Raw genomic sequence first — 70,980 nt, forward strand, 5'->3', positions numbered from 1 at the left:
TAGGGAGAGAAACCCAAAGTGAGAATCTCCTATCAGCAGGACCAGGGGAGCCGCAGTGTATCACCATGAGTCTGAGGCTGCTGCCAGAGCGGTGTGTTGGCTGCTAGCAGGAGGTGCCTCTGGTTAGCATCGCAGTGCATGTGCAGGCAGAGCATGCCATCCCTGTGGGTGAAGCAGTCTCTGGCCAGCATTATCCGGGCCTGCAGATGCACAGACATTCACCCTATGATTAGGGGGCAGATTAACACAGAGCGTCTCTATAAACAGCAGCCAAGGAGATAGGAAAGTCCCAAAGCAAGATAACTTTCCAGGCTCAATCACTTACAAGCCTGATGGTTAGATAAAGCTCTCTTCCATTTTCAGAAAGCCCTTGCATTTTCTAAGACTGTAGAGTTGTGGGACTCTATGCAAGAAAACAGCCAAGTTCATCCATGCCCGTCAGAACCTGGGAATAATTCCCATTGCAGTTTACATCATTACCAGCAGCCTTGTCATCTGAGGTCACTTCTGTGCAGTGCACACTCAGCTACCCAATGCAGTCGTGGTCCCACTGTTTGCCACAGAACTGTGGCACCACCCCAGGGTTCAGAGGCACCTCCCCTCTCTGCAGGGCTCTGCTCTGTTACTTTAAAGCTCTCACCCTTTTTCCAAGTACAAGCCAATGTACTGAGATCATCTCTCGGTCCCATCTAGCTGTTAAACCCCCTCAAATCTTTCTTGCTCAGCAGCACTTCATATAAATCCAGTAATGTGCGTATCGCTTTGGCTGCCAACTGCTTTTGGGTCAGGAGGGAGGGGGCTGTGTAGGGTTATTATTACAGTCACCGCTCCATTTCCCTAGGGGATGCCAGGAAACCACAAGCTGCCAGCAAACGTCTCGAGGATGGAGGCATGTTGGGGACCCCTGGGAGTCAGCTGGCAAATCTGATGCACTGGCTATGGATTAACAACCCATTAGGGCAGGGGCTTGGGGCTGCATTAAGCAAATCCTTCCCCTCAGCCTTTGCAGACGCTAGTGATTGTTTCCTCAAAGCAAGGCAGAAGCAAGGCAGCTTCAGCACAGGGATGGTGCTTAAGCATCAGGCTCGCACCATTAAATATCAGTGAGGGCTTAAGGGCATTTCACAGCACTTCCCTAAGGGAGATGAATGATTTCCCGGGATGAACCCAACTGGCCCACTCTGTGCTGCATTTGCTTGATGTTGACGTGGCCAAAAGAACACTCTTTGGCATGAATAAAACATGCTTCTCGAGTAGCAGCAGCAACTAGTTTGTCTGGAAGAGCCCCTTACTATGACAGGGCAAAATGTGTGAACCTGTCTTTCAAGGAATCGCTGTCTGAGCCGCTTTCAGGAGCAGCACAACAATTACTTGTCTCCTGCTGTGTCTGGGAGTCTGTGCTGTTGGACAAGGAAAGACTTTCCTTATCTGATTTCTCTCCCTTCTGCAGCAATCATCTGGAATTGATGGCAAAACCCACCCTGGGGAGGTATTTTCCCCCCGTGGGCTATTAGATCCACTGCAGGGTCATGACCTGTTTGTCAGAGGTCTTCATGAGGTGACTAAGAAATGCATATTCAGATATGCGATACAGGCACTGCCAGCAGCATCCTGCTTCCCACCAGGGCCAAGTGAAAACCAAAAAGATCTGAAAGATTCTGCTCAAAGTGCAATGGTTTGGGGGTGCGAGAGCAGCCCTGCTACTGCCCAGCTGTGCTGTATTGGGGAGCATCACATACCTGCTGTGTGCACTGGTTTGCCCACAGATCTGCAGCACCACAACTATCCTCTCTCAAATGCACTAGGACTTTCAGGTGGAAAGCTTGTAATGGGACAAAGGCACACTGCCAGTTGTCGAGGTGTGGATTGGCAGTAAGGTGAGACTGGGTCTCCACACCTGAAACTGCAGGGATAGGATGTGTTGAAGGGGAAAAAGGGATGGGAAGAAGTTGAAGATTCCTGCTCTGCTGCCATGAAGTGCTCAAGCCTGCACCTAACATCAAGACACTGAAATCAGCCTTGCTGATGCAGGGCTTTGAGTGATAAAGAACACCCTAATGAAATGTTTACCTCCTGGAAAACACCGTTTTATCCGAAATCAAATCTTTGCAAGAAGGAAAATTTAATTTTCAGATCAAACAAAAATAGTCCTAATGAAGCAGTGCTGCACAGCTGGAAGTTTCCGATCTAATTTGTCAAAATGAACATTAATATTCTCCTTTCATTTGTGACTTCATCACTTGAACTGCATTTTGTTACAATGCCATAATGAAATGAGGTCACTACGAAAGGCTGCTCTTTAAAAAGCGAGCTATTGGCAGCACTTCCAGAAGTCAGAGGTATCACTGTCTAAACAAATTCCAAAGAGCTGGAGCTTTCGGCTAACTGGAGATGTGGCCACAGCTCTGCCATTGGAGGGGGAGGGAGACTAGGAGAGGGGGGGATAGTAGAAGCCATAGATCCTACAGGAAAGGGAAACCTTCCTAGCAGGGAAGACAGTGAAATTCCAGGTTGTTTCCTCTAGAGCCATGATGGCATCTCCATCGTTTTGCCTCTTTAAAAAAGGAACAAACAACACCAGCCAGGACTAGCAGGAAAGGGGGAATTCTACCTTGGGGTGAGGCTGCTGTGGTCCCATTCCATGCTGCTTTGCACCCATGTGTTAGTCTGATGCTCCTTTGCCCAGCGAGGCAGTGGGATACCCCAGCCCCTTGGGGACAGCTGAGGGCAGGGGCTGCACTGTGCCCTGGGCTCCCATCTCCTCTTTCCAGATGGGCTTCTGTGGTTTGCAGGGGCTGCTTAAAGCACTGGAATATCACCAAGCAGGCAGCTGAGGAAAGACTTGATCAAAGTATAAAACAAATTCTAAGTGCCTGAATCAAGAGAATGACACAAACTAACCCACCTCTTAAAGTGCCTGTGACCACAAACCACATCACTGCAGCAAAGGAGGCACACTTTTCTTGTTCTAAGTCATAAAAATTACTTACTGAGGTGACAAATTTATGGCTGGAGTAATTACACGATTACTTTATTATGTGCCACTAGCGTGAGAAATATATATTAAAAAGTCACTTATGTCCAAACCAGAAGGGCCAGCAAAGAATTATTGGAGTCAGTAAATAACTGTGACAAGTACAATTATTTACTTGGTTGGAAGCTAGAATTTCAGATTGAAAGCCGGCAGTCATGTTCAAAGGGCTCGGATGCAGTGGCAGCACTCAGCCCTGCCCTCACACTGTCCTGGGTGCTGGACGGGAGGCGATGGTGGGGAGCTGCAGTATGAACCCAGGCAGGTTGTGAGCTCCCCAGCACAGGTCCAGCCTTTTGAGTCCATGCTCTCACTCAGAGCCAAGAGCCATGGGCACTGGAGGATGCAGGAAGGTTCTGCCTTGGGGACAATAGCACTGAGCCCCGATCCTGTTTTCTAGAGGAAGAACCCAGGCATGGCCTCCTCTGAGCAGTGAGTTCCCATTGGGCCACACCATCAAAGAGCTTTTAGTGCATAAAAAAGAAATGAATGCCCAGCTGAAACGTTTTTTTCCATTGGGCTTTTCCAGAGGGGCACAAGTCACAACAGGGAGAACTCATCCTGCAAGCAGGAATTACCAGCTGTAAAGATAGAAGGCAGCAGACAGAAATGCTTCAGACTAGCTTCAGATCACTCAAGAAAGGCAGCCGTCACAACCCAGTAACAAAGGAAGTGTCACTTACTCCCTTCCAAGGATCAGGGCTCACACTCCAGAGGAGACAGAAGAGACAGAGATACTTCACTTGCAGCTGCCAGCCTTCATATGAGGTTAGGGAGGGGTGGACTCTGGATGTATCCATAGATGTATTTCTTCCACCTTTGCTCCTGGTCTGGCTATGCCCTTCACCAGGTGCACAATCATTGCTTCAGGCCGTGATCTAATGGTTCCCATATATACCAGCATATAGGATTGCATAGTGACAAGGGATGGGAGGGTGAGGAGAAGGAATGTGGTGGCTCCAGCAGAGGAGAGGGGACCTGAGGTGGGGGCTGTGATATGTCAGGGCCACCCCACCTGCAATTGGATCTGAGCCATAGTACAGCCCTGAGCTGCTGATGGCAGCAGCCCCTGGGATCTGCCTGCCCCAGGGTACTGCAGTGCTTACAGCTCTCACACGTGGTGACAACTTAATCTCAGCTTTAATTTCTTATGTTTTCATTTCACCATCTGCAAAAGTACTTCCCTCCTGGTGCTCGGTTTTACCATCACCATGACCCTCCAAAGCCATTCGGAAAACCCTGAGTGTGCCTCTGATCTCTTGCTGCCGCCGGCTCCATTTGTGACTCTTAGATAGCAGATTTAAACTGAAGTTACTGAAAACCACTTCTTTCTCCCTAATTCCTTTCCAACTCATGAAACTGGAGTTCTAATGCTTCTTCTGTCAGACAAGGGTTTCTCAGGACACTGTGCATAAGGCTTGCCTACATGAAATGGCTCTATCTTATAAGGGGAAACCAAAACTCTGAACTCTCATCCTAGAAGGCAAAAATAAAGTGTGTAACCATAAAATGCATAAACATAATAAGGGTTTTAGCCCTATCCCGGTGGGTTCACATTGCACATTCTTTTCTGCTTTCTTTTCCTTTTTACAAGGGAAATTGCTTCATTTGTTGACTATCAGACTAAACTGATGCCGGGTGAGTATGAGGACAGCCTGGAGGCTCTGTGTGGGCAGAGCATGGCAGTCCTGCACCAGTCCAACAGGTCACACTCTGCTCATGTTCTGCCCAAACAGGCAGCTGAGGCTGGGGGGAGTGAGGCTGGGTTGGGGGGAGGCTGTGGGAAGTCTTCATACAGAGTTTGTCCCAAGAGTCCCAAGTGCCCCGGATACTAATTGCTAATAAATGTACATGCTGAGTAGCTTTTGTTTTTCCAGCAGGATGGAATAACAGAGAAAATATGTGCAGGTCCCTGGACTTCAAGGGTGTGTTTTTCTTTCATTTATATTTACCTAATTATGCTGTCACAGGCTGCTGAAAATCAGACCCTCACCCCCTCCCCATGTCCCCAAAATGACCAAATAAGCAGAGCAGAGGCTATGGCGAGCTGACATTGCTTCTGGCCATAGGGGAACCAAGGGGGGATGCTCAGGGCTGCCCAAATCCCCTGGATTGTCATCTGTACCATTGAAACAGAGCTCCAGCCCTACCTGCAGCAGGGAGGTGAAGCAGGATGGAGTCAGAGAAAGGCCTTAGGGCTGTGTGCTGTGGGTGCTGGACCCCAGGAGAGGCACTGCAGGTGGAAATACTGCACGTTGTCATCCTCCCAGCAGGAGAAACAGGCAGCTCTGCTCTTGCAGGGTGCCCAAGTTGATTTGCAGAGCATGGCAAAATGTATCTCAGTGCTGACAGGTTGGTCTAAGAGCTGCATCCAGCCCTAGAGCTCCCAGCTGAGTGCTCATGGCCTCTAGATCTGGAGCAGCTCATGGAGAGGAGCAAGAGTGGGAAAGGTACAAAACAGGGTTGTGGCGCATGTTTGGCACGCTGCTCATCTGTATAGATTGCAGAGGAGTAATTAAATGATTCTGTCAGATTAAGCTGTGAAAAGTAGGGCTCAGGCTGCAATGAGGAGCATGGGTCAACTATGGGGGGCAGCTTGGCCCCATACAGCAGCTCGCTGGGGAGGGAGATGTCAGCACTGAAGTGTTTTAACTTATTTGCAGCCTCAAAAGTTCAGAGCTTTCATCAACAGGGTGCAGGAGAAGGGCTGGCAGGTTGTGCTGCTCATTTTAAGGTGAACCACCGACACCACTTGACTGCCCTGTGTTACAAAGCAACTTCGTTAATCTACTTAGTTCCAAAGCTATTTATTAGATCCAAACCTCCAGAGGTGCTCTGTAGATGTGGACCTACATCACAATGCTGGTTAGAGCAGGAGATGGAGCTCCGCTGCATTCCTGGAACAAGAGGTGAGAAGAAATCTCAGCTCTGCCCACAGGTGTGGGGCAGAATGCCTTCTGGATATTATTGCAAACGTGAGCATGTATTCCAGAATGCATATAACTTAGTCAAACTGAAAGAATGCAGAAGTAAACAAACAAGCAGAAAGTCCTGCAGTGCGTCATGTGTTTTCTGCACAGAAAGAGCAGGGCAGAAGGAAGCTAATGTGGACGTTACATTACAGAGCCGTAGGGTTCTGTAAGCACCTGGGTGAGGCTGGGTGCTGGGTTCTACAGAACTCACCCCACACAACAGGCCTTGCTCCATTCCCGTCTTCCTCCCAGTTTACAGAGGACTTGAAAGGGCTCTGCTTTTACAGAGCCTTGGATGACAGTGCTAAGAAAATGCAAAAAGCCAAACCTGACCAGGATTTTCCTGTGCTAATTAGGTATAAAACACTGGTTTTACTCCTCCATAGCTTGGATGAATCGCGGTCCCAGCCCAGGAGGAGATTGATTTCCATGTACAAACATAGCCTAAGGTCTCAGGATTTCCTCCCTTCATTGCAGCTCTGGCCAATTTTGTTCTTGAGATAGAAACTGATGGAGAGAGGAAATGTTAAATTTGTGTGGGAGGTGACTGGGGCTTGTTCAGAGCTGGGCTGGGGGTTTGCAGCAAAGCCCTAATTGTGGCTCCTGATAACAGGAATGCTAAAGCACATCGCTGCTTTATTGGCTTCAAACCCAGTCCAACAATTAAGCTTGTTTTTAAAAAGCTCCATTTCACCTAATCTGCTTTGTGACCTTTATCTTGCGAAGCCCTGATGGCTGCAGCCCACCCTGATGCATGCTCAGTTTTGCTGTGAGCTTTGCTGCAGGTGACAGCAGCACCATGGCCGTGCATGCTGGGCAGGGTCTTCCATCCATCACTGCTGCAACTCAGCCTTGCCCTTGTGTTTAGCCAACAGGTAAAAGAGAATCCCCTTTCTATCCAGGGTGGGGTACACATCTACTCCTCTGGTTTGAGATAAGCATCCGTCTGAAGAGTTGCATGACTTTTTCCAGTGCTGCTGGGAGTTTCTTAGCAGTGTGGCTGGGTTTCCTCTCCCTGAGCACAGAGGAGGTGCTAGGCCTCTGCAGGGCTGCCACAGGGCTGCAGTGGAGCCCAGCACACACAGACCCCCCTTAACTCTGCCTTCTGATGAGAATGGGTGCTGCTGCCACTGGGAAATGTGCTGGCATCCAAGTGCTGGTAGCACAGCCCACGCAGTACTGCTCTTTGCACAACATTTAAGCCAGCAGCGTGCGACACCATAACCACAACTACAAGCACTGCGTGTACTTATAAATACAAGTGTGTGCACATGTATTTACATAAAGAAAGCGCAAGAGAATAGAGCCATTGAGGAAGAGTAAAGCCAGCAGTGGGCCAGTAGTTAAAATCGGGTTTATTGAAATCGATTTGCAGCTCGCAGTGCAACAAGATGTGTTGTGAATACAGCAGTGAAGTATCACAGCCGGTTCTGAGTTGGGCTCTGGGAAAACCAGCCCCCTTTTCCTTCTCTACCATGCAACTTAGGAATGATGCTCATTCCTATAATACCTCACTGTTTTTTCCCCGTTGTTGCTCACAGAGCTGGGGCTCAGCTGGCCTGGCACTAGATAGGGTTACTGAAGAACTCTAGCCCCCTTCTCACCTGCAGAAATGGTCTGGTTTCCTCCAAAAATTAAAACCACCTCATTTCTATTGGATTCCTCCTCTCATAGTCCCTCTCCTATCTGCCCCCTATCTGGCCTGTGCCCTAGGACGTGTGGGTTTGCAGTGTTGTTGCCCATTCCCTGTACTCACTAATGATTCCACAGGCAAATCACACATCTGCCCTCCTCACAAATGGGAACGGATGGCTCCAGAGAGCCCCGTGCAGGAGCAGCAAGCATCCATAAGAGCTTCACCAGGACAACACAACCAGTGGCCTTTCAAAGGAGCCCAGTGGTACCCAAGAGCATTTTATGGCTCCCAATGCCCCCTCCTCCCTCCTCCCCTCCTGCCTCAGTGCTTGTGGTGCTGCACAGATCTTGCTGCAGAGCTGTTGGTATCTGTTGTTTCCCCTTGGATCCTATCAGCCAAGGAATCTGCTCCTTTTTAAGGGCTTTTTTCTTCCTTTCTATTATTATTATTATTAAATGAACACACTTCAAAATATGTACATATATACATTTGCTTTGAAATGAAATTTCAGAGGTGAGGCTCTGCACACAAACTTCAGGCTCTTTCTTCCCCAAATACATGTTAAATCCATACATGCAAAAGAGCTGAGTTACTCCATGAACCCCCCTCTGTGCCTGCGCTCCCCACAGTGCTGCAGCTCCTCCCCCAGCACTGGGAGTCCCCTCCAGCTCCATCCAGCTCCATCCTCCCATAGCTGCCACCTGTCCCCAGCCCCTTTGGAGGAGGTGGCACTGGTGGCACTACCCTTGGTCTGCCTCACAAGAAGGCTTTGGTTGTGGTGGCTCCACAAAGCCCTCTTTCATTTCAGAGCAGTGGAGAGAGAGGTTGCACTTGTAGATCTGTCTGGCAAACCACTCCAGAAGGCCTTTGCAAGAGGCAAACAATGCTGCCAAGAATCTCATTAAACACCCTGCTTCACTGCCTCATCCTCACTGGGAAGGATGCTCCACAGGCAGTCACTCCATAAAGCACACACCAGGTCATAGCCACAGCACTGGTAGCGTTGCTGCTGTAGAGTAGGGGAAGGGGAAGGGGAAGAACAGCCACCCTAGGCAGCCCCCACTCGGGAGACCCACAGGGCCCAGGAGAAAACCCACACCCCAGAGGGATGGGAGAGGCCCAAGAGGGATGCGGAGGAGGATACAGGAAGAGGATGGAGAATCCAGCCCAGGCTTTGTGCACAGCTCACAGCAGGAGTGCAGCCAAGGCAGACACCCAGACAGGGCAGCCATCATTGGGGAAACTCACAGCTCAGCCTCTCTGTCTTCATTTAGAGAATTTCCACACATCCAGGAGCTGAAGCAGGGCACTACTCTTCTGTGAGCACCACCACTGTGAGCTGCTGGGGTCTGTAAAGGAGTTAATGTCAGAGATCCCTCTCCCTCACAGTGCTTCATTAATAATTTTGTGGTGAAACAAAGCAAAACCATCCAAGTTTGGTGACAATTTTCCCACAGTCATATGCCGTTCTGATTCATTTTCATCCGCAGAGTTAAGTGGTAATGGCCTGACCACAGGACACTTCCTGGGGATTAATCACATCTGGGAAAGGGCCGCAGTGCCGAACAGTGCTCCAGGTGCCCCAAATTCTTTTTCTTTGTCAAGAGTTCGGCAGTGCTGAGGTCACTCCACTCAGGCTTCACCAGTGCAATTATCACCTGACCACTGCTGATTAACAGCAGCATTCAGACACTGAGGTGGTATACCCTGCAGAAGTCCACATCTCTGCCGTGCCCATGGTGGTGTACCATGGCAGAGCACAAGCATGTGGTCATGGGCAGGAGTGGGTACCCAAGGGAAAGCCCCTACTCACTTGACAGCTCTTCCTGCCCCTCCTCTGCTCTGCACCGGGCTACCCAACTGACAGATGGACAGACTGTGAATTATCCCTCAGTTTCAGACTACCCACTTCCCTTCCAGTGAATGAGTCAACACTGGAAAATCAACTCCCAGGACAACATTCAAGCAAATACCATTTTTTCCATGTACAAACAAGAAATTCCTGGTCAGTGGCGGTGCAGAATGGGGCAGCCCCTGGCTGTGCTTGGGAGATGCTGGGCTCCAGGTGATGCTGAGTTTCCAGTCCAGTCCATTGAGGGAAGAGCAGCTGGTGGCCTGGGCACAAGCTCTGAATCACTTGCGGTGCTTGCAGCTGTGGCTGTGTGGGGTGTCCTGCAGCCAAGTTCAGGCAGGCTCTCCCTTTGCCTTTTTCAGCCTCTGACTGGATGTAGCATGCAGAACCAGGCCAAGACAGGGAGCCTGTGGAGTACTTCTGAGTCTCTTTCACTCTCGTGTTATAATACACAGCTGCCAAGGGGAAAAACATCCAGTCCCTGCAGGTTTCTAGCCCACAGCACCATGGCCACAGACAACAGCCCCACGACTGCTGTGGCTGCGGCCGGCACTGCTCGGGGTCCTGCTGCTGTTCCCATCCCCGTGCCACATGTCTGCGGCTGGCTGCCGGCCACCGCCTTGCAGGCAGCGAGTGCAGCTGGGCTTCCAGCCCTGGTGCTGCCAAGTGTCTGCCTGGAGCCAGGCTCTTCCTGCCAACAGCAGGATGCCACACTGCCCGGTGCTGCATGACCAAGCGGCTTTTGGGCCCATGATGCATTTCTTTCCTGCTCATCTCTTTTCTCCCCCTTCGTACAGTCATATATTGAACCTTTTAAAGGTTCCTTCTCGTTGTCTGGAAGGTTCCTCAGTGCTGTGTCCCCATTTGATTTCCACAGGCGGTGCAGCCTCTGACTGTCGTTTGAATTTACAAGGCATCCCGGCACACGAGCGCTCGCATCCATCTCTTGTCCATGTTTTTGAAATTGAGATTCTGCCTCCCTGCATGATCAGATCTTTTCTTTCTGATTAAAGCTGTCAAAGGAACAGATTTCTGCCTGCTGAAAATTCAGATTAAAAAGAAAAAAAACAAACCACATCGGGCAAAGAAGTAACAACACCATTTTCATTGAGCTAAGGAAAGGAAAGGAAAACACCATCAGCAGCCCCAGTTCTTTATCTTTGCCTTTCCTCCTGCTACTCTCCTTTTTGCTGTGATGAGCACTTTTTGGAGGCACAGCCCCACATCAAGTTCTTCCCAAAGGGGAATCTTCATTTTCCAAGTATTCAAGAAAAAAAAACCCTCCTGGAAAATTCAAAGGCAGATTTCTCCTGTAACGTTTGCAACAACTGCCGCCCATCCAGACCCATCCCATCACAGGGAATAAATAAATAAACGTTTCTGGTTTGATCGTGTTGTATTTTCCAGAACCATCAAAAATCATCATAAAATTCCCAGCTAGCTTCCCATTGCTCAGGCTATCAATTACCGACACCTTGGCAGACAGCACCCTCCTGCTTTGCACATTCTTAGTAGTACAAGCTTCTCTGCAAACAATAGGACTAAAAGGGAAAGAGGAAAGGACAAATTAAAAAAGCATGCTGTGAGCTTAAACTGGAGGCTTGACACTGTCAGCACAGCCCATATGGAAAAAATAGACCTTTTCCACGGCATAGCAACATGTTTCTTCATAAAGGGGATTGCACACACATGTAAAATATATGTGAGGATGAGAAAAGCGCACATGTAATAGATGCTGCATCACCACAGTGCCAGGTAGTTCCAAGATTACGAAAGCTGGGCAATTTGGTGCAGATATTTTATAGGCTGTTACTTCGAATGGCTTAAATATATTGTGTAAGAGAAGATGGCCAAGGCAGCGGTGTTTGCGGCCAATCTTATTAAGGTAATGAGGAGGGTAACTGAATCTGCAGTCTACAAGGGGCAAGTTGTTTGTCACAGGTTGGGAAGGGGGAGATTTTCCAATGACACCTGGCACAGGTAGCCGAGGGAGTTATGGGGTGGGAATGGTTGGCTTCAGTAGGGATGTAGGAGTTGGCCACTGCTGGTGGAGGCAATCAGCAGCTGTGGTGTAACAGTCTGACTGGGAAACACAGTAAATCCTGTGCTCTTGGTGAGAATTTATGGCATCTGAAGCTGTGGTCATCTGTAGGGCAGGTTTGTCACCTCTAAGACACATGGTGGTTCATCTCTGGTAGAGGTGGCTCACCTCCACAGTTTCTTGTGTTTCATCTCCAGGAAAAGCATCCTGTATAGCCACATTCACCCTCACTCTGGTCATGGAGGACAGGAGGCTGCACAAACCATCTGCACCAAAGTAGGACCCAGCCTGTTCCATTGGAATGGTCCTGCTGGCTGCTTAGAGCTACCTACTTCTATACCAATGCAAACAGAAAGTGGTGATAACTCACTGTCACCAATCCTATTGCTTGTTTACAGAGAAGGGGACAATTCCCATTCTGATCCTTTGTGGCACTGGAAGTCAAGCAATGGGGTGTTCAGAAGTGCTGGAGCTGCAGCAGGGATGGCCCCAGAGGATGCTCCAGCCCTGCACTCTCTGTCAGAGCAGGAAGGACCCATCCTGACCATCACAGACCCCAGAGCAGCACTCCTGACAGGTTCCTTGACCCAGGTGACCACAGGGCAACATTCACAGCTTCTGGGTTTAATATATGTATTTATAGTACATGTGCATTTATTTAACAGGTCTGGACCAAGCAGGCAGCATTTGCCAAGAAGAGACAATCATCTTTCATTTCACAGCTGTGACATCATTAGGTCATATTTCACGGATATGATGTCACTACTGCGCAATACGACTTCTTATTTTCAAAAGGTTTTTATTAATGCTGAGGTTTTTTGTTTCTTTTCCTCTGGTCTGGCCAGAACATCTGGAGCCGGGAAACTTCAGAGTCCAGAAATATTCACAAGATGTAGCAGACAGAATTACAACCCACAATATTTCTTTTGAGAAAAAGAGAACAGATAACAGTGTGGGGAAGCAGAAGTCACAACCAACTGCTACAAGTCCCAGGTCTGTGCAACGTGGGAAGGAGCAGTAGGTGCAGGGCCAAGGGTGATCCCATTCCTTCAGATGGCTGCTCTGCCACAGGGGGCTGCTTGCTCGTCAGTGATGTGGAACTGTGGCCATGAGATCGTGGGCCCTTCAGTGTGGACACCCAACACCACAGTAGAGACAGCACCAGGATATCAACATGGGACAGTATTTGTTTCTCAGCACCTGGGGACAGTGGTGGCACCTGAGGTCTGTCCCTCTCCTTGGTGTTGGTCCCGTCTGTATCCAGCCCAGGAATGTGGGACAATGTCCTGCCGCTCTCCTGAGGTGGATGCAGGAACATGAGGGTCATCGGTGTGGTATGGAGGTTATCCAGGGAGCTCAATGGGGCTGGGACCAGGGCACCCGGCCACCAAAAAGACAACACAGGGCATACTGGTGCCTCTGGAGATGAGAGGTCTGTCCCTCTGCCTCCAAATTAAAGCATCAGTCCCTCCAGAAGACCAGGGGAAAGGGAATGGGAAGCATGCTGGGGACAAGGCAAAGGAGGGGAGATGGTGCCCCTGGTAGGCAGGGGGGATTAGGGGCACTTCTGGAAGAAGCAGGGCAGCATCTGTGTGCATAGCTGCTCCACAGGGCTCAGGGGTCCCTGGGTGGTCAGGGCTCATTTGGGCCAGCCCCATGGGCATGGCTTCCCTGTGGGGCTGCGAAGCACAAGGTGGGAGAAGGGCTTGGGTAAGCATTTATCTGAAATCTCTAATTAATATATTCCAGCTGCATCCCTTTTGGGTTCCCTTTCCAACACTGCTCATGCAAGTGAGCACAAAGAGTCCCAGACAATAGGTTTTAAAGGCTTTTTCCATAACCCTGCACAGCAGAAGCAGGAACTCAAAAGCGTTACTGTCAAGGGAAAAGACCACATCTCTGATGCAACCATGCACAGCCCTTTTCAGGCTCCAAGCAGCGGGTCACCTACTGAGTGCCAGTGCTGATAAATGTCACTGCCTAATTCTGAACAATGAAAAATGGCCTGAGAGCTGCAGCCTTTGTGGCATGCAGCTGTGCTATGCCAGCTCCAAGCACGCTGTCACCCAGCACCGGCTGGGCAGAAACTTGCCACCTTGGGAAAGAAGATGCCCTGGGATGCAGAGCGGGTTGAGTGCAGCCCGGGCAGCTCAGGTGGCTGCCGTATGCTGGGAGAGGAGATCAAGGCTGAGGAATTAAGACTGACAAGCTGACGAGATAAACTGGTCAGATAAAAGGATGACAGAAATAATTTTACACGACATTACTGTGAAAAGCTAATTTATACACAGATGAGTCCATGACAGGCTCAGTGGAGGGTGGCAGACGAGTGGGGAATGAAGAGCACTTCATTTATTGCCTGGAACAGGAGGGGGAGTGTGAGGAGTTAGCTGCCTGGGACATCTCTCTCTCTTCCTCTTTCTTTTTCTCTTTGCTGAGTTATCAAACTTTATCTGGGTGATTTTCTGCAAATTAGGGAAAGAAAACCGCTGCATCTGTCAGTGATCCTTCTCTGTCCAGGCCCACTGGTGAGAGCTTGGGTTAGCTGCAAAACACAGTCCTGATTTCCCCTGCAAAATACAACCAAAAACCAAAAGCCAAGCAGAAAGGCAGCCGTATTTCTGCACAGCGTGAAGCTTCTTCTTTGCTTTCGAACTGAGCCAAAGTCACCATTCTCCTTCAGCTTTTTTTTTTTCAGCTGTGTGGTGTGACCAAGCACTGAGTGCTTCCCTTCTCCCGGGCACAGCAAACCTCCCTCTGGATCCCCACCTCCTTACCCTTCCCCAGCACTGCAATCCTCACCACGCTCTGGGGGAACCCTCAGCCCCTTGTTTGGGGCTGCACATCCTGGAGATGCTGCAGCCAGCCCAGCCCAGGCACCAGCTGTCCCACAGCCCCAGCCGCCTTCTCTCACCTTGCTCTTGGAACCAACGTTCAGTGCCGCACTTCATATTTTATGCAGACCTGACAGCCTCAGCCCTCTTGCTTTTCTCCCAGACAGCAAAGCCGTGCCCAGCCCTAGCCTGCTGCACAAAACAGGCAGAGTGGGATTGCTGCTGGGGATACTGTGTGCCCATCCCCTCCCATCACTGTCCCTGTAGCCTCCTGGCAAACAGAGCAGCTCTGTTGTGCCCCGCACACTCTCTCAGCCATCCCTGAGCAAGCTTGCTGCTCTGCAGCTGCCAGAACAATAGTAATAATACTAATAAACATCCTTCGTGCCGAATACTGCAGGCTGTTGGCAGGTCCTTCTCACACAATTAGCATTTCTCGTCAATCAGGGGGCTCACAGATTGCACATGCTGGTTAGTGTTTTGCAGAACAGACTGAAACCAATATGGCCCTCCCTGCGCCATCAGCTGAAAGTGGCTTCCCACTGGGCCTGGCCCAGCACGCCGTCCCCCAGCACAGCCCCAAGCTCTAGGGACAAGGCAGCTCTCCCAGCTCCCCAGATGCTCCTCTCATGCTTGCACCTTCCCCAGCGTGCACAGGCTACAAACAGCAAGCGGAATGCTCAGTCTGCATGGCTGCAATAAGTGATGTTGCAGGACTGGCTTCTGTCACTGCAGGGGCAAAGATGGCCATACAGGCAGAGAGAACTCCACCAGTACTTCACTGGGCTCGGGGACTGCCCTGTCCTTGCTCAGAAAAGAGTGTTCTGGTGGACTGCAGGGCTTGGAAGTAGCACTGTGACTGTGGAGATCTTGGGTTTGGATCCCCAGCACATCTCCATGGGTTGCAAGACTGCAGGACGCATCTTTGCAAACCACTGCTTGCCATCTTGCTGCTGATCGCCTTGGTGATGACAACAAGTACTGAGCAGGCTCTGAGCCTGCTGCAAGTGTGGGATCAGGCAGGTAAGATAAGTCTCATGTTGGGGCCTTTGAGTGCTGTCGTGGCTCAGCTTGTGCACAGTCTGCTGGTGCAGCTCAGCAGATGCACAGTAGCTCTTTAAACCAGAATAACCCCAGCTCCATCCTCAAAGTGACACTTGAAAAAAGCCTTAAACTTCTGTCTGCCTGCGTAGGCTGGACCTGTAAATCTCACAGTAGATGCTGGACTTCTCTCCACACTGCTAAACCAATGTAAGCCCATCCAGACAGCAGCATGCACCATGATTAATTGCTTTGCTTTAAAACTCCTATTTATAGACAAGCACTGTGAGCCCAGTGCCAGTGATAAGGGACTGGCCAGGCTCCTCCCTCTCAGAGCAGCCAAACCCCATTGCTAATCCATGGCTTCAGGCTGTCCTCTTGGCTCCTCAGCTCCTGCTTCTGCCACAGGCTGAGGGTGACAGGGACAGCATCAAACCCCCACAGGGCAAGGAGCTTTAGAGCTCAGCACTTGCAGGAGCCAGGAGAAGGATCCAAGGGTACGTGTGATCTCTGAGCTCACATCATTTACCAGCACTGGGATCCCATAAGGCTCACACAGCAGCTCTGGGTTTTGCATGCAGCTGCTTCTGGGGCCATGTGCTCGCAGGGATGTCCCAGGCCCGTGGCAGACCCGGGCTGCAGTAGGCAGCTGGGCATGCTGCTCTGGGAGCAATGTGTTTGGGGAGTGATGCTCCACATCAAACAGGTTCCTACCCTACAAACATTTTTTCTTTACCCTGCATTATTCTTTTAAAAGAAAAGTCGGAAGAAGAAGAAAGAAATCCATTCCACCCTCCGCTTTTATTTTCTCAAAAGCTCCAGATCTTATCAACAAAGCCTCCTTCCTTTCTGACCGGCCTGCGGCTGCTGACTGACAACACGGGGGATGAAAAGGACAGATCCCTTTGAATGCCAGCAGCTGGAAGAGCCGCAGCCACTCCCAGGGCTGATTCCTACAGGACGGGTTTCTTCCTCCTTCCCACTGGGGCGGATCCCTCCCCGTGGGTTCGCTGGGAGCGAGGGATGTGGGCATTGCTGTCCAGGAGAATCGCATGCTCTGTTCCTTCTCCCATTCTTAGGGCAGCAAAGCAGCCCCAGCACCGGGATATCCCTGGGGCAGGGGAGAGGGCGAGCAATATTTCCACCCCGTGAGCTCGTGGTGAATAAATAGCTGTGCTTGTGCTGGTTGGCTTGGGAGGGATGAGGACATGTTCAGTGGGGAGCAATGCCCTGTGCACGTGCATGCACACACACACACACACACACACACAGGCTGGGGGAACAAAGAGGGAGGGAGGCATTTACACACACACACACACACACACACACATACACACACGAAACAATCCCTATTTGTCTCTGAAGACAGACCCCACTGTTGGGTTTCCTGGGGTCATGCAGCTGCACGAACATGTGGAAAAGAAATGTATCTCTCCTAAGTACTGGACATACATGTAATTCAATACATTGCTCCCATGTGCAAGAAATCCACCAAACCGGACCCATTTCAAGTCACAGGGAAATACAGACTATCAAACAAGGAGGCAAACACACTCTTAATTCAACTCTTCATTTCACTTTAATTGGGTTGGACCTGCAGCGTGGTGTCAGAGGCTCTTGGGATGCTGCCCCAAAGGGGTGCCCCCAGACCCTGCCTGTGTCCCACTGCAGGCAAACCTCAAGGGTCCCCCCCCGGCTCCATCATTGTCTCTTGGGTGCACCACAAAGCCCTGGGGGGGGTCCCTGCCCCACAGTCCCACACCCCAGCCCCACACCTGCTCCCAAGCCACAGCACAAGAAGAACCCATCTGACTTCCACTAACGATGCGGTGAGGACATGAACTGCAGTTACCTCATCTGAGCGTTAAATGGATTTTTCCATTAAGAGGGGATTTTTTTTTTTTTTTTATTTTTTTTTTTTTTTTGTTCTTGTTTTATTGAAAAGGAATTTGCTGTAATTAGCTCTTACGGGGGATTTCACTGTTCTCTCTCCTCCTCTAAAGCATAAAACACTTATTACAACACATTGTTTAACATGATATCCACTCCCAGAGATTTCTCTTTCCTCATGCGACGATCAAGCCCTGCTTTTGGACTTCAAGGCCCTAAATCTTCCTGCAGACTCAAGCCATGCTCTGCTCCCCTCTGCCTGGATCCACATTTATCTTTCCCCTGCAGTCCTCTGTGAGGCTCAAAATGAATGAGCTTGCAAAATGAGGTGCTTTCTTTTTAATTTCCCTCTGCTTTGCTGGATTATTGTTGGTACGGACTATCCCTGCCCTCTTCCACTGTCACCGACGGAGCAGCCGCCCATGTGGTGGCACAGGACAAATTCTCCCTGTGGCCATTTACCCCTCCCAGAGCTTTTGCCTTTGTTCCATTGTCCTATATTTAGACCACTGGGCTTCAGCTTCCTCATGGGAGAGCACTGGGAGTGGAGCAATAAATCACTGCCCTGGTTCCCATTGCTGCAGGGGGGAGGGATGTGGTGGCACAGCTTGGGTACGTGCTGTTCTCTGTGATGGGGCACTCTAATACCATGGAAAAACCCATCTCCATGTCACTGCTGTGTCACCACCACTGCAGGACACCATCAGGTCCTCATTCACCCCTCTTTCCCTGCTGCAGGCCAGGTTTTCCTGATGCTCATCCTACATTTGTCTTCTCTCATTACTATGCCTGTATGCTGCTCTCCACAGCCCCTTGGGCCAACCTCACCCACTCCCCTGCTCTGTGACACTTGGGCTTTGAGGTGCCTTGCAGATGGTTCTCATGTCCCTCTTACAATCAGCAGGCTGAGCTAGATGCAGTTAAGTTGTTAATGCAGTTGGGCATAGTACAAGTTAGCTTTGTTCGAGTGCAAAGATGAAAACCACTATGTGCTGTGAGCGCTTATTATTGTTGCTATTATGCAGCCCTTTTAAACTTGCCATATAAATCATGCCCTCCAGCTTCTTGATTACGTTCCCAGGTCTCCTCTGAACTCTCTCCAATCCATCAGCATCGTTCAAGCCCTGAATGCAATATTGCAGGTGCAGGTAGGGAAGCTGAGAGCCCCCCATCCTCAAGGGTACCCATGCAGGGTCCCTGTGCCCCCAGGGAACGTGCACTGCCAGAGCTGCTGCAGACAGTGCTGTGCCTTAACGGCTGCTCTGGTTGTGCTGTCATTTCCCATTAGAGGCCTTGGTAACTGGTGCTTCATGAGGCTTTGCAGAATAATTTGTATGTTTAATACACCTCAAAAGCCCATGTTGGGCTGCAATTAAGGCAAGGGGGAGGGATAAGTGAGACGAGGAAAAGCCACCTCCTGCTGGCTGCAAAGAACCTACCGCTTTCTGTGGAGAGCTGCTGCCATAGAGGATGCCAGGCAAGCTGGAATTAGAGGCAGAAACATAATCTGTCATTTGGAAAGCCTGGGCTTGTGGGAAGAGAAATGAGGGGCTTGGGAGCTCCTATGGGCAGGTCACCATGTGAAGAGATGCACTGCTGTGGGGGTCCAGAGCCCAGAACATGGGGGGCAGCAGGGCATAGGGCTTGACACTGATCCTTGCAGAGGGGATGCTGCTGCAGGTGGAGCTGGAAACCACACCAGGGATGGGAAATTCATCTTCCTGAGCACCGCTGGGCATCTTTCCTCTGGTTCATTTTTGCTTCTGTTATACACAAATGTTTGAGAAAATAAACAGCAGCAAATACGAGTGCCCCCTCAGCCAGCCAGCTGTCGGGTTCGGAGCGCACCCCGGCACTGAGTAATTCATCCAGGCGGCAAATAGAGAAACTCCTGGGGACTCAGGCAAGGGGAAGCTGCACAGCTCTCCTTATTTCTGCAAATGCAAACACTGCTCCACATGAAGAATTATGAACTGCCTGGAGTAGAAAAGTCTCAAGTGAATTTTTCAGTGTGAATTACTCCTTTAGCCTTATGCCGCTGCAGCATGCACTGCCAATCGAAGGGAGTTTCCTCTCATTTCAGCTAGTGTGGGTCAGGTGCCTTGGCTGGAAGATGGCAAAAGGCAGAACAATGGGCACATGACCATGGGCAGCACTGAGCCCTTGTCTGCTCCCTGCCTCCAGCTGGTCCCAACCTGCAGCTCCCGGCACAAGCTGCTGGAGCTCAGCATACATAGGGAAGCTGGGTGAGGTGCTGGGGCACTGCGAGGACAGGGACAGGGGGCTGCAGCTCAGTCACACACCAGGCAGGAATGGAGCTGAAACCTTGCTATAGAAAGACTGCAGATTAAATATTCCTAAAACCTGATCAAGTGTAGCAGTGTGTGGGAGCTGAGCATTACTTGAAACCATCAGAAATATTCCCTATATTTGCCAGGTACTGCATCTATGGGTGCTTCCTCAGCATCCCTGTCCAGCTCTGTGGGAATTCATCTTGGACAGAGACATGACACTGCTGTTTGAGGAGTGCACAGAGTCCATCAGGAACCCTCATCCCCAGCAGCTCAAGCGGCTCCAGAGCAGCAGAGCCACAAGGCCGTGCCAAGACAGTTTGCCAGCGAACCTCACAAAATCACTTGAGCTTTACCCTCTGGTTCTCCAGCCTAGGGATGCTCCCTGCATGAAGGCAGCTCTGCCATCATCTCCTGGATGCAGTTGGACATCATCAGCCAGAGATGTGATCCCCCTGCAGCAGCCCTGAGCCACCTGAAGAGTTGACATATGCTGCTCTTACTCAGTGGGACATGCTCAGGTTGTCCCATTGGCTCTGAGGTGCTTGTGTGAGTGGCACTGCTCTATGAGATCAAGGGGAACGAATCAGCTTTTGGTGTTGGCTGCATCATGGAAAATCCCAGTGAGCTTTTTAACAAGCTTCCATCAGGCCTCACATCTTGTACCTAGCACCAGGCTGTGGAAAATCCAGTTTCCACAGCTGGTATTTTCTTTTGCTTTGCTGCAGATCACAGCACATGGGGAGCTGCGCCATCCCTGCTGAGATGGGCACGTGTCCCTATCTGCCCATAGCATGGCACTCTTCTTCAAGGCTGCACTTAACTGACAGAGGCTTAAGCCCCTCAATTGCAAGCATCTCAGCCTGTGTTCCCAGGAGCTGGAGGGATTCTTAACTCATTGCTGGTGCTGCTTCAGGGCTGGATGTGGGTTCTGTCCCTGTCTCTCCAGCCCAGCAGCTCTCAACAGATCTCTCTTAGATGATGCTTTTTCCTGTGCTCCACTTACAGCTGTTGCTGCCAGTAATCTCACAGGGCTGCCCCCCACCAGTCCCCCAAGCTGTGATTTACGCACCTCATATCCTTGTAGATAGTTATCAGATCTCGCCACGGATGTTGGGTAGCCTAGCTAGACAGATTTAGCTCTTTTAATCTCTCTTCATAAGTCAATCCCTCCAGCCGCTTAATCATTTTTGTTGTTCTCCTCCAAATTCCCAATGAGATGGTTTGTCTTCCAAACTCCTGGTGCATGGCCGTATATTTACCAAAACTTCAGCAGCTTAACATAGAAATACCATTGAGCAGAGCAGATTTCTGACTCACCTGCACCCCAAGGAGCAGATGAGCTCCTGCTGAGGTGCTGAGCAGATCCATGCACTACTGGCACAGCCCCCAGCATGCAAGTTGGGGATTGGCTGCAAGAGCACAGACAGGGGATGGAGTTTGGTGTGTTCAGGGGCTGTTGGGGGACACACAGCCAAGAGGCTCTTAGCTCTGCCTCACACACAGTATTTGATGACTGCAAAACGACCATCACTGCCAAATCCAGGTCCCTGTGGTGGTAAGGATGTGGTGCAGAGACACAGGGATGGTACAGTGAAGCTGAGTGGCTGCCACTTACGTGCTGAGCCCTGTACTACATGCACCAGGTTTGTCCCTGTGCTCACTTTGGGACCCCTGGTGAGAAGGTGTGATAAGGGACTTGCATCCTAATTGCTCCACCAGTCCCACTTTACTGTGTTCCTTTCAGAGATGGGAGACCTGCAGGCAGTGTCTGAAGGCTGGCAGCATCCACCCGGCCCAGGAGCCCATCCTAGAGCAGCAGGGCAGATGCAGAGGACTCAGGCTGGCTTTGATCCTGAGGAGCTGCCATGAGGACAGGCAGTGGTGGGAGTAGCACGAGCCGGAGGGAGCACAGAGCTGCCCCCGTCCTCAATCCCAAACCTCCAAAAGTGTACTTATAGCTTCCTGAGCAAAACATTCCTCCTGCCCCCGCTGCTCCTCAATTCTCCAGTCAGCAACATGCTCGTGCTTGAAATTACAGCTGGGAGCCCATGGGATGTGAGCTGACCGCACATGCACCTGCTGCTTGAGTGGGAAAGCTTTCCCTGTTCTTTTCCACCTCTGAAAGGCAGAGAGGAAACCGCCTGCTCCTAGCAGGGGGTCATGAACAGTCCATGGACATGGGAAGAGTCAGTCCTGAGCTGGGGATGGCCCAACCTGCAGGCATGGGGCTCAGGGATTGTCCAGAGTGCTAAAGATGGTTGTTGGTCTCCACATGACCCTCCTCACTGAACAAACAATTTTAATGGGTGCTGAGAGGTCTCAGAAGTGGCACATTACTGCTGGAAGGGGAAAAGAGAAGACTGTGGCTATGCAAAGGGATTTGGGGCAGTGATTTAGACCCTACACAGCTACCCTGGCAGCCTCAGCCCCAGAGAGCTGCAGCCCCAGCTCCTGGAATTCGCCTGTGTTTCGGGCAAGGGTGATTGCTTCAGCAGAGCAGGGTTAGGGTTTCACTGAGCCCCAGCAACACAGGGCTGGTGGATGGCAGAGTTCACATTTTTTGTCCATATCTCCCTCCCTCTTCCTTCCCTGTTCCCTGATATTTATTGTTTCCCCTCATAATGCTTTTTTCATTACGCAATCAAAATCTCTCCCACCCCCCTAATTGGAAACAACAGCAAAGCTGGGGGCTCAGCCACAAGGAGCTCCCACGGTGGCCATGTCCCACACTCGAGATGCCCCCACAGAGGCCCAGCTCCTCCATCAGCCCGGAGAGGCAAATTATACCCAAAGGAATTACAAACCTGTCAGTCTGGGGCTCTTCACAGCGAAGCTGCAAAGGATGGGCAATTTCCTCTGTTCCAGAGAAACCAGAGCTAATTTAGAATGGAAAAACTTTGAGGCACAGTATGCCCGCTGCCCCAAACCCTTACCTAATGGAAACCCCATCTCTGCACACATTTGCTCCCTTTACATCTCTCTTCTATTTCCCCCCCTTTTTAAGAGACCTTTGAGGAGAGGGAAGAGGAGAGGGCTGGCACCTCCCCCTCCTCCTTGTCCGAAATAAAGGGATGCAGCTGGAGAGGCAGCGGTTCCTGCTACAGTATGGATGGGGTGAGAAAGTCATTACCTGCCTTGGGTTTCACTGTGAGAATGGCTGCAGCTTCCACTGGGAAACACTGTATCTGAGGGGGTTCAGAGGGGGGCAGGAGGGAATGGGGGCAGTGGAGGTATGGGGCAAAAAATGCCTGTCAATAAAAAGGGGAAGAAAGAAAAAAAAAGAGGTTGTTTTTTTAATTTTTTATATATATTTTTTGCATGCAGACATGTAGAATCTGAAATAAATTACCTGTCTCCAAAAACACTGCATTAGGAGGAATAATCGATTGAACACGCCACAAACTCTGTTTTATGGCACTGTAAGGTTGAGTGGGGCTGGGAGCTGCGGAAGGGAGAAGCTGTCAGACACAGTGAGGGGATACTTCAGGGGAGGAGGGCTTTGTCCTTTCCTTTCTTCTTTCTTTTTGTTCCTCTCCTCTCGTTTTGTGTTTTTTTTTATTTTTTTATTTTTAATCTCCCCTTGGGGACTTTCTCTTTTGTTCTGTTGTGGGGGGAGAGAACTGGATTGTGTTTCTCCTGCTCCTGACTAAAAGAGATGACATCAGCTCAGTGCATGTTAGCATCTCTTCCCTCTGTGTTCCTTACCCCCTCATGCCCTGTACTCTTCAGTAACTCAGAATTTAGCTCAACAGGAGGGATGGGCTGAAGGACAAAGGCAGGAGTGCAGCACCCCTCTGTAACTGGAGCCTTGCTGGGTGGGACAGCAGCAAACAGAGCCCTGAGGTGGTTCAATGGCTTGGATTCTTCATCCATTTGGGAACAAGGAAACAACCTGAGCCATGCTGAGTTATGTTATTGAGCCTTGCTCAGCCATGTTGAGTTATGTTGAGCCATGCCAAGCCATGATGAGACATACTGAGCTACGCTAAGCTGTGCCAAGCCATGATGAGCTGACACTGATGACCCAGAGCCACCTTTGCCACCCCCTGGTCCTACAGAAGCCTCACATCACCCGAACTCTGCTCCACAGAGGGCACTGCTAACCTCAGCAGCATGGCCGCCTCAATCCCTGCTTTGCATTATCCATAATTAAAGTCACACGAAGGAAATAAATCTTGCTCCCCACTAATATGACAGAGAAGCATGTTAAATTATGGTGCCGTTTATCAAATGATTGCTCAATGCAGCTACCTTCTCCAGTAACTTATGATAAAACATGTCATAAACTGATTTGGGAATTAATACCTACTGGATGATGTGGTGACAAATGGCTGTAATATGCTCTGCTACAGAAAGAAGTGAGTTCTTGTTTTATTTAGGAAGCTGCAAGTGGATTGTGTATTCACGAAATAGGGGGCTGATCATTGGGGTTTTCAGAGAGCAGGGGAGTGATATTGGCACTGCCCGTGCTGCCTTCCCCTGTTGCCTTCTGCTGCTCCCATGCTGCACTGCACCCTGTTGGGTCCTTCTGCATCCCTTCCTTCCATACTCACCAATCTCTGATAACCTCTGGGCCCACAGCAGCCATTCCCACCATTTTATTAGTGATAAGGAGATGAGGACAGCCAGGCTCAGCTCCCTGCCCTGCTCCCCAGCCATGCTCCTGCCTGCAGCAAGGCGCTGTGCTTCCCACCTCCTTCCTCCTCGCTTATAAGAGTTTACAAGTGGTTGGAGAATCCGCATCAAAATGCACAGGCTGGGAACTGCCGCCAACGCCAAATGGAACTGGAGAGAGAGAAGGAAACAAAATGAAAAGAAAAAGGAAAGAAAAACATCCTGTAAAAATACCGCTCTGTTACACAGGTCACATCTGATTATCTCCTACAGAAACTGAGTTCTCAACAGGAGACGTAGATTTGTCACAGTGGAAATCCACTGTTGGGCTCAGTGGGGATGGAGCCCAGCTGGCAGCATGCTCCCACCCTGTGATAAGGCTGCATGCAGCCCCTGGGTTCTAGGAGCAGTGCTCACCCTGCCAAGCAGTGCCCCCATGCAGAGAACCCCATGCCCATCACTGCCAGCAGCACAGCTATCCAGCTGCAGAGCAGCGCTTAGAATCAGCCCCTGCTTTCCCGCCCTCATAAATGTCCAGACCGTTTGTATTGAAGGCTAAAATTCCCCGGGTTTAATCTCTGCCCAAAGGGGAATGCCTGCGGGAAAGTCTGAGCAAATTTCCTTCATCCATTTGCAATTGATCAGCAAAAATAAAAGAAAAAGCAAAAAAAAAAAGGGGGGGGGGGGGGGAGGGGACTGACTCTTACGCTAAAGTAAAAATAGCCTAACCACACGTTTATAGGAAAATCGTGGCTGAAGTAGAGCAGTAAAAGTCTGTAACTGGAATCCTGGATCCCAGATAGACCCACAAGCTTTAAAAGGTTTAGGGGTGGGATTGGGGGAGGGGTGGTTAAAAATAGATAAATAAAAATCCCCACGTTGTAAACTAAATCAGATGAATACTGTAAAACAAACATTGCATGTACTTGAGCCTTCAGATGATCAGTTCCGACCCTGCCCAGCACCCTGTTTTGTCTCTGTTAGCCATGGAAATCCCAATAAGTGTGTTCTCTGCCAGCAGCCCCCAGCAGAAGCAGCTCAATTTAAGTAAATATTGCAGAACATCCATAGGAAATGCATTTCAAGTAAATACACACACACAGAACCAACCTCACTCAGCAACCTGTGCCACTTATATGCCCTGCGAAGCGAAATACATGGGGCAATCCCTAATGAACGTGCCCTAAACAGATCCATGTTGCTCATTACAAACACTCAGAGAAGAAACAAATTTAAAAACAATTACTTAAAGTCACACCACAGGCAGTTTCTGTACAAGGAATAACCCTTCAGCCTGTGGTTGTTGAATGCATTGTATGAGCAATTGGTGGCTGCATGTCCAGAGAGGGGCAACCAAGCTGTGAGGGGTCTGCAGCACCAGTCTTGTGGGGTGCAGCTGAAGGAATGGGACAGGTCAGTCTGGAGGCTCTGGGAGACCTCATCACTCTCTACAGCTGCCTGGAAAGAGTTCAGAGTGAGGCATGGTGGGTTTCTGTTCCCAGATAACTATGATCGGATGAGAGGTGCTGGCCTCAAGTTGTGCCAGGGGATGGTCAGGTTGGATGTTGGGAATAAATTATTAGTCAAATGAGCGGTAATGCAGTGGCACAACTGCCCAGAGAGTGGTGGGATCATTGTCCCCAGTGGTGTTGCAGAGCTGTGGGGATGTGGCACTGAGGGACATGGGGATGGGCATGGCGGGTTGGGGTGGGCTGAGCAGGGTCTGGGTTCAGGGGTGCTTCAGCCCTCCCTGTGACACACCTGGTGCCCCACCTGGTGAGCACCGCTGCAGGGATCCATGTGGCTGTGACAGCGCAACTAGAGCTCGGTGTGATTCGCTAAGCTAAATATCAGGAAGAAAATCAGGACCATATATTTACAACTTCACATGCCATAAAACCTTCTCCCCTCTGTTTTTCATCTGGGGAAAGTTTTGAATTTCCCTGTACTCATTTCCTCTCCGCATTCCGGGCTCTTCTCCCCACTTTGCAGTGATGCTCACTACCCAGATGCCAGCAGCTCATCTGACACAGGGATGTCATCCATGGGGACACCACAGGGCCACCTGCCCCATGGCCATCCCTTATCCATCCCATGGAGCTGTGCTGGGGGCTGCCACTCACCTGAGAGCTGGGAGTGAGATAAGGGGGGTGAGTAGAGAGCTGTGCCTTGCCTTGCCTGCATCATCAGCTCCAAAAACAGCTCATGTCACAAGAGGATACCTGAGCACTGCCTAAGTCCACTTAAAACCTGATATGATCCCATAAACTCTGCCTACCTTAACTCGTATTAAACGGAATTGGCTGAAACTGTGTTGTAACTGAGCTGTAAGTCAGCTCATCTAACTCCTTCCCCATCTCTCCTAAATGGGGGCTTAGGGGAAAAAGAGCCATCAAGGAGCTCGAACCAGTTATAACGGTGTTATGTTGCAGTAGAGAAAATTAAAGTTAAACATTAGGGAAACCTTTGTAACTCTAACTAGAGTTCAGACACAGAACAAGCTGCTCAGGGAGGTTGCTGAATTGCTTTTCCCAGAGACATTCAAGGATAAGGCTAAGTACACCTCTGACAAGGATGGTTTGCCAGCCTGATGCAGGGGATGAAGCGGAACAGGTGAGCTGGTGGCAGTGCCTTCCAGCCGCAGCAGCTCATATTCAGAGTGATCGATGCTGGGCCCCGTGCACCAGAACACCGTAACACACAGCCTCGTTTTAGCATTGCCTTGTTTCTCACAGCATAGCAACGCGCCCTCAGAGCTCTCCCAGTGCTCAGTGACACAGAAACACAGATCAGGCTCTGCAACCATTAAGTGGCCAGTGCTCAGGAGCTCAAGAGGGCTGCAGGAAATATAAAAGCTTGGAATAAAGAAATCCACAGTCAAGTGTGTCTGGGGGAACGTCTGGGATGGGAATGCCTCCAGGAGGACTCTCAACCTCTCCATCCAGAAGGCTGCACTGCTGGGATGGCGGAAGCACAACTCAGCATTCAGAGCAGCCAGAGCTTTCCTCATGAAAGCACTTCAACAAATACACAGCCCATCTGCCTTCCTGTCTCTCCATTTATAAGCTGCAAATACAGAGTGCTGCTGGGGCTGCTTGCTACAGGCGGTGTGTGGAAGCCCTGGGTGCCAGCAGAGGGGCTGCTGGGCACCGAACCCTGATCCGTCTGCATTAGCCCCAAAAAGTCTTTCTGAGGGAGAGGACAGGAAAACAGAGAGCTTCTGGGCATCACAGCAGATTTGGTGGCACTAGGAGGGTTCCCCATCCGGAGACAGAGCTCCAGGGCTGGGGGGGGGGGGGGGTTGGTGGAGGTGATGGAATCCCGGGGCAGCAGATATCTCCCAGTCAACCCTAGCTCATTTGCAAGGCATTACTGAAATGTCAACTGTACATATGTTAGTGTTAAGTCAAGTGGAAGGTATGCTCAAAATGTGATAAAGTAGTTGCTCAAGGAAAGAGGAGGAACATGGGAGATAAGGAGCAGGACCCAGAGCCAGGCTGTGGCTGCAAGTACCTACTGATGGCATGATGGGGGATCTGGCCCAGGGACTCCATGCGGTGTCCTGGGATGAAGTGCCTCATTGCTCTGCTGTTCCTGGCATGGACAGACCCCTCAAAGGGTGCTTTATCCAGGTTCTCCCAGCCTTGCACCACTGGGCAATCCATGCCCTAGGCTCAGGAGCATGGTGTGGGCTCCTCTTCCCCACAGCAGTGCAGAAGCCCTCTCCTTGGATGCATCCCAGTGCTGCAGCTTTGAAATTCTGGGATAGAGGAGAGAAAGATTGGCCCGGCCAGCAGATCTCTCCCAGGACTTCAAAGCCTCTTGGATCCATCCCAAAACAAAATAAGATTTCTTTAATTTTCCAGCAGGATGAGGGGCGACCTCCCTGCCAACCCCTGCCGAGCACTGTGCACAGCCAGCACTGAGCAGCCGCCTGCATCCCTCCCCACAGCCCAGGAGGGGAGAGCACATCGCCTCCTCCCCTGGCTCAGAGCAGGCGCTCAGATGCCGGAAAGATTGGCAGCAGGAAACTGGATTTCTTCTTCATTCCAGCAATTTGATATATACACGTGCAGGCTGACTTCGATTTCAGTAGCTTTGGGCTCCAGAGGTGGGTGTAAAGCCCAACTCCCAGCTGCTGCAGAGGCAGAGAGCGCTTGTGTTTAATGGCTGTCATATTAGCAGTTGCTATTTAATATTTGATGTTTAGTCTGGTTTGTCTGCTTTTCCCTTTAGATTCAGGTCTATTCCAAACAAACAGAGCCAAAACAGGCTTAGGGAGGGATCGGGTTCAAAGATAGACACAAACTGGCTTCAATCTGGGCTGCTCTTTCTTGCCCCACCAGTTGCAGCTTCTGTTGAGCCCTTTGTTCCTGTGCCCAGGAGCTGTGTGTGGGACCCAGAACACTTTGAAGGCTCATGATCCTGGCGGACACCAGGTGCCACCTGCCCTGTCCCACCCTTGGGTGCGTGGTGAGGAATGGGAGATTGGACCCCACCAGCAGCAACAGCCACAGTCCTACAGAAGTACCCCCAGTGTCAGATATTTCCCACAGCTTTTGGAAACCTGTGTTTCCAAAATTTCCTTTAAGAAGGAGAATGAAAAAACCCAACAGAGTGTCACTGGCATCTCCTTCGCAAGGTGTGGAGGTGTAACATTAGTGTGTTTTACAGTTCATGAGCTGCAGACAGCTGGAAAAATAGTTAACGTTCCTGTTTTACGTGCTCTTGCCTGGCGTTCACAGGGAGCAGGTCTCACAGCTGAGCTCTGCCAAAACAGGCAACTGCGGGTATTTAGCTTAGGGATGGGGTTTGGACCACGATGCAATGAGGCCTCGGAGGTTTCTTGGCATAGTGGAAATGACAGAGTGGGTCTGGCCTGAGTAGGCTCAGCCTTAAGGAATAGAGGAATCCAGTGTGTCATGGTTTAGAGTATGGCACGGGAACCAGCAAGGGTAGGAGTACATGTACATGATCCTTGAGGTCCCTTCCAACCCAGGTCATTCTGTGATTCTGTGATTCTGTGATGAGGAGCAAATGCATCGGTTTTAGAGGGCCATGGGCTAGGATAACGACACTGCTTCCTCCCTCCCAGCTGCCCTCAACCTGCAATGCTGTGGGAATGCAATGCTGTGAAATGCAGTGGCTGTTTGCAGACCTGCATTGCCCAACCTCTATACCTTACCCCTGCCTCCCTGGACCTCAGGGGAGGAGCAAAGCATTTAGATTTTCTCTCCTAAATGAAGAACAGGGTAACCCTTTGGTGACCCCAGATGCCTGTGCTGACCTCCTCACCCAGCAGGCCTTCCCAAGCTGTGTTAACCAGCAGCTCCCCAGCCCAGCCAGACACTCAGGAGCCACCAGTGGCCAGGGGAGGATTAGGAGCCAAAGTGTTCCCATTGCTGCAGGGTGAGCATGCAGCAGGGATGTGGTCAAGCAGCCCCTGGCTGTACAACACTCAGCTGCTGCAATCAGCACCATGCTGAATGTTCAGCAAGCATCATCCTCAACCCTCTGGAATGCCAAACCAGCCAGTACTTGGCACTTAGGACAGAGTGGGGAGTGTGGGAAAGTCATGTTTTGTCCAAACCAAGTGCCCTTTGGTGCCAACAAAGAGTGTACAGACCCTAGTGGCACAAGACTCACCCTCTCTCCATGTCCATATGAGATTTATGTACCTGGGCCAATGCCTGCAGCAAAGCAGGATGACAGCTGTGCATGTTGGGTGGCACTCAGAGCAGCTCCATGTGGTCCACGAAGCAGTGATGCTGCGCTCTGCTGTCTGTTCTCCCAAGCTTCCCCAGGAACCAGGCTGGGAGCTCACCCAGCTGAAGTCGGCCTGGTAAAGAAATAAAAACAAAAAGATAAGGGATTTGATCATTCACTCAGCTCAGGCTCACAAAGCAGCTCACTGCTTTTCTACATACAGCAAAGGAGATGGCACATGGGGGTGACTTTAATTGACACCAAGCACGCAGGCAGTGTTCCTCAAGCAGTGCCACAGGATAAACCCACAGTGTGGCAAAGCACTGCAAAGATCCCTATAATGCTTCACAACCTGGTATAACATACAATTTTAACTAGGAAGCAACAGCATGAATCATGGTGCATTTCAAACAAGGAGAGGATATATTTAATTTCCAGTTTATGCCGCCAGTTTTATTTATTTATGATTACGCTCTAGCGTTTAGCTCATGTACAAAGTAATGACTCACTGCTGAGGAAACTACAAGTCATCTTCAGAATGGTACATTTCCTCCATAAGGAAATGAACAAAACAGTAGTTCTCCCAGCCCCATCATCTGAGCATCACAGGGAATGGCTTGACTTTCACATCACAAGATTTCCCTTCCCACATATCTCCTCACTGTGGAAGCCTCCTGTCCTCTGGGTAGGGAACTCCTGTTGTTAATACTGCACCAGGGAGAGCAGCAGCAGGGAAACAGGCTTCTACAGAACATTCCTTACGTAGCATCAGCTGAGTTATCCACACAGGGTAACATGCTGGAGCCAAGCTGAGTGCACACAGGATGGGACACAACTTTTCATTGTGAGAAATAATATCAAAGTGAAGAAAGTAGGTCCAATGCAGCTGGTGAGGCAATGGGATTCACCGAGCCCTCCTCTCTGCCTTGTACACATCACTTCTGCCCTTCAGGAAGAGTCTTCTCACTGCTTTTGCCCTTTACCGGCTGTTTGCAGGGCTCTGAGGAGGCTCACTTGGGAACAGCAGCGTGGGGGCGTTGGGAGCTGTGATGGCATGGGGTGACAGAGGAACACCACCTTGGGGAACATCACCATGAGGAGCAGAGTGCTTTGCTTTGCTCCTACAAGCAAGGGATCCAGCAGCATTGGAGCAGTATCCAACCAGGGCAGGGCGGAGGGCTTGGGAACCCCAAACACAACCATTCCACTGCACACCCAGAGCTGCACCAGGGGCTGCAGGAACGTCCATGTCCCCACCTCACCTTGGCCCATCGTGGGGTCTAAGCCCAAGTCCCGGCACTGTTGCAGACCCGGCAGGCTGCTATTTCAGGCTCATTATCTCAGCACAGCTCCAGGCTTCTTGATAATTCCCTGAATTAGCTGGGCAGCTTTGTTCTCGAGTGTTTGTGTCAGAGAGATTGGACGGCACCTCGGGGAGGGGGTGGGACGGGACGGCGAAGGTGGGGGGAAGGGGACGACAGCACCGCTGCTGCATGTTTACAAGTTCCCAGGCAGGAACTACAACGCTAATTAATTTCTCATTAAGGAAGAAGTTGAAGGATAAAGAAGCATAAAACCAGAGCTCTGGGAGATGCTGCGGAGCCCAAAGACGTGCACACACTGCTTTGCCTTTCATCCGAGAGAGTAAGGTTCTTTCTGTATTGAAAACACCTTGCTGGCTGCTGCTCCCTTTTATCACTAACTTTGCTTTCCCAAAGACCTTGTCTTCTTGCGACGTGGCTCAGAGAAAACGGTGAATCAGCACAGCCTGGGGGCCGGGCAAAAGCAGAGGGTTGCTGCAAAAAGCTCAGCTCCAACCCCAGGGTGACACAGTGGCAGGAACTGCTAGCAGTGGCTCAGGTGCTGTTCAGCATCACCCAGACCTGGCCTTCCTTCCCCACTGCATCACTTGGGAGAGGCTGTAGTGCTGCTCACACCCTACAGAGAGCCAAGAGCAGCCCAGGTGACCCAACTCCTGCTGTGCTTGGACGAACCCTTGCTTGGGTGTGCCCATACCATGGGCATCTCCTGGATGCTGACCCCTGAGCATTCTTCTGCAAGCAGGGTGTAATGCAGAACCACAGGCAAATGGGCTGAGAAATAACTCAGGTAATTTTATTTCCCCTTTCTGTGGCCTTTTTTGCAACTCTCTCACCAGCAGTACAGGATCTCATCTCCTCTCAATATAATCAGAGCCATGGGGTGACCTGAGTCACTCAGCAAGGTGTCATTCTAGATCAGGTTTGTGTCATGCAACAGGTTTTAAGTACTTTGAAAACTGTCCCATTTCACAGTGCCCAACAGACTACGTGCTTTATAAGTTACCTTGTCTCAAACATATTAATTATGTAAACAATATGTTTCATCAAGCAAATAGTGAATGAATGTGAGGAGGCTGGATATGTATTTCCTACCTACATTTCTAAGCACACAAAAGGGGAAATGGGTTTCTTTGCTGAAGGTGGCTGGGGTCTGCAGGGCCATGATGGGTGCAGGGGGACATCGTAACCCACTGCACTGTTGAGACTCTGGCTGCTCATAAGGAAGGAGCAGCATCCTTCTGTGCATCTGTGTGATGAGGAAGGGTGCAGCCAGCAGGGATAAGGAGGGAGGAGGTGCAGCCTTTCTCCTCCCCACCATCCCAGCCCCAAAGCACATACGCAGAGCTCATGAAATGATTTCTCCTCTCATTTATAGAAGGTTTTTCCCAGCTTGGAATTCAGTTAGCTGCAGTTTTCATGCACAAAGTGCCAGAGTTGGCCGGAGTTGGGGAGGTGCAGCCCTCCCTGCTCCCCAGGTGTGGAGGGAAATCACGCAGTTCATTTTTTCTGGCTGCAGAATGCCTTTTCCTTTGCATTCTTCATCCCTCAGGTACTTAATCACCGTGCTTCCTATTCACATGTCTGGTCATTTCACTTGTGTCAGGGCTCCTTAACTAGGAAATATCAAGATGTTTTCACCCTAGAAAGCTGAGAAGCATATAATTAGCCACCCAGGTAATAAATTACCTGCGCTGGCGACAGCCCACTGGGGGAACCTTTATTCTCCATCTCATCCTATTATGCTGAGCCAATTTAGCACATCTGTAGTTGTTTTAAAATAGTAATTTAGATGGAATCATAGCAAGGGGAAGCTTATTAACAACTTAGCTGCCAAGAGAAGGATGGAAAGGACAGTGGATGTGGGCAGGATGAGGCTCATGCAGGGCTGGGGACAGTGCAGAGAGGGGCAGGGAGCTCCCACACTGGCTTAGCACAAAGCTGTGCAAGCCCTTTGGTCAGTGTTTGCCACCAGAGTGCATTCTACAGGTTCCTCCAGGCAGCCTCATAGCACTGCTGAAGGGTGTTGAGCAGAACCAGCCACACTCTGCCAGGCAATGGGTCAGCCCACAGCTGAACCTACCATGTCACGAGCGGGAGCCAAGGAGAGCCACTCTTAAGTGCTCCATCACCAGCAACAGGAGCTCTGCCTGGCAGCAGCTGGGGCTCCCAGTGCTGGCCAACGATGTCAAGTGTGAAGCCCAAGGGCTCCATGACTTGGCACCAGCTGCTGAATAGACAAATAGTGTGTTTTGCCAAATGAGCCTCTCCTCCTTCCTCCCTGCTCATATCCACCACCTGAACACTGCACAGCAGCCTCCTTTGTTGCCGTGGCCAGTGCTGTTCCATTGCCTGCAAGATCATTCCACTCTGGCCAGGAACAAGCCAGCTGTTAGGAAACCTCCTGCCCAACCCCTGCCAAAACCCAACTCCTCCTCCCCATGCTGCTGGTGGGGGCACTGCATGGCTACAGCAAGGCATGAGGAGCACTGGTTGTTCTGTAGCCCAGAATGAAGGGGCTGCTGATGGACTGGGACATGCTGAGCTCTAGGTCTGGTGGTGCTCTGGGAGGCAGTGAGCAACAGCTCATCCAGAAGCAGTGGGATGCATTCCTGACCCTCTCCCAGCTCCCTGACCTCATGCTGCTGGCCCCAGCCCGGCCCCAGTAGGAGAGCCCAGGCACCCGCAGGAGGCTGCAGGCCTGGCTCTCTTCCAGCAGGACAACTAATCCTAGCCTGGCTCCTCACAACAAGGAGCAAAACCCACATGAAAGACACTCTTTTTCCAATTTCCTTCCCTGTCTGGCAGCCTGGAGAGCATATCTACTTCGAATAAAACACCCTGGCATTTCCCCTGCCATCAACCTAACCTCTGCACACTGGGAGCTCAGCTGTGCAGTGACCTGAACTTGGGGCATCAACTCAAGGCCTTACACTGGTTTGCTTTTTTAATTCAAAACCAGTCATTAGAATGATCTTTTTTCGTTGTCTGTTTTCTTTTCTTTCCATAAATAAATAAGGATTTGCAAAATATGTCACCATAGCCCTCTCCAGAGCACTGCTATACACGAGTACAGCAGCAGATTACCATCAGAACAGGTCCCCATGTCACAAAACAGGACTGTGCCCAGGTCAAACCTCAGCCCCCATACAAGGGGCAGCTCCTGGTATGGGGATGCTGCAGCTCGGAGGGAGCTCAAGGGCTCTATGAACGAGTAGCAGATTTGACTAAAAAAGGAAGAGCAAAGCAGATGAAGGGAAGCTGTTCCCTGCGGCTTTATTTTTCCTTTCTTATTTCTTATTTACACAGGTTTTTTGAGCTCCGCTCTCATATTTTTGCTCTTTGCAAATGGAAAAGTGCAACACAACATACCAAAATCCTGACCCTGAATAGCTGTCTGCAATAACCCTCTGCTTCAGTCCCACCAAGCTCACATTCGCTTTATCAGCTCCCAGAAAACCAGGTCAAACTGAGCATCCCCTCTCTGAGCTCCAAAGAGGATATTTCATAGTTCAGAGGCCAGCCAAGGCCCCTCTTCCTCATAATCCTAATGCGATGCATGGCTATGGAACAGGCACAGCCCCCCACAGCCCACCTCACACATCTTAAACCCCAGCACTCCCTTTCTCCCATCCAGATGGCTCAGCACAGGCTGTTGTCAAATTACTGAGCTCTGGAGCTGCTCAATATATCATTTGCCTTATGCTTTCATTGAACGGATCGTTGACCCCACTTCTCCTCATTGTCTTTGATTATCTGAGGACATCCCATTCACTGTCTCAATTATAGTTCCCAAGAGGATTCCAGTCCATTCCACGCATAAAACCAAAGTGAATATTCTCCCATCCCTGCTGAATCACCATCTCTCCACACCCACATTGCACTGAAGGGAATACGGAGCTATGGCTGTGGGTTCAGCCAACTGGATTCAGGAAAGCAGGAGAAGAATCTACTTTACTCAAACATTAGTTAGCAAATCCGATTACTCTCCACTTAATCTATATTATTTAGGCTTAATTGTATTACTGGGGCTGTAATACAGTGAAAATGCAATTATTGTCGGAGAGATTGCAAGAATGGCATCTCCAGGAAGGCAGGAGGAAGGGTGTGTGGCTGAGGCTGATGAGGAGGGAGCTGAATCTACCCTGTGCTGAGACAAGGGCTTTTCTCCTTCAGGAATCCCAGCTTCTCTTCTAAGCCAGGTTGGAGCTGATGAGCAGAGGGCTTCTCCTGGACACCTGACTGCAGAAGGGAGCAGAGCAGGACAGGGCTCCCCTTGCCCAGAGGCTTACCCATAAACCATGCTGCCCGTAACCATCCGACTGTCTTGCAACCTGCCAGGGCCATGGGATGCACCAGCACTCTTTCATGCAGTTTTGCATGTACCTTTGGTTTTGGCATCCCAAGCAGCATCACACAGCCCCTCATGGCAGCACAGCCATTACCACAGCACTCCAAGGCTGTATTCCCCTCTTACTCTCATTAGGGAGTGGCAAATTCCACTCAGCATGAGCAAAAAAAGCCTTCTTTCTAGGAGCAGCCCAGATTTGCCATGGGAAGGGGCCTGGCCACCAGCCCAAGTCAGTGCTGTGGCAGCACCTGTGAGACTGCTGCTGCCAGGGGAGAATTTCTGCTTCAGAAGTTTAAAGACAAGACTCCAAATAATTAAAATCCCTTCTGCAATGCCATTAAATATAAATACAAATGGTGTTAATAACTCTGGTTACTACAAGAGCATTCCCAAGCACCCTCTAATTGTCTAATTAAATCACTAAGGGCTTAGGTTAGTGACAAGGTAATCCTTAATGGTGCCTTGCTTGTACATTTATATAAGGTACAGTACAAGATTGTTGTTTATCTAATTAATCCCCAAGGTCAGATTCAGAGCTGGTGTGCAAGGTAATGTAATTTAGGTCCCTTGTATTTTGTCAGGCTTGCTCAGACCTACTTACACCCAATGGCTGCACAGAAGGAGGCAAAGCAACTCAGCAGGCATGTCAAGGAGAAGGAAAGCAGACCAACACCATGCAGGTGGAGGCGGCACCTGCATTGCCCCACTCTCATCCAGGTGCTCCCCTTTTCCCACTTGTCACAGTTCTTGCACTGGACAATGTTGGGTTGGTGCAAGGGGATTGAGGAGCAGCACCTGAGATGCATATTCTAAGCCAAAGGAGGGGTTGAGGAGTCACAGGCCCAGCTTGAGAGTGGTGGGACCTTATGCATTGATGCGATTTGGATTGGATATTAGGAAAACTTTCTCCTCAAGAAGAGTGGTAACGCACTGGATCAGGCTGCCCAGGGAACTAGTGGACTTCTCCAAGAAAAGGGAAGATGCAGCAATTAGGAACACAGTTAGGTGGGTGTGGTGGGAATAGGTTGGCAATTGAACTCAAGTCCAATGACCTTGGAGGTCTTTTCCAATCTTAACAATGCTATGATTATATTGACAGTGTACCATGTTTGCTCCTTTTTTGCCACTGTCTGGTACAGATGAAAATCCTCCATCCAGCAGGGGAGGTTAGAGCAGGAGCAGATGTGTTCTTGCAGCTGGGGGGGCTGAAGCCCCTCTTCCCCACCTCCCTCACAGCTTTGAAGCCTACCAGCTCCCATTGCTCCTTCTGCAAACACCCTCTCTTGTCAACTAAAGAGAGGCCTTAATGCCACTCACAACAAGCATAAAAGGAAAGAGGGAAAAAAAAGCAACTTTTCTTCTATTTCCCTCTCTTTGAAATTATGAGCTACCCCCTCCCTGCTTCTAATATAGGATCAGCCAACTCTGATGGCTTCGGATAGTAACCGCTCGGTCTGAATTCCTGGGCAGGCTGTCAAGTTGTCACAGCCCGACCATGTGCAGCCAGTGGATGGTGCTCCATTGTCCACAAATCAGGAACAGATGTGAACATCCTGACAGCCACAGGCTCCCGCGGCAGCCTGCCTCAGAGGAAATAAAAGAGCAGCCGAGCTCCCAGCGATGCGGCGACTGCTTCCCCCCTTCCCGCCCCATTTCTCACAATGAAATATGCAAAATATTCAGAACAATGGGCAAGTTATGAATAAAGATGTGCAGCTGGGCAAATAATAACCCCTTCCCAATTGATGCCAGCCTTGACCCCCAAATCATCCCCAAACCACGCTGGCAGTGCAGCTAGAAAAATTCCCCCCTGCAAAAGGAAAGGGATGCTCCTTCATCTTCATACCCCTGTGAGCTCTGGGAACCCCTGAGGCTGTGTTCCCAACCACCAATGCCAGCACAGCCCCAGTCCCAACATCTCCAAGAGCTAGGAGAAAAGCAAGCAGAGAGCACAGCCCTAAGTCCTGCATGGACACCTCTGTGCCTGCAGCTCAAGCGCTGCCACAGCCCATCCTGCCCGAGAGCCACGGTGCCAATGTTGCGTCTCCATTTCCATGGTCAGGGTGTGTAATTGCCTCTCACATTCCTGGGTTCTCTGCTTTCTTTTCATTTGCACCACTTTAAATTAGTATTCACTCTGCTGGAATCCGTAGCAATGTAAACAGTCCCTTTGCAAGAAGAGGGCTGGCCTTAAAATCTTCGACTGGTATCTCTTAGCGGGACGCGTAAAGCAGAGAGCAGATTTCTGCTTATATTTGTTGCATTTCAAACAGAAGCAAATGTTTATAGCCGAGCTGTAAACCATGATAATGTGGGACAGATACTTTACAGAAGCCACAGTTGTAGACAGAGGGAAAGAAAGGAGAACTCGTGGCTTCGCTGGGAAGTCTGGCTGTGCCCGCAGCCCTGCTCCTGCCTCAGACACATTCACGGAGCATCATTCACATCCCACACATTTATAAAATTACACACGCACTGAAGTCATGCACCAGCAAAAAATGCACGTCCACTGAGTCACAGTCCTGTGAAATTTAATTTGCATTTGGCCCCGCATTGATGCAATTTCATACATTCATGGTTGGACACCCCAGCAGCACAAGAGCCAGTGGCACAGCCCTGTGTCTCGCTTAGGAGGAGCCTGGAACTGGGTACATGCTGCTCCTGTACTACCCATCAGGTCCTGAGCCATGGGGAGATGCTGAGAGCTCCCTGCCACCCTATGGAGTGGGGAGCACATCCACAGGAGGAAGGCACAATCCTTCAGGAGCACACCGGAGCTCTGAGCGATCCGATCCAGATCCCCACACCCATCCCTGACAAACAGCCTCGGTGACCCAAGAATGTTATCTTAGCAAATCAAAAACGTAAACATTTAGGTTCAGGACTGTGCTGAACGGATTTGAAAATGAGTTATGGTAAGGACCCAGCAAGGAGTCTGAGTTTGGTTTGGCAGTTGCCTCCTTTGCCTGGAACCTGCTTTTCAAGATTAAATATGATACTCTGCAACACATCCAAAATGTCAATTACTCCAAGTCTCTCAGGTTTGCAATTACAGAATGCAAGTAATGTTCAGCATTTTATGAAACTGCTTTTTTTGGCATGGACTATCTTTCTCTTATTGTAAAAAATAACTTTCAAATCAAAGCCTTAAATCAAGGCAAATTCACTAGAAGGGGATGCTGGGCTGCAAACCCCTATAACACTGTAACTGGAAGGGGCTGAGAGAGGCTGTTTCTACTGGGGGAAGGAAAGAGAGCATCAAGTGGTAAATCAGGGAGTAGGAATGTGGAACCATCCTGGTCGGGGAACGCCTAATCCCACTATTGCAGAGTTAAATCCCACAACCACTTGTTATACCCCCTGCGGGACGGGGAAGAGAGCCTCCAGAAAACACCTCTCCCATCGCCCTGGAATTCAAGAAGTACTGTCATGTCTCATGTGCTTGTTGCAGCAGCAGCTGCAGGCAATTTCTTTCAGGCTTTTCCAAGCTTTAGGTCTCCACTGCCAAAATCCCTCTGCCCTCTTTCTCCCCCTGCAATGAGCTCAGGAATGCTGACGGAGCCCTCGCAGCACTGAGCTGGGCAGAAAATGTGTTGGTGAAAGGCCGCATCCTTCAAGAGTTTCGCATCCCTGTGAAGCTCAGGCCCCACATTGTGCTCGTGCTGCATAGGAAAGGTGAAGCTACAGGCCAAACACAGGGAGAGCATCCAGATCCAAGTGGGTGAGGCTGATGGGCAGGGCATCACCTTCCTTCTGCTGGGATTTCAGCTTCCTGGCCTTTCCAGTCTGTCAGATCCTTCAAGGTGAGGGGAAAATCTGAGCACTGGAGCTTTAAAGGCACTTTGTTTGGTGCCACTCTGGACAGACAAGCCAGCAGACCTGTAGAACCTGTGCATCAGGAGGCACCTGGCCAGATGACAGCCTCACCGGGCTGTTAATGCATGCAGATGCTGACAGCCACCCACTCCCAGCAGCACAGCCAGATTCCTGGCCAGCAAGAGCCCTGCTGCTCTGGTTTCACTCCTATTGACAATCCCATGCAGGCCAATGACGCCTGGTTATGGTGCAGAACTAAGCCAGGTGGCTCCATGTCGGGCTGGGTGCAGCTCTGGGATAAGCACATTTCTATCTGTGCATACATTTCACTCTTACTGATGAGGAAACAGGATAGCCGTAGAGCTGTGATCTCACTTCTCTGAAGGTTCCAGGCCCGCTTTGACTATGGGATGCCCAGCAGCAGCACTGCTGTCCCCAGTGCAATCCCCAGTGCAATCCCCTGTGCCAGCTACGCACCAATCACAGCAGTGCTCCCACACTGTGTTGGGCAGCACCAGCAGCTCCAAGCGTTCCGCCAGCCCACAACTCCAGAGCTGCCATCTCAATGCTCTCTACAGCCCAGAAATCATTTACTGTGGGGTAAGGGAGAGGCAGCTCATCTGGCAGGAGCCAGGAGCTGAATGAGGGCTGATGCTGGCCAAGGAGTCTTTAAATTCTACCGCTGGGCACAGGAGCACCACTCCTCTGGACCCTGCTGTGGGCTTGGGCCCCTTTTGGATGTTGTTCCTGGAGACGCAGGTGCACAGCATTAAGAGATCATTTCCTGTTTGCACCGCAGCTCCGGGGGATGGATTTACCACTGCCCTCCTTTACTCTCCATCTCCCTCTAGGATCTCACTGCAGCACCCAGCACTGCTCAGGGCCAGCCACTGCACCCGACAGCAGCTCCCAGAGGGGACAGACTGCTCTCGCAGCAGATAAGGAGCTGAGGGAAAGTCAGGAAATGCAAAAGGCAGAACAAGCTGGAGGAGGGAGATACAAGCTGGAAAACAGGCCATAGTTCTCCCTCAGCTGAAAAGAGTTTAATTGCCAATCACACGAGGGTGATCTGTAAAACTGGCCTGAAGTGGGGAGTTCATTCAAAACACATGCAGGGGCTGCTGAAATTGCCAATGGAAGTGCAATTAAGCACAGAAGCTGGGGAATGGGATCTGCTGGAGCCAATACAGATGGCCCCGCATTACCAATGTTCAGAATACAAAACTCCTGATTGCCCAAGTTGATGGAAAGGGAGAGATTTGCCCTCTTTTTCCTCTTTTTTTTCTCCCTGCCTAGATCTCCACAAATCTTTTGGAACAAACCAGGCCATACTGAATACTTTGGCTATAAAACTTTTGTCAGCAGCTGGGAGCTGGGCATTTCAGCTGGTACATGTGTGTAAAATGGACAAGCATTGGTTATTCCAAAAAGAAGAGATGCAAAAGAGATTAAACTTGATCTTCCTCTGCCAACACAGTCACAACCATGGAGCTCTCCTCTATCCCTCTGCACTCCAACCCATACCCCACCTCACTGTCTTTCTAAGACCTATTTCATAATGAGCCAGGCTTGAATGCTTCGGACAGGTCATTCATCTGCAATTCCACACTGCAAAAGCAGTAAGGATTAATAATATCTGATTAAGAAAAAACGAGCAGTATAATAAAAACAGATAGTATCTGTCATTTAGATCACATTCTAATTTAGGGCAAAGGTTAAAAGCTTGATGACAAGAAATACCGCACAAAGAGATGACATTTGTTTCAATACAATCTCACTGGAGGGCTGTGAGCGATGTGTGCTAAAGGAGGAAGGAAGGTGTCACTCTGAGCTCCCATTTCTCATAAGGACACCTAGGGGATGCTAAGCCCCAGAATGTCCCCTGGGATTGAAGGGACTCCATTGCTGGTCTCCATTGGAGTAGCATTCAGCACAGCTGCCCCCCCAGGACAGGATGATGTGCTGCTACATCACTGTACTCAGAGACAGGACCATGCCCTGCATGGAGCCAGAGCCCTGTTTCCCTTCTGGAAGTGTTGTATTCTTGTCTGCTCAGTCTCCATCAACAGAGCTGCAGGTCTTAATGGCAAAACAAGTTATGCTCAAAGGAAATTGAAACCCTGGCTAAAAAGCAGTGTTATCTCAGTGAAGAGCATCCGCCAGCAAGGCACACAGCAGCATCTGACACCAAGGAGATCTCCCTAGTGCTGCCTTTCTCCTCAGCCAGGACATCGTGCTTCTAGGATGGGTGGCCTGGCAGCCCCAGGACGAGCCTGACCTGAGGTCATTTCCAAGGAATTGTTTGCTGCTCGGACTTGGGGCTGCCACTGTCTTACAGCCCTTCAGAGTGTTATCTCTCTTTAAGCAGAGGACTCACACCCAATACAAAGAGACCTGGCATCTCCAGATGCCATCATAGGGTAGAGAGTGACCAGGCGGCACAGGCTGTGTAACACTATAATGTGATAGAAAGCACTGCAGTAATAGCAGGGTGGCTAAGCCCTAGGCTGCAGCACAAGGATAAACCCAAACACAGCAACCACAAACACAGAAACAAAAGAAAAACATCTGCTTTCCTTTGGAAGACCTCTAGTAGGCAGGGATCTCCAGCAAGATACCCTCACTTCCACTACCAACCCATAAACAAGGGCTGGGAAGGGGTGGATCTTGACTCTATTCCTTCCATCAGTCAGGTAAACTGCATGCACCTGAGCTCCCCTGGGCTGACCCTGCCTTCCCACCAGGTGCTCCATCACTGCTTCAAGCTGTGATTTAGCATTTCCTCTACAGGCTGCTTCCTGCCTCTGGGGAAAGACAACATTGGCACTCTGCAGTCCTGGCCAGGAGAGAGCAGCTGTAGCTCTCACAGCCCCCACCCAAAGGATCAAGAGCCCCTAGACACCTAATGAATGCTTGTCTGCGTGCACAGGGCTCACAGTGAGCAAGACAACCCCACTGCCCACACCCCTTGGCACTGCCTTTGTGTGGAATGCACCCTGCTACCCTCCAAGGGCTGCCAGGAGCCATCAGCTACAGCTTGTGCTTCTCATGCACTCCCCATGGGAGGGAGCTGGGGATGGAGCAGAAAGCTCTCTGAGTAGGGCTGGGGGCTGTTTTCTGTATAGGTGTTGCTGTGTTTATAGTGGGCTGGAGAGGGTCTATTAAAATGGGGCCATCATCTGCTCTTTAAGCATGTAATTACCAGAGAAGATACTGATAGAGTGAGAGGAGCTTAAGGGGAGGCTGCAGCGATCCAAAGGCTGGAGGAATTCATACAGAAGTGTTTTAAGAGCAGCATCTGCCTGCTTCAGGCAAGCAGCAGCTGAGAGAAAGGATGACAGCACCCTGCAAACAGCCCGAGTGCATAACCACTGCAGGGGAAGAAGGCTGCTACGTGCTACTAAGAGCGAGGAGACCGCTCTTACTAAAAGGGAACTTTGGCTGAATATTGTTCAGCCTCCTGACACGCTGGTATCAGGCACTCATGGAAAGCCCATGGGAGGTGAGAGCCTGGAAGTGCCATTTAAAACAAGAAATCAAACTGAAGGGAAGCTGTCGCACATCTGAATTAAAGAAACCCACAGTGCAATCTCCCATATAGCAAAGCTGCCCAAACCCACCCTCCCAACTGTGCTCTGCTTTGCAGCACCGCCTCATCGCTCCCAGCGCCGTTAAGCGCAGCCACCAGTGCTGATACAGCACAGCTGATGGCACCAAGGAGAGATTCAGGGCTATTTAGGACCCTATTAGGTAAGTACAGTGAAAACAGGCAGTCATAACCAGGTAATAAAAGAAGCATCAAATTATTTTTATAGTTAGAGCTACCAGAAACTTCCTGCCCATCCCAGTGCAGGAATTGTTCCCTGATGGTGAAAAGATTATTTGGAGGAGGAACAGCTGCTCTCTTTCACACTGTTAATTACAAAGATGGGCTAAGAATTAATCAGGTAAAGAGAGGCATGCAAAAAACCAATCAAGATAAGGGACAAATTTAGTGGTTCCTTAAAATAAGTTAATTAGCTATTTAAACTTGTCAGAGGCCCAACATACACATACTCACAGCTTCCAAGAGCGTGAACATACAGCTCATTTCCTACCCCTGTGTAAGAGCATGGGAGGGGTTTGCATGGAAGCTGAGCCGGGGAGGACTCATGGGAAAACTGTGGGGCAGGAGCCGGGTGCCCACTTAGCACCTACTCTACAGAAAAAGGCGGGGGGAGGTGTAGGGCCAGGCAGGGCTGTGATGCTTGTAGGTCCCTCCCACCCTCATGCACTGCCAGCTGCGGTGTGAGAGCTGCTCTTCCCCAGCCAAAGCTCCAGGAAGCCAAGCAAAATCTCAGTCATCGGAAGCACAGAACCAAACCCCATCGAGCTGGCAGGCGAGCTGTGAGCTGCTGGGCTCGGAGATGGGGTTGATAAGATCCCTGGGAGGCGCTGCAAGATGGGGAGTCTGCGTGCCAAACACAGCCAATTAATGTCAGCCCTTTTCCATGCCAACCAATTAAGTTGTGTATACTTGTCACCAGCAATTGAGAAGGGGGTGGAGGGCAGAGAGGACATAATTCCAAAAGAGCCTTGAAGATATAAAACCTGCTTAATTTACAGAGGGCAGGGTGAGGGTGTAGACACCCTGCGCTAGTCCAAATGGGACCTGATTAATGTCTTTGTTAATTCAGGAACCACTTGGCTCTCGTGACCTGGGGAGGCTTCATTTAGCAGAAACCAGGCTGGCATGGGAAGCAAAGAGCAGCTTAACAATGTAAGAAGCAACAGATGGGGTCTCCAGCCGCTTTGCCAAGCACCAAAACTGTTTTCTGAGTGCTTTCTCTTCAACCTCCTCCAAATTGGAGAGGAGCACAGAGCAATAATCACAACCATAAAAGTGTGGGGCTCACCCACCGAGCAGCAGCCAAGAGTTGTACCGGCCAGGGAAGCAAAACTGTAGGAGCAAGGGCTGGTGCTGAGCAACCCGAGCCCTGGTCCTCACATTGGCAGCACAGAGTGAAGAATGGTAGCAGGGTAAGCCAGAAGGAGCACCCTGCTCCAGCACCAGCCAATGCTTTTATCAGGCAGGGTGAGCTGAGGCAGCAATAAAATACTGAACAAAGCAAGCCTGCCTGGCTCTGGAGCTTTTTAATAAAGAAACAGTAGAAAACAAATAGCAGAACAGCCCCACTCACTCTTGCCAAAGGGTTTCAGGTGCTGCACCTGGCAGAGGAAAGCACTCAGACACAGTCGTGTCTCCTCAGAGCCAACACTGTGAGGAGGGAGAGGGGAGAGGTGTCCTTGCATACACCATATGTCAGCGTGTAGATGCTAAAATGAAATACTAACATAGTCTTTTCATTTAAGAATAATCACTTATTTTTGCCACTTAAGAAATAACTATGTTTCTACAGATCCTGTTGTGCTGTTTCCCCTGGAATCCTTAGCTTGTAACAACTAAATGCGAGCAAGGACTGCTGACCATCTCCTCCCTTTTTTGTTTGCATTTCTGAAGGTATGTACATTAGAAACAGGAGATATTTATTGCAATTTCTTGCAAAGCCTTCATAAAGCACCATGTAGCCCGAGGAGCACAATAACAAAGGCAGTGTTCAAAGTCAAGTCAGAGTCTCGCCTCTATTTGAGCAGTGCTTTTTTCACCTTTTCATACAATTGCTCCAGGACAGACAGAACAATGCCTGACATTTCCGAAGCTGCCATCAGGTCCCTTTAAAAGCCTGGCGTGCACAAAGCACTTGCAGATCCCCCAACCTAAGCCAAGTCTGAAGACCAAGAGAAAAATGAAATTCTCCTTCCCCCCTCTATACAATAGGCTCTGGAGGGCCAAGTTTTCCCCCAAGCAATGTGATGCAGCAGGAACTATGACCTCACCACAGTGATGCTCACCTCCACCAGCCTGATTTTGGAGCAGTTCCTGGTACATACTGCTGGGTTCTGCCAGGAGCTCAGCTCCAACAAGCTGTCCTGGGTCAAATCCCACAGGCAGCCCCAGCACCACCGGGATCCACAGGTGCCCCTCCGCACCCAAACACACTTTTCAGCCCCAGAATGCAGTCTGCTCTTTGCCTCCCCCCTCCACAAACGCAGCCCCGTGACCCACGGGGCCCTTTTGCATTTCCAAGCTTTGGAAAAAGTGACAGGCAGCAGCTGCCTCCTCTGGATGCACTAAAAGCAGGGAGTGCCATTACTTAATCTGAAGTGAGATGTGGGTTTAAAGCAACAGCAGAAGCACAGGGCTGCCTGATGCACTCCCTGTAAAAGGCTTCATCTGGGCCAGCTCAGTGGGAGATAAAGCAGCTGTGGAAGAGGCTGTGGTGTCGGCAGGGAGTGAGGAATGGGCTGCCTGTCCCACTCTGCCTGTAATTGATGAGCAGCAGCTCCTGGCAGAGATGCCCTCCCTGTGAGTTACAGACTTAACAGCAGATTTACATGCAGCCCAGATGGGCGCACCGACGCAGACATACCTGGCAAGAGATTCACAGCAGGGAACAGTGGGAACACATCACCAAGACCCACAAATGAATTTCTGTTCTCTAAGCGTTGCCTGCTCCATCATGAATGGCTTATTAAAGAAGTCCGTGGTGTTTCTCTCCACACATAAAGTAGTTTATTATGAGTGATTTATTAAACTGCTCTAACTTGTCAGCAGCCACTTGAAACGTTCACTTTCTTTTTATTTCCCCCCCTTCAGGTTTGCAAATGTCTTTATAAACAGTGGAATAAATAGATCCCCAACACTTCTGTCTGACAGCCACATATCAAAAACCCAATCAACATCAGCCCAGTTTAGGAGCTAGGTGAGACTGAGCCCTCCCCACTTAGAAACAGCCCCACATGTGGGGGTGAAGCGATGAGAGCAGACTTCCAAACCAAAGATGCATTTTGTGCTTTCATACAGGAAGTTAGGCTTGATAGCTCCTAATTCCTCCCCGTTGCGGCTTGTTGGTGGGTGCTGCATCCCCAGGTGAGGTGAGTGGTACCACTGCAGGGCTCCCACACCCTCCAGCCAAGGTGCTCAGACAGACCCTGCTGTCTTTCTAATAATCCTCAGAGCTAATGGAGTTCAGATGCTCTCAGCTCAGCTCCTGCCAGACAAATCTCTTCTCAGGACAGGACCCCTTTCTATCATTAGCCTTACCAGTCTCAGATCATCAGCCTTAATTTATTTGGTGCAGGATCGCTGCTATTTTAATGGTTTGCCGAGCTGAAATTCCACTCGCTCCCTCCAGAAGGTTTTCCATGTGACACAACAGTCGAGTGCCGTTTCCACAGCCCACAGCCCCGACCAGATGCTGCTCTGAGCACAGCACACACTGAGGGCCGCGCACTCCCCCAGCCCAGAGAAACCCTTGAACAAAACGCATCACCACCAGGAGCTCCCCACGCTTCAGAGGGGTTCCCAGCCCAGCCCAGCCCAGCCCCGGGCACGTAGTGCTCTCCCATCCATCCTCCTGCTGGGCTAATTGAGCTCCGAGCTGCAAACCATATGCTCTGGATGCGCCTCCCTCCTCACGCTCTGTCTGCTGCTCAAGTCCAGGGAGATTCTCTGGAAGAAGCCACTTTTAATTTGTAATCTGATTAAGCCATTAGAGGCGAATAGAGCAGTAACTAACACAAATTGTCGATCGTTTCCATCAGTAAATCCCCCCAATTAATCCTGAGATTAACCCTGATTACACGCAGTAATGGTGATCAATGCACCCTAATAGGGTAAATCCGCCCACTCCACTTTCTCCCACATCCCAGAATGATCAATTTTAAATCAGCGTGATTTATCCGGCGGGATGGGATGGGGCCGGGCGAGGGGATGGGCACCGCCTGCATCTCCTGAAACAATCAGAGCAGAGCTACCTCATTAAGTTAACTGCCTCCCCCGGGGAAAGGCAGCCCAACTCGGAAATGCGGAGAAACAAAGAGCGGGGGAACGCGGAGGGCAGTTGGGAATGCCGGTATTTCATCTGCCGTGCGCCCGCCCGTCTGAATCCTCCCGGCGCTGAAAAGCGGCTGCGAGGTGCTGAGACCAAACGGCACAGAGCGCGGCTGCACTTCTCAGGGATTCCTCCGTCAAAGCCAACAAGTCGGGCTGCGGAAGAGCTGAAAGGAAAAAGCCTTCCCACGTTGTGATCCGAGCCTCTGTTCTTTCCCTTTGCTGCTCCAATCTGAAGTTCCCCAAGACCAGCCATTCCCGAGGATCCCCAAGCACTTTGCGAGCTTCAGAGCCCAGCTTAGTTCTCACTTATTTCTGTGTTATTTATAGAGCGGCTGATATCCAAATGCCTGCTTCAATGGGGATTTTGCCTTTGTACAGACTAAGTAAGAACTAAGTCAGAAGCTCAGGATCTGACCTTTGGTATACAGAAATCAATTCATCCTGCACTGAAACGCAGCCATCTCCAGGGTGAAATGCAGCAGTAGTTTAATAGCGCATGGCAATAAAGCACGTTGATTTATAGAGCCTTCTCCTCCAGTACTTTCCCTACTTCGGGAAAACCAGAACAGAAGCAAAGATCTGCCAGAGGTGTATTGGGCTCTGCACAGTGCCTCGCTCAGCCCACAGGTTCCAGGGGCTCCAGATCCATGCCCAAAGGCTGGGACGGGACAGAAGTCACATCACAATACCTGCAGGCTGTCACTGATGTGGGAGGGACCACCTGAGGATAACAAGTTCCTCATGCTCTGCCCTGCACTCTGAGCAAGGATCTTCCAGATGGACCCTTCCCAATACTCCCCCAGCAGCTTGCCCTGCTCTGAGACAGCTGTTTTCTCCTTGCAGATCACGTTACCCCCCCAGCCCCAGAGCTGGCCATTTCAGTGATGAACCAACCACATCAACACAGAGCTGTGTTTTCCATAAGAGTAGAGTGCCTCTCCTATCCCATTGCACCTAGGTGTCAAAATGAAGGATCTGGCCCTAGTGCAGGTACCACAGCTTACTCAGACCCACCTGACTGGTGAGGATGAGGTATGCAGGCCTTCTAGCTCTATTTCCATTGTAGGACCCACACTTCACTGCACAGACTGTGCTTCTCCCCTCCAGGAGCAGCACCATGCCCCTGCTCTCTGCTCTGTGCCATGGCTCAGGGAAAGCAGCCTTTGGGTTTAGCAGCCCCTCATCCCACACAGCCTACTCCAGAAATATTGTCAGAGGAGAAAAAACACACAACGAGAGGCTGCCTAAGTATCAGTCAGTTGGACAATCCCCCTGGGAAGAAAGGTTTCACTCCCTGCAGAAGCGGCAGTCAATAAACATGGCACATGCTTTATCTCCTGTCAGGGCTGCCTGCACCCATTGACAGCCCTGACACCAGCCCAAGGCCCAGAGAGGAGCCCACCCACTTCTGTCAGCTCCTTCTGAGGATGTCATGGGAGGAGATGCTGTCCTGCAAAGGGAAATAGTAAAGCAGATTCCTGCACTGTACAGCACAAGGACATCTTAGGACAAGGAGTGTATCACAGCCTAGGTACAACTTTAGACCAGACAGTTTTAGGGTCTTTCAAAAGGCAGGGGAATTTTTGTAGCACTTTGCCCATGTTAGGCTAGAATGCCAGTACACAGCAGAGAAAGCAGCTCTATTATTCAGTATAATGTATATGGGAATGGTGACCCCTCAGCCAGGGTCAGTGTCTCTCTCAGCCATGCTCGTGTCTCCCATCAATCTCCATGACCCTTTTAATTAAGATGCCATGCACAACCCCAATCCCCAGGGCAAAGTTCCACTGCTCCCCTCCCCAGGGACTCCCCAGCACAGCAGCAGGCAGCTCCACGCTCCAGCTGAGCTGCTCACACAACAAGCAACACAGACTGCTGGCTGCCCTGCTACACCTGGGATTTTCACAAGCACTAAAACCAGGGAAAACCTGAAGGAAGTACTCTGACAACTTCAGACTGCAGGACACAGGCCAGGGACGTCCCTCCAGAGCCCAGCAGGAAGGGTCTGCACCTCTGCAGCAGCCCCAGGTGAGCACTGTGCAGCACACGCCGATGCCGTCAGTGTTTCCAGCCAGCACCACAACCTCATCTGCTGCCTGAAGTGCGGGTCAGACCCCAGACACACACACAGCACATCCTGCACGTAGCAGAGCACAGGTGATATTTCACCCCGCTGCCTACAAGCGGCTCCAAGGCCCTGTGTTGCAGGATGAGGTGCAGGGCCACAGTGCTCAAGCCGCCCCCACAACCCCCACTCCTGCAGCCTCTCACAGAGGGGCTTTTACTTTCCTTTGATGTGCAGATGAATCGAGCCTCGGCCGTGAGAAGCCTCGTGGATTTATGAACTCCTCCTCTATGATGTCTTTCCAATAGCAGCCCCCAGAAGAGCAGTTGCTCTCCCTTCCTCCCTGGCTGCTCCGAGCCAAGCATTCCTTTCTCCTCCTCCATCCCACGACCCAGGAGCCGTGCTGCTCGTCCGGAGCACGGGCTCCCAACCCTGAGCTCAGCTCTGCCACTGGCATCTCATTTGCTTGATTACGGCAGGTCTGATGCCTCCTTGCTGCCAGCCCCAAGGCAGGTAATGCAGGCTCTCTTGACAGCCAGAGAAGAAATACTGCAATTCAATCCACTCCCACCCCAAATCATGCCAGGTCTGCAATTCTATAGAGGTTGCCTTCGACTTGAAAAGAGAGGGACAAATAACTGTGATGGAAACCATTCACTGGAGACTTCTGGGGGAAATTATACACCCGCAAGGGGAAAAAGGATCGTTAAGAGGTGATGGGAGAAAACATTTGCATTGCAAGTCAAACCAGCTGGAGGCCGGGAGGAAAGCATTGTGATCACTGCCCTCCCCAGTCCAATTCAATCAGCTCCAACAATTGGGAAACCCTGGAAGACAGCCCCTAGGGCTATTTGACCCACATCCCCCAAACATAGAAGTCAACTTCTACCTATAAACAGAAGTGGAGTGTTGCAAAGGTCCCACAAAGTTCACCTCCTGCATTAAACCCAAGCACAAAAGCAGAAATGTGTGCGTCTGTCTCCTTTTTAGCAGTCACCTCCATCTCGGCAGCTTCTGAGAGCCATTGCTGCATGGGGAGATTGCTTTGCTTGGCAAATAAACTGAGATTAAAGTGAGTTCACTGGGAACATCTCTATTTGGTTTCTGGGCTGAGCACGCTGATAATGTGATGGCACATTTAACTTTCACTGCTTGAAACAAGGCACAAGATGTAAAAATAAGGGAGAATTTACCTCCGGTGTGAGCATCCCACAAGGAACTGTACCCAAATGGCAGAGACAGGGAGGGGGCTGAGCCCACCGCCAGAAGCTCAGCACATCCAGAGGGGTGGATGCCCCCAGGGGACAGAGAGCTGCACACCCCACCCCTCACTGCTCTGCCAGAGCATTACACAGAGCTCTCCGAAGCCCCAGAGTAGAGGTCGAAGAAGGGGAGTGATGAAAGAAGAGCTGAGAAGGGCCATCCCGCAGCCAGATGGAGCAAGGGCTCCCCAGCAGCCCCAGGGAGCTGCTGCCTCATTGCATCCCCACAGGATGTGTGCAGAACCCCCCTCCCCAACATGTGTCCGGAGGCTGGAGCCAGAAGTGCTTGGTTTGCAGCTCTGCCTTCCAGTCAGAGTCTTCAGATATAAACAGTGTGGAATTTTGCAAAGCTGCCCCCAGTGTGTCCTCAGATGGATGCAGCACCAGAACACAGCAGCACAAGCTGCATGACATGGGAGAAATCTGCCAGTGGGCAGAAGCAGCAATATACTCAAGTGACATTTGCACTCGGGCACAATGATGTGTCATTCAGCACAGCCAGACCACAGAGCATCTCTGGGGCACCAAAATTACACAGCCAAGTAAATCCTACAAAATCCATCTGCCCTTTTCAATATTTGGAGATAATTAACTTCTCCAAGCTGAGATATTACAAAAGAAAGCTGTTAGTGAATCTGTTCAGCCATAGGTCCAGGTATGGAGCTTGCCAGCTTTCGGGACACTAAAAGGGCAAGGAGGACATTACATATTTCCACACATTTTTGATTCTTTCATAGCAAGACCACAAGGAAACAGATCTAACACAGTGAGCCAGTTAAGAGAAAGAGCAAGAGATGACTTACCAGGGCACATGCCATCCTCATCCCTCCATTGGCATCATCTGAACACATAATCTCTGGAGATGCATCCAGGCACTGCTCATCCACCAAAAAATCTGGCTGGAGAAAGCTAAAAAGAAAAATCAAGTAATAAAGCACAGCTCTAAGGAAACACAAAGCTAATCAGACAGGGCTCCTCCAGCACAGAGCCAGGTCCCAGCCCAGGGAGGAGCAGAGCTCACGCTGCTCCCAGTCCCAACACCCCACCCACAGGTGACCAACACCCAAATCAGCCCTTGGCCCTCACTCTCCAAAAAATACATAACCTCAGGTGGTGCAGCCCCAAACCAGCAAACCCCTGTTGGGTCAACTGGCTGCCACTGCCAGAGGGAGGTGGTTAACACTTTCCCTTCTATCACCATCCAGGGCTATGCATCCCCACACAGTGATGGCAGGGAAAGCAAATACAAGCACAGCTCTGCTCTTGTGCCTGATCTGTATTTTAGAATCATCCCGTTCATTTCTGGGGTGGGAGCTACTTGGAGGCACGGCTGTTGGTGCTGGAAGTCTTGGTGGGTGCACAGAGCTGCCTCACGCATCTGAGCAGATGGACACGTTTCCCTCTAAATTAAAAAGTGAGCCAGTGGCAAACAAGCAGGGCAGAAGGGGAAGTACATGCCCAGAGTGACTGAAACAGACACAGGCTGAGCAAGCTGGGGTGCAGGTCACTGGGTGGAACTGTGAACATCCCGGACAGAATTCAGTGGGCATCTCCTGCGAGCAGCTGCACTGTCTGGCAGAGACACAGCACAAAGGATGGGACCACTCACAACTATGGCATTTTGGCTGCAGGGAGAGCTAATGGCCCCTGGATTCCCAGCTGTGATTGCTGCTCATTCTACTCATAAAACTTTGGTAAAATCCCATCGGGGGAGAAGGTGAGTGGGATTCATGCTATGCTCACTGTGCTCTCATGTGTTTGGCCCCAGGAGAGCACAGTGTAAGGGCATTAGAAATGCAGGATGAGGTACTCTGTGCAGTGGGGCAGATGCTTCCTGCAGCAGCATCTCAGCTTGGAGCCACTGCTGCCTCCACGGGTCATGGGGGCAGTAAATATTTGCACAGGGCTGGACAAGGAGAAAGCAAACAGGGGTCTCTTATTTATGGGCCTTGGCAGCCTGCTCCCTGGGCAGCTCCATGGCTTTTCCATCCTAACCAGCCCTCATGCACCCCGAGAGGGAGAGGTGAGGAAGTGGGATGGGAGGCCAAAAGCAGGGAGGGAGGGGAGTGACAGAAAGGGAGAGTGGCAGTGCTTGCAGAAAAGTGAAGCAGCATTACATGGCCATCTTCGAGGCTGTGTTTGTTTTACCTGTAGTCTGGAAAGGAGAAAGATGGATGCATCTGTTGGGCTGGCTTCCTTCCACCCCAGTATCCCCTAATGCAGCATGGGGACAGCTCCATCCCAGCAAGGGACGGAAGCTAAGCACTGTCACCATGCCCTTCCCTTCTGCACTATGACATTCCTGGCTTTGAGGGGCTTTGAGGAGGGCCAGCAGGAACCTGACTCCTTCATGCACAGACACACTTGTATGTGCCAGGACACACACACACATATGTACAGTGTGTAATCAGATGACTCATGTATGCTCCAGAGACACAAAGCATGAGCATCCCATGAAGCAGCTGGGTGTCCCCAGAGTGCCTCATCTGCTTTGCATCACCACCAGAGACTGATGGCAGGAGGCAGAGGGGAAGGGGCTCCAGGTTCACTGACCCCTCTTTGTGCTGAGTGTCTGGGTTTAGGAAGGATTCAGACTTATTACAAACCTCTGGAGTGGTTGATTTCTTGGATTTCTGTCATGTCACAAGGAGCTTTCTCTGGGCTGAAAAGGGCAAGGGTGTGGATCTTATTCCATAAACTCCTCTGAGATGAAGGTAAGCCCATAAGGCCAGGGGTTAAAAGGACCCACACCAGGCTGGAAATAATAACATGAAGGACTATGTGAATAACAGGATTCCAGTGGCTCTTTAGGAGAGGTCAGGATGGATGGAGAGTGATGGATGGTTGTTATTGAACTGGAGCGCAGTGCAAGGAGCAGTGTTGAGACAGCTTCCTTCCCTACACTTGCTAATGGATAGGAAGGAAAATCTGTCCTAGCCTGTCATGTGCAGTGCTGCCCATTGCTTCCTGCAGCCTGGCTGACAGAGTGCTTTATTTATGTACCACGACCTATGCAGAGATGGTCAGTCCATCACTCACTCCAGCAGCACAAGTAGGAATTCATCCCAATGCCAGTAGTGATGGCATCCAGCCAGGGGTGTCCAGCACTGAGCTCCCTCTCCCAGGTAAGCCACAGCACTTCTCCTTCAGCCAACAAACACATGGTGGTGTGGCAGATGGCAGCAAGCAGGTACTGCGTGCCAGGTGTGGGAGAGGGGAGGCAGTGTTGCCCACTGTGCAGCACCCACCCATTCCAGCTATTCCCCATTCTACTGCCACCTCCCAGCCCAAGGGTATCAGATCTAAGGGTGGCAACATCCCAGAACAGCAGTGAGAGCAGCCCAGGATTTGGGAAGGAACTGGTTCATTTGCAGAATATCCAACCCAGCGGCCCTGGCTGGCTCTGCCTCTGCCTTTCTCCTCCTGCCATAATTCATCCCACAGCAAAGTGAGACTAAACGGTTGCCATATGGATTCGATAGCACACCGCACCTGTTTCCCACCGTAGATAACCACATGTGATGCAGTGTGATGGAGAGCCCAGGCTGTGTGCAGGCGCGCATCAACCCTGCAGCCAGCCTTGCACTGTGGGGTGCTGCTGCTCTGTGCTCTGCTGCAGCCCCTTCTCCTCAAGCTGCTGCTGGAGCAGCTTTGGTTTCCCAGGGAGCAAACCCTGAGCTGTGCAGAAGAGTCCATCTGCAGGCACTATGCGGTCCTGTGTCACTGAGCAAAGCAGCCAGCAAGACAAGGGTGCAGGGGGCAGTTTTCTCTCCCTGTCTATACACTTTCCTTTAGGGAATGTAAATTTCCACAAGGAAATAAACTGTCACTGACCTATAGAAACCATCTGACCAAAGGCCCTGGAACCTCTAGGATGAGTTTACAGAATTCTGCATAAACACCGCAGACAAGGCCCAGGCTGCAATATGAACGCATGTTTATGGATGACAATGTCAGGACAGTATCTCTGTGGCCACCTCTCTAGATCCATGCAGAGCCTCTTTAACCCTGCTGTGTCCTGCAGGGAGCTGCTGCTCCTGCCACAGCCCAGCTATCCACCATTCACACAGGCATACAGTTCTGGCTTCTTGCTTTGCAGCCCAAGGGAAAGCCCCTGCTATCTCATCCAGCCCATTTCCATCGTGACCCTCCCCTAAGGCTAAAATATTTATCTCAAAAGTGGATATTAAAATTTAAGGAAAGCTAAATAGAAATTAAACTTGTGTATTTTAAGATGAAATGAGTCCCGTAAGGTGATCATGCTGCTATGCACAGATGATTGATGTCTGTTTATTTATCTGCTACTGCTAAATGCTTGCAAAGGAGAGAAGAAAGGGACACAGCCGAGCTCTGCAGGCAGGCGCAGCTCCTGAGATGTGGCTGTGCTCCTCTCCTCTCCTCTCCTCTCCTCTCCTCTCCTCTCCTCTCCTCTCCTCTCCTCTCCTCTCCTCTCCTCTCCTCTCCTCTCCTCTCCTCTCCTCTCCTCTCCTCTCCTCTCCTCTCCTCTCCTCTCCTCTCCACCACTGCCAAGAAAAGCACTCTCACACATCAGAAGAGCTTTGATAGCTTCTGTCATGGGCTCCCTCCCTGGCGCGGACAGCCCAGTGTTGCTTGCCGCCTGCGCTGTCACACGGGTGAGACCTTGCTCTCCCCTGCCTGGAGATCCCAGCCACTTCTGCTGGCTCTATTTCCTTTTCCTTATGAGGCTGCTTTGTTGGCCTGGCTACTATTTGCATAATGGTGCCCTTAATCACTTGAGGAGGAAATCATTTCCTTTCACTGGAACTGGGGACCTTTTCATTGCATTTATTTATACATATACATCCCTGAAAGCCATGCACTGACAGATGCTGGAAGTGGCAGCCCCCTGCTCTGCAATCAGACACCCTCCGCCCCGGCCCTGCGGCTTCTTTTAACATTCTTGTTTCTCCGCAGACAACAAGGTTTGTTGATTGAGTGGTGGTGCTTTGCAAACGTCTCTCATTGGGTCCCAGCCATCTGTTAATGTGTTCAAGGTTACCCGAGGGCTGACTCACACCCGTATCTCTCCCTCCTGCTCTTCCCATATTGGACTTCCCCAGGAAGGGCTCCATGCCAGAGGCGGTAGCACCCAGTGCAGTGTTAGATGTCACCTACAGGTCGCTGGGTGACGGTATCCTTCCACCCACCACTGCCCCTGCCAGCTCCATGCTCAGGTTTCCTTGCTGCGTGGGTAAATAAATACGTGTGTATAAATAAAGTCCTGAGAGAGGCTCTGGGGGAAGAAACTGCTGCTCCAAGAATGCAGTCAAAAAAAAAAAGGGAATGTGGAAGAAGAAGAGAAATGAGGCAGGGGTGCAATGAAGTAGACAGGAAAACAGTGAGGCTGCATCCCAGGGCACAGGTGAAAACTGGTATAGAGGAAGGCACTAGTGGTGTTAGCTGCCCTGTGCAGCACGGTGCACACGAGCAGAGATGCTCTGCCTGCAGGATGGCGAGGCCAGGCATGCGCACTGCTACTGATGGGCTCCTCTGAATAGCAGCTGCCTCCCAACATGCAGCAGAGTGGGGGCTGCTGCCCACCCCAGGGCATGGGGAAGCTGCAGCACAGCCAGCCCTGGGGGTCCCACCCTGCCCTGTGCCTTCAGGGTTCATCCCTGTGAACAAGCTGCTGCCTCTCACTGCTTGGGAAGCTCAGAGTAGAAGCAAGATGGGACTTTTCCAACTAAGAATAGAGAGCTTGGAGTTTTTGTTGTGTTTTTCTTGCTTTAGTTGGCTGTTTTTTGTTTTCTTGGAAAAGAACTGATGTGTCCAAAAAAATTCTCTTTAAGGGAATGTGCTGGTTTCAGCTTAACTCTTTTCAGGAATTTCTGGTCAAAAGAGAGAAGCAGGAGAGTTCTCCCATCCCATCCTGCCCTGGCCCATCACAAGGTATAGCATGAGAACAGCTCCAGCCCTGCCCAGCTGTGTGCCCACCCGCTCTGCTTGAGCCCTTCTGCCCACATGGGCTGGGGGCAGGCAAAGGCTTTCTCCTTTTTGGGAGATGTGGCTTTGATTACAAGTTTTTGGAATAAAAATGAGTGAGTTATGCACAAGGCAGTTTGGTTCACACTGCTCTCTACTTCTGCTCTATACTTCCTGTGAATGTTCCCATATTAGTCACCACTCCTCATGAAAATCATCTCCTCCTGCCCATTCTGCCAATGCAAAATCCTCCGTTAGAGTGACCACAGTGTGTGGAGTGGAGCCCAGAATCACAGAGGTTTTGCAGCAAGTTTTTGGCACAGGGGTGGTCTGGCAGGCAGAGGTCCTCTGGCTTCTCTGCATCCCAGCTGATGGGGCACCCACCTCCCCCCTGCCCCCTTGGCATCCCCCACCCCAAAACCATCTATGGCAGCATTTGGAGGCAGTCTGCAGCCCCTCCAACTGCACTTAAGAGACTCCGATCCTATTTAATGAATGATCATTAACTGGGGACATTTCAGATGAGAAAATTGTTTCAGGAACGAGCAATTAAATCTTAACGTTTAGATCACGTAACTCATTTCTAATTAAACTCACTGTAAATTATAGCAACGGTATTTATTTTTAATGAGAAATAAAACTGGAAAGGAATTGTGGCCGTTCAAGAAAATGAAATGAGAGGAAGGGAGGGAGCAGAGTGCGTGTGTGGGGGGAAAAGGACAGGGAGCGGACTGGGTCTAAACCAGTCACAAAAAGGCTCTTAAAACCCCCCTGATAGATGTGTGTGGTGATGTCCATTCCTGCTCTGTGCCCCAAGACCTCCTGGCAACAGCTTTTTCTATGTCTGACCTATCCCAAAGGTGGGCAGAGCTCAGCAGCAGCAGCCCTTCTCCATTTGGCTGCTGCAAAGTGGATTTTCTTCCCCCTTTCTCTCCATACAGCTGCGACGTGACAAGGAAAAATGGTGCCCATATGGAGACATTAATGATCAGAGGTTCAGAGCAAGCATGGAAGGGCTGATTGCTCTCCAAGCAAGTATTAATCACATCCATTGCGGTGCAGCTGGGGAGGGCAGGGGAAGCAGGAATGGACAGGGAGAGGCTGGGGGGACATGTGGGACTGTGTGGGTTTGGTGGGAGCTGGTCAGGGAAACCTGAGGGTGCCCACATGGGTCTTGGTCCCACAGCAGGTGCTGTCACACTGCATGCACAGGGCATGAGGACAAGCAGCCCCCACACAGGGTGTCCTCAGCAGTTGGAACCCACCATCAGCTGCAGACAAAACGCATTCCACACGGTCACACCATGCTCCGCAAGGCTGCAGGGCTATGCAATAAGCCCCACGTGCATGTGTACATCTGTTGCTAGCTCCAGTAAATAATCCCTTCCTATCCAACACACCAAAGCCCTCTGGGCCAATTGCGCAGCGTCACTGCAATTGTGCTCTGTTAGTGTCTTTCACCAGAGGACCTCACAGTACTTTGCAAACTGTAATTAATTGGAATCATCACCCTTCAGTATCTCATTTATCCTTAATTTTCAGATGGGGAGACTGGGGTGAGGGCTGGGGCCAGACCCAGCCAGCATCACTGCAAGAACAGGGTCAGAGCCGCAGAGCCACTCCTGGATGTCACAGTGCCAGTCCCCGCAGGACACCCTGCTACAAAGCACTGCAGTTGTAGATGCTGTGCATGGGAATAGCCTCATTCCTCAGGCCAGAGGGCTGTTTTTAGTGGAAAACATGCCAGTTTGGATGCGATCACAATAGCTTTAAGCCCACAAAGTTGCACTCACACCAACACTGCTTGGAGAATCATTCTCTGAGTGTCAGGACTGATCAATGCCCAGCCAAGCCCACCCTTTTCAAAGGACAGACCCAGCCCTTGTGCAGTGGCACAGAGGCACGTCCCCTGCTGGAGAGGTGTGAGGAATGGGCTTACACCCTGAGCTGGTGACTGCAAGGCTCTCACGCTGGGTCCTGCAGAGGGACGGGCAGCACCACACCGGGGGCAGTCAGATCTCAGAACAAACACAACTCCTCTGCTTTCCCAGCGAGCTTCCCGGAGGGCCCCCGGGGAGCATTTCCTCTCACGCTGGCTCTGTTTAAACAAGCTCAGTGCCTTGACACCGCAGTGCACACTCCTTCCCCAAAAGCCTCACTAATGACTTTTTCCAAGGGGCCCTCTCATGCTGCTAAGCCCGTGCCGACTGGGCCGTACGGTGCGGCTCGGCAGCTGTCTGCACGCGGATTTCCATCTGATGGGCGTGCAACAGCAGCAACCACGGCACTGGGCTCCAGACAAAAGTAATGATTATTCCCCCCCTCCTGAGAGCCCGGCTGTGTCCAAAGGCTTCCTGGCAATCATGCTGCTGCTGTGTGGATGCCACGGGCACTGCAGTGAAATAGCCGTGCACAGCTGCTTAAATTGCAAATGTTTTTTCCCCATGGCTGTTATGACACTGAGATGTGACTGGCACTAGCAGTGACTGCTTGAGAGGACAGAGATGTGCAGATGGGGAGAAGTGGAGAGGTGGGGTTATGTGTTCTGCCAGCACCTGGCTGGGTCCTGTTGGAGGAATAAAGGGAAATCCTGGAAAACAGTGGTATGCACACAGCATCTCCCTGCTGCAGGATGCAGTAATAGAGATGATGGGGAATGGAGGCTCTACCCCTGCCTCTGCCAGCCTCATTTTTTGCCACCCCTGGAAAATCACGTTGGGGCTCACAGCTCAAGACTGTTCTGGTTGGGACTAGAGTGAGTGGCACAGGTAATCAGGCAGGTGGTGGGAGGTTCTGCTCTTCCCTTTCCCCCTGGTTTATTTGCATTTGCAGAAGTGGGTGGAGAAAGGTCCTCTTCTGGCTAAACAATAAATATAAAAGACGAAGAGATGAGCACACGAGGGAAATGCTGCTAATGGGAAATGACACGCTGGCTGCCACAAGGCAGGTGTCTCACAGGTCAGCAACAGCCTGCACCCAGGTGGGGAGCGATGCATCACAGTAGAGCGCAGGGGGAAGAAACAACCTGCAACCCTTCCAACTCCAGAAGTCACAAATGGCTTCAGCACCTGGAGATTTCTGCAATTAGTAGCAATTATTTTCTGATTACTCTTTACACCATACCAAGAGGATTAATCCTGGCCTGCTCCTCTCCATGCCCTGTGGCTGCAGACTACGGGAGGCAGGCACCGGCCACTGCCAAATTTAGCCCCGCTGTTTCTGTCTGCAATGGCATGTGCTTATGGGAGAGGCCAAGTAACCAGGTCAATGTTAAACACATGCCCCTTCAGAAAGATTATCCGGAGTGTGTTTTCCATGGCCTCAGACAGCTGTACTCTGGCAGTATCATCTGTCTTCTAGCAGTGCCCTGCAGAGCTCTGAGGTTGCCATTAGTTAGGCAAGAAGCAAAGTGAGAAAAGGAGCAGAGGCAGCGGCAGCACCCGGTCCTCTTGTGATGGTGTTTGCTCAGATCCTTCATGGCCAGTGGCAGCAGGCGGTCATTAGGCAGGGGCAGGTGAGAGCAGAAGGACATTTGCCAGGGAGCAACGTTCTGCCCTTCGCTGGTCTCTGGCCCAGGGCTGTACTAAGACAGAAGCACAGCCCAGAACCCAGTGCTTGCACTAAAGAAACTGTGATCAGAGGGCTCCTTGCTATGCTGAGCTGGCACTGCCAGCTCTCAAACCTGCATCAGCATCCCCACAAACCTACAGGTCCCAGCACCAGCCTCTTCCCACCCAAAGGTCCTGTCTTCCCCAGAGGATGGGGATGTTGGGGAGGGGCAGGGTGAAGATGCAGAGTGAAGGGTCGGGAAGGGAGTGGTGGAGGGAACTGCTTCCTGATGGTAACTGATGGTATTAGATCCAGATCAACCTAGGAGCTAAAACCTCCAAGCCTGTGGTTTGGATCTGAATCATGTAGGAGCTGCAGCATTAACACCCACGCCAGCTCCCCATGCCTGCCAGTCCACACAGCTCCCTGCAAGGAGCTGCAGGGGCCTTTCCCAGCTGTACCAAGCTGCCCCAGATAGATACCCGACAGCTGGAACAGAGAAAAATGGAGCCAGTTCCCTAACTGCCAGCATGAGCCAATCCATCACACTGGTCCTGGCACCTCTTTTCGGAAGGAAATCAAAGGGCTCCTTAGTGAGAAGGGATGAAATGACAGGTAGAAAGGCCAGAGGATAAATCCTGCTGCCTACTGGGACTGTTAAATATTAGGAGAGATTAGTGTCTGACAGGGGAGAGTAGGGCAGCAGCTCTGCTAAACAGCCAAAGAAATGTGTGGAATTCCTACTCCTTTGTCAGTGGTAAGGCACAACACTCAGAGTGGAATAAAAGGGAGAAGAAAAAGTACCTTTCCCTGATTTAAATTAAAAAAAAAAAGAGCCCATACAGAAGCCCATCCGGCTCAGCCCTTCCTGGAGCTGTCTGGGACAGAAGCAGGATGCTGGTGTGATGGAGCTACAGGAGGAGGGAGCAGGGCTCCAGCTCTTCACATCTGTGTCAGCATCACTGCCCATCCCGCCCCTGCACATCACCTGCTGCATCCCAGCCCCTCCCAGGGGCTCTCTTGGGAAAACACTGTGTGTAAACAGAGAAGAGGAGGAAGGATACAGTGAGCTCAGCACAAAGGGCTGGAGTGTCCCTGCCTGTACCCCCTTTCCCCAGGTCGGTAGGAAAGGCAAAGTGAACCCATTACCAGGACCACCCCTGAAGAGCACATGGGCATCTCACAGCATTTTCAGGGGGAGCCAGAGCAAAACACACCTCTCCAGTGTCTTTTACACCCCATTAGAGGAGCCCTCCCAGGAAGGAATCACTTTCTCTCATTACAGAGAAACACAAGCAGGCTGCACTCACAGGCTGCAAATCAGCCACCTCAACCCCAGCAGCTCCAGCTACACCAGTTCTACAGGGCTAAAGGCAAATCTCAGAACAGAAAAGGGAAAGAAACCCCCAGGACTCCCCCAGGGAGGACGTGGTAACGGCGTCACGGTGTCACAGCTGTGGCCATCAGGGATGAGGGGTCAATCCAGCTCTGGTAGATTATGAGGAATGATAGTTCCCATTTCCTTGCTAAGGCATCATGAAGAGCTTTGCTCAGACCAGCAAAGTACATGTGATGGGGTTTAAAATATTATGAAAATTGGCCAATTTTCATACTTTCAATGTCTGGCATGCCACAGCTTATTAACCAGGAGAGAAGCTGTTGTGTTGGACAGGTGAGTCAGGGTGTGTGTGTGTGTGTGTGTGTGTGCAGGGCTGCACATGGCTGGCACACCGCTGCACAAGGAGGAGGAAGTGAGGCAGCAGGGAGGGAGGCAACAGGGCATTGTGCAAGTGTCTGTGTGTCCTGCTGATCATGAGTGAGTGCCCACATGTGCAATGTCTGCACGTGCAAGGTCCATGTGTGCTGGCATCCGCATATGCAAGCACCCACACACACAGTGTTTGCCAGGTGTGCACTGGGGATGCTGGGGCTGCAGGCAGGCTGTAGGAGCAGACCTCTGGCCCAGCCAGCAGTGTGCTGAAGGGGACTCATGCAGGGACCTGAGCTGTCAGATTCAGCTCCCTCCTAAAGTGAAATTCAGACATGTGTCAGACTCCCATCTTGAACTCGTTACATTTCTTCCCTCAATTACCCCTTTGGAAAGCTATTTAATAAACTCCCTCATCTGCCGATTAGGAGAAAGCTTTAATTTTTAGCTGACATTTATTGGTGACAGTTTTCCACCAGTTTAGCTTTATGCTGACGGTATCCTCTCACTCAGAGTTCCTAGCACTGCCAGGAGTTTCCTACCCCATGTACTGATCACAGACCCCTCAGTCCCCAATTTTTCCAGACTATACAAGCAAACGTTTAGAACCTGTCCTTCTGTCTGTGCCCAATGAGCCACATTTGCTGATCCATTTGAGAAAAAGAATCTACAGATGCCTTGTGTTAACCTCAGATCAGCAAATCTCCTCCCTCCTTCTCATTCTCCATACAAATCCCAACAGTCGCCCCATCCTCCAGGTCCTCCCTGCCCAAGTTCCCAGTGCCCCTCCAGCCCTTAGGACAGGAGGGTGGTGGCACTGCTGCTCCTCCCCACACAGCCACCAGCACCCTGAGACCCCTTTCTGAGAACCTGAGGGTGATCCCACATCTTCCTTAGGGCAGTGCTGCCAGCTCTGGGGGTTGTGTGGTGTGATAGGGACCTTCCCCAGTGCAGAATTCTGCTGAGGTCAGGACTGACATGCAGTCTTGATGCTTCCAACCTGGTTATGGCATCATGGTCACTCAGATCACTTGGGGAGGTCACGCTGAGGACCACAAAACCATTTCACAGAAAGCCCTGAGAAAATGCAGAGGTGTTCCTTTGCGCTCCTCAAGCTGTCAGAAGCTGCTCCACGGCTGCAGCCAGACCTCAGGAAGGATGCACTTTGTGACCTGAACTTCTGGAGCAGGGCTGCCAGCAGACAAGCAGAGCAGCAGCTTCTCCAAGTCCTGGTGTCCTCTGGCTGCACACCAATTGCTGCAGGGTCACACTTCGAGCAGGTAAAACAAACAGCAGCACCCCCTGCAGCAGCACCTTGCCCATGGTAGCTACAGGCTGGCAGGTGCCCCATTGTCACCACTGGCACTGCCAATGTTATCTTTGGATGCAAAACCTGGGGAAAATGGAGTGCTTGGAAGAGGACGAGCTCTTCTGGGCTGCATTAATCATCTTTCGTTAGAAAAGACCTGCTGGTTTCTTTGTTTCTCTTGCTCTTCATTGTACCTAGATAAATACATTCTCCAATTCTCCAAGTCCCACTGAATTGGTGAGAATATAAAGGCAACACATTACCGAATGCAGACCAAGAATGGGAAGTCCAGCAGAGGGACGCTGGGGAGGGGGTTGGGGTAACCTGCAGAGAGGGGCAGAGGTACAGGAGGAAGAGGGGGGAAGGGAGGAAGAGGTGGATGGAGAGAAGAGTGTGCAGGGATAAACCAGAGGTGATGGAGGAGAGTGGAGCCGCGGGGAGCCGGGCTGCAGAGAGCTTTGGCAGCCACAGGAAGTGTTACACATTTCAATATTTAATGATTCAAGAACACAACCATTAACATGTCAAAGGCGGAGGTAAATGGTAGAGCTTTTTTTTTACAAGCCCTGATGTCTTCGAAGAACAAGTGCCATATAAAAGAGAGGCTTTTAAAGCATTTTGGCTGGGCCCTGCTGCCTGCCTCCTGCCCACTGAGGGAGCACTCCCTCTCCAACACTGCCTACACATTGGGATCCTTTTGTCCGTTTGTTTCCCTTCTATTTACTTTTCCTCCCATCCCACCCTGGGCCTGGGATCTTCCTGCTGTGACACAGACACATGAGATTGGGAGAGCTCTGCCCTGCTCACCCAGCGCCCTCCGGGGACCAGATTTGCATTGGGTGCAGACAGCGACAACTTGCAGCCACCATTCCCCGTCCTGCCCCTGTGGTGCCCCTCACCTGCCTCTCTCCAGTGCCCCTCATCTCTCCCACTCCTTGCCTCACCTATAGGGACATCTGCAAGGCAGAGAAGCAAGGTAGGGTACAGTGCTCTATGCAGGAGAGGCTGAAGAGTGATGGCCATTTACCTTCCACACTGTGCTGTTCCTGCCCATCCTGACTAACCTGTGGTGTCAGGTCAAGAGAGGAGGAGCCTTAGGAGCTGCAGAGCTCACCTCTCATCTCGCAGGAGCTGGAGGGGACATCAAGCAGACCCAGTTGCTCCTATTGCCATCAGTTCTGCTCTGAGTGCTAAAGCAGAGCACGTTAAGCACAGTTGGCACTTCTGCCAGCTCCTGGCTATGTATTGCCATGCAGATAAATGGTGTAAATCTGAAATAAAAGAAAACACAAGAAGTGTAAAACAAGACAGGAGGTACCGTGTGCCAATCGTGTATGCAAGGTTCAAATTATTTGCATTGCTCCAGTGAGGGAAGAAGCAGACCCTTAGAATCCCATCTCTGGCAATGAGAATGAAAGAGCACCGTTCTGATGGGGAGAGGTCCACAAACAGCCCTGCAGAGCTCAGCTCAGGCAGGCAGGAGAGGCCCCTGCAGAGGGCAGAACTCTGCATCACTCCTCCCCACCAGCAGCTCTCCCACCTCCCTTCTGCTGACCCCACAGTTTCTGTTCCAGCTGGAAGTGCACATCTCGGAACAGCTTCTGAGCGGCTGCTCTCACAGCATTCCTGCCCCACTCCGACATGGCAAGTGAAAGCCTCGGGAGAGAAAGCTTCCTGCCAGAGCCCATACAGTGCTGCACCCCAAAAGCTGAGCCCCATGGGGACCACCTACTGCAGGGGGGTGCTACAGACAGAGCTGGGCCTGAGAGCCTGCAGGAGGATTTCATCACTCACTCTTAGGCTGAGTGCATATTCGTCATTTATGGATTTCTTTTTAATGGATGAAATTCCTTCCCTTTAAAAGAGAAACCCCACCGCTGATGGCACAAACAGCTGTGCTGAGAAATAGCATCAGAGCAAACCTTGTCGATATTCCTCCCCGGGCGTCCTGAGGATCCTAACAACTTTTGACTTGCAGAATGACTCTGAGTCCGAAGGAATTTCAAAGAGAAGGCAAAAAATGTGCCCTGGCTGCTTCAAAACACCCTCTGCTGGGCTCCATCCTCAGGCCCTTTGGACACCCCTGGGTCAGGGCCACCCCTTGCTCCCTTCTCCCTATGCTGCAGAAGCTCCTGTGTGTCAGGGAATGCTGTCCCACTGCCACTTGGTACTGACTCCCAGCTGCTCCCCAGGGAAGCTGCTACTCAAGCCCCCTTGAACCATTATTGTGTTGGACATGTGTTGTTCTGCTCCTGGTGGATCCTGGCCACTGGAATATCCATCTGATAATCAAAAGAACAGCCCAGCCCCCCTGCATGCTGCATATTTTCTGAGCTGCTTCTGACTTCCATTGTTTCACATTGTTTAGACTATTCATCAGAACAATTTGTCATCCTGCCCTGCTGCCGAGTGGGATTCAGCACGTTGCAGGGGAAAACCAGCCCAGAGCAGGCAATGGTGACACAGAGCTCTGGTGTTCAGTTCATTGAGCTGAATCCCTGTGCCATGGGGTGGTTACATGGAGCTGGGATGAAGGCTCAACCCCTGCCCCAAAGATTACATAGGCTGGAAGATGCCAGTACCCCAGGAGCTGCTGTCAACCCTGTTCTGCTTGGGGTGCAGGGGCAGGGTGGCTGCACTGTGTGCCCTGGGATCTGCAGCCCAAGCAAAGGAGATGCTGTTCCTACTCCTGCCCAGATGCCTTCAGGGGTTACTTGCATTTTAAACACCTCCTCAGGAGACAGTGATTGCTCTGGCTGCTGTGATTTTGTATGTCAGGTCTGCCTGTCAACTCCACTCTGGTGTCAGGAGCAATGCAGTGCAGGCTTTAAGGGAGTCTGTGGATAACACCGCAGCAGAGAGCAGGAGGCTGCAATTAAGGGCAGGCCTACATCCAAAGAAGGGCAACAAAGCTGGTGAAGGGCCTGGAGCACAAAACTGATGAGGAGTGGCTGAGGGAGAGCCTGGACAGGGCAATGGGGTGGAGCTGCAGAAAGCCACTGGTAAGGGATGGGGATAGGGCAGACGGTTGGCAATGGAGATGGCAATGGCCCAGGCATGCAGTGTCTCAGGGAGGAACTGCCCCTTGCTCCTCTTTCTGTCAAAGTAGAGGAGCAAGAGGCAAACTCTGGCTGCACACTGACACTGTCATGTTGGGGCTACAATGCCATGCAAAGAGCTTAGTGAGCCAGGATACATTCAGGAACAGAAAAGCCAGTGACCAACCCTGGTAGCCTTGCAAAGGTGCTGTGAAAACTGTCAGAACAGTAGGATTTATCAGGAGCTGCCTTCTTTGTAAGGACATTACCCAACATCCACCTTCAAACAAAACATGCCAGCCAGATGCCTGTGTAGCTGAGCTCTGCTCAGAAGCAGTGGCTGCCCGTTCTCACCCTTATCTCCCAGCTGCTCATCAGAAGCCAAGTGCAGCATCCCCTGGAGCTGCATCCCAAAGCAAACTGCACATTCAGGCCTTGCCTAGGAGGCAGAGCAAATCCCCATAAAACCGCTGAATGGAAACAGAAGTGTGTGTTATTAAAAGAAAAAAAGAGAGGAAAAAAAAAGAAAAAGGAGAGAGAGAAACTCACGTCCCTATCCATGCACACAATGTGGCCCCATGGACCAAATGCCCTTTGCACCTGCTCCCAATCTGTACTGCAGCAAAAGAGGTGCCCCATTGTGCACCCCCAGAGCACCCCCATGGCCGTGCTCAGCCCCAAACCTGCTCCTCCCACTCTGCAGCACGAGGAGAGGTTAACTCCCAGCAGCTGCTCCCCAGATGCCGGTTCTGGAATTCACATTTGTGTAATAATAAACCTCGGGGTAAGCGCTGGTGATGGGGGGAGCTGTGTCCACCCCCCCCCCCCAACTCCCCCCACTGGGCCAGGGGAAGCTGCCAAGCAGCAGCCAGAGCCACACAGCCCAGGTGTGCTGGGATCCCCCCCAATGCACTCCCAGGGAGATGAATTGCAGGGCTGCTGGGACCACTGCATCCCACGGCTTGGGGGGGTCTGCATGGGTTCCCCTCAAATGGGGCAGCACCATGGCGTAATTTGTTTCAGGAGAGAGGGGTGAGGAGAGATGGATGTAAATTTTCTGCAGAGGCTTTCTCTGTAATTGCTCCCATCGCTGGCAGAGCGGCACACCTGCTTCCAATAGCCAGCCCTGAGGTCCTGCTGCCTGCGGGTGGGAGGAGGAACCTAGCCTGCCATTGCCTCTGCGCAGCCATGGTGCATGTGTCCTCATCCAAAAAGATGTGGGTGCGCAGCACTGAACCATGTCTTTTCCAGTGACTGTGGATTTCCTCCCTTCCCATGTTCCAGGTGCTGCAGTAGTCTTGCCATGGCCCCACTGAGCCTCAAGCAGGAGGCTGCAAAGCTCTGTGCCCCACCATGGGCTCAGACTTATGAAGGCCCCCCAAGCTATGCTGGGAATTGGACAGAGATCAGAGGTTTTGTTGAGGTGGGAGGGTAGGGGCAGAAAAATTTGCAGGCTTGATTTGAGCCTATCTGTCACTGCATTTGTTCTGAAACCCTAAACCAGGTCATCTCTCCCAGGCGGCTTTCTGCTGCCAGCCAAGATGCCTTTCTTCTCACTCCAGTACTGTATTTCACACTGTGGGGAACAGCAGGCAGCCACTGGAGCCCTCTGCTGCCCTGCAGCGCTGGGCTGGGAGCCACCAGCACACCCCTGGCTATGGAGGGTCCTGCATAGCTCATGCCTGCAGCCCCTCAGGAACTGGGAGCACAACAGGTGGGAGGGGAATTCACCCCTCTCCCTATGGGTTCCCTGAGACCCTTGCTGTGGGGGCTGCCCCCACCTAGGTCCCCCCAGCAGATGGCATCAGCTGGGATGCCCCCAGCACCGTGAGTGGATTTACAGCTGTAAGGTTACTGTGTCATGGAAAGTACAGCAATAATAGCAGGATAGCAAAGTCCTAAGCTGCAGTAAGTGAGGATTAGCCGAAATGCAGCAGAAACAAAGGAAAAAAATCTGCTTACCCTTGGAAGACCACACATAGACAGGGATCTCCTGCAAGAAATGCTTGTGTCCACTGCCAACCCTTAAATGAAGTCTGGGAAGGGGTGATCCTGGCTCCATCATTTCCATCGCTTAGATACATTGCATGGACCTGAGCTCCCCTGGACTGGCCCTCCCTTCCCATCAGGTGCTCCATCGCTGTTCCAAGCCATGACTTAGCATTTCCAATGCAGCACCCCCCAGCCCCTCCATGGCCCCTCTGATCTGAGGGCTCTGCAGCACCTCTGCTTCCTCCTGGGCACTGGGAGCCAGGGGATCCCTCTCTTGTGTGGCTCATCCACTCCTGCTGCTTGGCTGCTCTACAGTAGCATGAGCCCAGTGCACCCCATGGAGCCAGAGAGAGCAGTGGGTGCCTTTGAAGTGAGAAGAGTGTTTCTGTGGGGGCTGTTGCTCTCTTGCTGCAGGAATCTTGGTGCTGCCATACACTTTCACCCTGCCATTATCAGCCAGCAGCACCATCCTGAGGCAGCTCTGGTACCCCAGTGTACGACCTGTTCAGCCCTGCTCTCCACTTTCCATGTGCAAAGGGAGCACAGGTTGCTGGGATACAGCACTGCTGCCTCTCGCTGCCCCTCCTGACTACACATCTCCCCTTGCAGGTTGCTGGGACTGCCCAAACCTGTCTGCCCACTGTGCAGAGCTTCAGCCCAGCACACAGCTCTGCAGCAACATTGGCAGCTCCGTGGGCTGGGGGCACAACTTGCACTTTCTGGGCAGCCCAGCAGTGTGATGCTGCTCCCAGCCTGCTGCTGCTCCCACTGCGCTGAGTGGTGTCTCCAACAGGGCAAAAAAAAGAAAAAGAAAGCCAACCCTCCAAACATATCTCAGAAGGCCTCGTTATGACTATTTTATTTGTTGGCACTGGCCCTGGAGCTCGTGGCCAAAGAGCCCTGATTTCCCCCTCCAAATGCAGCTCTTTGGGGGAGCAGCCTGGCCAGGCTCCCATGCTCGGGATTCAGAGTGGTGCGTGTTTCCTTTGGAAAGAGCCATTAATTGACATGAGAAAATAATCCAAGGCCCTTTCTCTCCCTAGCAGCAATAGTTCTCCTCACGGGGCGTCCTGAAAAGCCGTGCTGCTTTTTTGGGACCGTGCAAATGCACCAGTCAAAATAACACTCCCCAGGCCAAAAACTCTTCCCTGGGGCATGGCCGTTGGCTTCAGCAGCCGTGTTCCGGAGGTATCTGCAGCCACTTGCATTGTGGGCTGCCTGTGGACTGGCTCCAGCACTGTGGCACTTTCTGCTACCCTTCCACATCCCCTCTGCTGGCTCAGTGTCCAGGGAGGGCACAAGGATTTGCACACAGGGCTCTGTGTTGCCTCCCATGCAGCACTGCACCGATATCCAGAACCACCCTGGGGACAGCGTGATGTCACCTCTGCCTGCCCTGCCTGGGTCATCCCAACCTGGGAGTCATTGAGGACAGAGAAGGTGTTAGTGGGAGGCAGAAGCTGGAGGTGACCCCTGGTGCTCACTTGTTTGTGGGCTGTATGGATGCTGTCATTCTCAGGCACTGTTCTCCTTGTTGAGACAGCATCCGTGGAACAGGAGCTGCCAAAAGTGCAACAGAGCCTTGGGGTGCAATGAAGGCTTGCAGCTCAGGGCAACCTCTGCAGGTGCATCCTCTCCCCACGCTGCAGAAATAAGCAAAGGATGCTGCTGTTATTGCTGCAAGATGATAATTTCCATCAGCAATAAAATTTGCATTTACATTTGTATAAAATACACTTAAGTGCATGCTAAATGTGGACCAAATGAGACAAGAATTGCAAATGGAATGAATGCCATATTGATTATCAAGGATTTATTCCCTGAGGTTCAGCAGGTTTGCCATAGACACAGATCTCTTTGCACATGGCTGTCGTTAACACTCATGAAACCGGCTATTAATAGTTAATGGCTAATTTAATAATTAATCAGTATTTAACAAACGTAGAGCAGAGGAGCAGCCTTCAGCTATCAAATTCACAGAGAAAAAGTTGACGGTGGTGGCGCCCAAGCTAGTTTTGGGTGCTTTGCTGGGCTGGATGCAGAGAAGTGGGCGGCTGGGGGGGATGGCACCAAGCCCCCTCCATCCTGCTGCCAGCCCCATGAATACTGCATATCTACAAATCGATGTGTGCTGCCTGCTTCCTAATTGCTGCAATTGTGTATTAAACAGGCGCTAATCATTCCATAAATATTGATATTTGCTGGGTGGCAGTGGCTGGGATGGGCAGCCCGTGGCCAAAAGCTGAATGTCACTATATAGGAGCTACCAATGGCCACCAGCACCACCAGACCCCAAAACCCATGGGCAGCACTCAGTGCCACATGGGGTGGATGGTGGCAGTGGGACCAGGGCCGGGCACAGAGCCTATTCCTATGCCACGGGACACGCAGGCTTTGAGCCAGCCTTGGGCGTTTGTAAATTAAAGGCTTATTATTAGCAGTACTTGAGATGTACATGTTCTATCTCCCTTGGGATGTTCATTTCGTTCTGATTATCATATTTTTTAAAATGTAATGAATTTATGGAGATAATTCAATCCCACTGACTGGGAGTGTGTCTTACTTCTGCCACAAGTAAAGCTGCTGCGTGCGTAAAAATGGAAATTGCTGCGGCACTTTCCATGTCTTTTGCCTGTCTTCCCCTACCAAAGGATCCCAAAATGCTTTGCACACTCTATCTACTGGAGAGATCGACCAGAATCGCAGCACTTCATAGAAACACAGCCACCACTGGGCTGGAACACAGAAACTCTTTAACTAGAAACAGAAATGTAATCAGAT

At 51.0% G+C, this 70,980-nt stretch overlaps 1 protein-coding gene across 3 annotated transcripts; it reads right to left on the reverse strand.

Annotated features, from left to right (window-relative positions):
• Window positions 1–16,963: 16,963 nt before the first annotated feature.
• Window positions 16,964–52,156, reverse strand: LOC107312652 (uncharacterized). 3 transcript variants are annotated; one of them, XR_004307149.2, is made up of 3 exons: window positions 51,464–52,120; window positions 29,884–30,044; window positions 16,964–24,376 (listed from the first exon to the last, which is right to left on the reverse strand). XR_004307149.2 is itself a non-coding variant. In XM_085544412.1 (3 exons), exons 1-3 carry the CDS (start codon window positions 51,509–51,511, stop codon window positions 24,300–24,302), a joined length of 318 nt encoding a protein of 105 aa, XP_085400538.1. In that variant the 5' UTR covers window positions 51,512–52,156; the 3' UTR covers window positions 16,964–24,299. The 3 variants fall into 3 exon arrangements, 2 of the variants coding, with proteins under 2 accessions (XP_085400538.1, XP_085400539.1); XM_085544412.1 differs by having other exon boundaries at window positions 29,852–30,044; window positions 51,464–52,156; XM_085544413.1 differs by lacking the exon at window positions 51,464–52,120 and adding an exon at window positions 43,458–43,606 and having other exon boundaries at window positions 29,852–30,044.
• Window positions 52,157–70,980: the final 18,824 nt, after the last annotated feature.

Source organism: Coturnix japonica, chromosome 4 (genome assembly GCF_054131305.1).
Source record: "Coturnix japonica strain WE chromosome 4, WE-NBRP24, whole genome shotgun sequence".
Lineage (NCBI taxonomy): Eukaryota > Metazoa > Chordata > Aves > Galliformes > Phasianidae > Coturnix > Coturnix japonica.

Coding starts and splice junctions, on each gene's coding strand:
- LOC107312652 (XM_085544412.1), bottom strand. CDS start 51,511: ATGTGTTCAGATGATGCCAATGGAGGGATGAGGATGGCATGTGCCCTG. Junction 30,045..51,463: donor TGAGGATGGCATGTGCCCTG/GTAAGTCATCTC, acceptor TTTCTTTACCAG/GCCGACTTCAGCTGGGTGAG. Junction 24,377..29,851: donor CATATGGACATGGAGAGAGG/GTGAGTCTTGTG, acceptor CTCTCTCTCCAG/TTCCATTTGGCGTTGGCGGC.